The sequence below is a fragment of the Equus asinus genome, chromosome 4 (assembly GCF_041296235.1).
Source record: "Equus asinus isolate D_3611 breed Donkey chromosome 4, EquAss-T2T_v2, whole genome shotgun sequence".
Taxonomy (NCBI): domain Eukaryota; kingdom Metazoa; phylum Chordata; class Mammalia; order Perissodactyla; family Equidae; genus Equus; species Equus asinus.
In genome coordinates, this window is record NC_091793.1 from 132,195,715 (window position 1) to 132,257,622 (window position 61,908).

A 61,908-nucleotide genomic window follows, 5' to 3' on the forward strand; every position below is an offset into this window, starting at 1 on the left:
TTTCCAGAACCATCGCAAGGCGCCTGTGGGCAGGCAGAGTCCGCCAACAACAAAGGTCCCACCGGGAGACTCCGCGGTCTCCCTCAGGAGTCCTCCCCTGACTGAAAGCTACTCCCTTCCCACGGGCACCAGCGTCTCTTCCCACACCTGCGGGGTCACTTCTGCCTCAGTTGCTCCACAGCGTTACCCGACCTGAGAGAGCTCCCCAGCGCGTTCTGGGACTCTGCAGCGCGGGCCCAGCTCGCCCTCCTCCGTTAGGACGAACAGCGGGAATCGCAGGGGCGTCTTCGGCCTCCTGCGCTGCCTGACGTTGGCCCGCAGATGCCCGCACTGACTTGGCTGCTCCCCGTCTCCACCGCCTTGAAAGACAGATCTGGTAAGCTCTTGTCTCCGGCTAGAGGAGACTCCCGGCTGCGTGAGGAGACTCGGATCTTTTATATAAGGCAAAGCCAAAAGTCTGCCACGAAACCCTTAGGCAGTCAAGCACACGGGCCGTGTACTCTCTCTGCATTTTTAATCCTTACAACATCGCAAAGGAGAGCCTTGTAAATCCTTCAAAATTCACCTCTGCCTCTTAGTCTCTGAGAAGTCTCGCCACTTTCCGGAGCTGCCTCTGTCTCCCCCAGCAGCCATCCGCTCCAGAGTCTCTCGGCTTCCCACCTGGCTGTCAAGGTCCTCCCCTCCGTTCTCTACTTTTCGTCGGGCCAGATGGAGGTGGGGCTGGTCTGCCTTCTACAGGCTCTTCCTGAGAACTCAGATTTTCCAGGATCCTCCCTACTTTCCTAAACACAATCGAGATTTCTTTTGAAGTTTTATGTTGGCCATAGAAGGGGGAGAAAAATTGATAAATTTAATTATACCAATAATTGTAAATTTGAGTTTTACAAAAAGGTACTATAAATAAAGTAAAAAAAAACAAAGACTTAATTCCAGATTAAATAAAGAATGCCTACAATTCAACAAGAAAAACAGGGCTCAACGTTTTTAAAAATGGGCAAAGGATATGACAAACGCAATTCAGAAAAGAAAAAAAATCCAAAAGGTTTATAAACATATGAGAAGACAGAGTTCAACCTCACTCATATGCAAATGCAGCCACCATTTTCACCCGTCCATTGGGACAACAATGCCAAGTGTGGGGTGGGCACGACGAAACAGGCAAGCTCACACAACTGGTGCAGCCGGCCGCCGGGGTAACTTGGAGCCCTATCAGAGCGCAGGCACCTGCCATCCAGTAATCCTGGCCGTGTCAGGAGGCACACACAGTTCTTTTCTTTGCCCCAGGAAGGGGGAAATCAGGCCCTGTGCGTCCGGGGAGGAAAACTTCAGGTCTCACATGTGAGTCATCTGTGAGACAGACAGACCTTGACGGTGTTGATACCGGCTGACACCGCAGAACTTCAGTGTTAACACGCTAACCGTGTGGGCCTCTTCTCTCAGGTTTACCAGAGACCTTCTAGAAAAAGAAAGGGGATGGGAAGAGAAGAGAGTATGGAGAGGAGGGGAAACCCACCCGTCGTGACCCTGCAGAAATCATCAGGATATTTTCAGGCTTTGATCACCTCCGGGAAACAGAGTCAATGTGAGTTGTTCTTCACTCACCCCAAAGCCGGTTTTAATCTGTCTCGAGAGCGACCCGCTTTCCACCCTTTCTCACGTCCTGGCGCTCTTGCAGGGCGCACGGGCGGCCCCGGGTGTGCCTGCCTCCCCGGCCCCAGGAGACCCCGGCTGCCGGCGGGCAGCCTGCCTGGCTGGAAGTCCTGTGGATGTCACCTCCCTCTAGTGGTCGAAGTCACTAGCGTCCTCTTCCTTCTTTGCTGGGCTGAGAGGAGCACCTCAAAAGGAGAAGATGCGGGATCGGGCCTCACCCACAGCACAAGCTTACGAGCATCTGGCCAAATAAGGCAGACTAATTCTAGAAAGCGTGTCATCAGAAAAATACTTCTTTCAACTGTCTCGAGGTATGTAGACATGCTTAAAGAAAAATATTCATTTTGCTGCATTCAAACCCCTCTGAAACTAGAATCCGAGATTAGAGCCTACAGCTCTCAAGAGGAAACGGAACGCTTAGAATCGGCGGCATCGGGTTGACGGCACCGGCCTTTCCTGCAGCCCGGGGTGCTGAGCCCCAGGGACTGTTTCTTGGCTTTCTCTTTCCTCTTTTCCCCAGCTTCAACTCCCTTTTCTGAATATAAACACCTGACTGTCTTTACTAAAATGCCAAGTGGGCCTGCGAATCCTCACTGTAACCTTAGCTTGCTTACCTTGGGTCTGCAAACGGGGTAAATTTTGGGTGTGATCTTCAGGGTGCGATTAGTGACTTCCAGCACGAGGCAGTTCCCTTGATATCTGCTAGACATTCTTTTGGTCAAGGCTGGGAAATGGGCCGCAAGAAACACTGGTTAGGGCCCCAGCTGTCCTTCCTTCCATGCTGATGGAGTAAGCGGTGCAAAGGGACAGAGCTTTTTGGATATGACTGTCCAAATGGGGAGGGGGATACTGACATTTTTTCTATCCAAATAGAAATTTTTACTTAAAATAAAAATATATTTTTTGTCCAAATAAAAAAAATTAAGCTTTTTTTGTGAACAATATTAAAAGCTGGCATGACTGTATTGAGACAATGCTATGATGAAGTACAAGTCTAAGTTTATAGAAATGTACTGCCCTCTGCTGCATATAAAAAAAATCACTGCAGGGGTTTGCTTCTCCCACTCGAATTATTTATAATTAAGCAATCAAATACCTTGAAATAGAAGTGAATTTATAAGATATGGTTAACTGCCACAAAGCACTTGTAAATTAGACTTTCATAAACTTTAATTTTCTCATCTGAAATTTTCTCATCTCTTCAATTTTCAATTTCGTCTTTTTAAAATTCTATTTTCCCAACTCTATCATTGAATTAGTTTAGGCAGTTACATTTTTAATTTCATAAAGCTCTCTCTTATTCTTTAAATATTCCTTTTAATAGCATTCTTCTGTTCAGTGATACAATATTTTCTCATCTGGAGATATTAATTACATTTTCTTTATTTTTCTGCTTCCTGCATTAGTTCTGTTCCCTTAGCACCCCCGCCCCCGCCCCCGCCCATTTGCTTGTGTGGCTCTCTGTCGTTTCGGAGGCTGTCCTCAAACGGCTAATGATCATGGATGAGCTGTCCGTCCACACGGATGGCAGGAGACTACGAGCTGACCGGGGCTCGGTGGGAGCGGGAGGGGTTCGTCCACGGGCAGGTTCCCTGGCCAGGACCAGGCTGTTTCACTGAGGACTCCCAACTATCAGCATCTATAGGTCTGTTTGCTTGGGCAGCATCTTCGCGGAGAGGGGCCCTCTAATCCCCGCTCGAGGGCATTAACTCGGCCGCCAGTTTCCTGGGCGCCAGCTGGGAGGAGGAGGCGAGATCACTGTCGGGTGAGGACCTGCACCGAATCCTCTGCCCTCGGTGCAGCCCTCTGCTTCCGGCTCGGCCTGTTCTTCGAAATCCAGAGCGCCCGCTCCGCCGGCTCCGGAAGATAACCCGGGGCCCTGCAGGGCGGGGTGCCGCAGCCCCCGCTCCCGGGGGAGGCCCCCGGGGGGCCCAGGCTGCCCCTTCGCGGCGGTCCGCGCGCCCCGCCCTTCTCTCCGCAGGAGGCTCCGGACGGCGTCCGCGCGCCTGGCGGCCTCCCAGCACCTCCCCGGGCACCGCGCTCTCACTCTCCTCTGGTTTAAGTTAGTTACCAATTGCCCTTTAGTTTGCTTTTTAGTTTCTAAAATTATTTTGTCATCTGTCAGCTCTTCTCCTATTCTCTTTGGTCTTGAGTTTATACTGTGTTTTTTGTTTGGTTGGTTTGGGGGTGGGTTGTTTTTTAGCCTCGAAACCTCTGTGGTCTCTGTAGACCAGGGGTGTGGTTACTTGAGTGCCTTCAGCTGTGGCAGCTTCAAGCTTTCCCGCAGCTTCCAAGCCGAAGTCACGCTGTTCTCAGAGAGGCCCCCGGCCAATGACTGAGCAAGGTGGAGATACCCAAGGTCATGCTCTTCTCCGGTGACTTCCAGCCAATGACTGAGCATGCTGTACGGGCCTAGCCATGTCCACCATCACAGGACTCCTCCAACAGGCAGTCTTTGCTCCAGAACTCTCCTTTGGCCTGGCACAGCTCGTGTCAGGTCCGCATCGCACTCGGAGGGCTGCCGCGCCCAAGCCTGCTCCGCTCTTTTCCTCCCAAGCGTTACTCGCCTCCTTCCTGGAGAGCCCAATGGGCATGCCAGCTTCTGTAAGAAAGAGAATCTGTTGAAAAGACACAGTTATCTTGCGGAATCAAATGAGGAACTCACTTGTGAAGGAAGGAGAGCTCGAGGTGCCTCAGTGGCAGGACTCTGCTAGCCTTTTTCCTTGAAGCACTGCGTTAGTGTAATCCAGTTCCGAAGACACCAGGTCTATCCTCTCTCTAGGCTAAGATTCAAAATACCAGGAAGAGAGAATATGATCGACCCAGCTTGGGTCAAGTCAATTAGCAGTGCCCAGGAGGACTTGGTCTTTATTGGGGGCTGTTTCCAGAAAAGAAGGATGTGTGAGCTAGTCACCATCCAAAAAGATGTTAATACTAGGCAGAAGATGCCAATTGCCAATGACTGTGCAGACAATAAATGAGGGACAGTATTAGGGAAATGTATCTTATAAGCTAGATTAGAAAAAAGGGAGATGCTATTTATTCTAAGCTACACAGAATAAGAGTAATAACTCCCCCGCATGTGTTCCATTGACTATTTGAAAAGAATTATTATGTTCCCTTTTTCACGTCGTCCATATTCTAGGCTGGGCCTTGATTTCCTTTTGGAGTTCTCCATGTGCTATTTTTTTAAGAACCGTCACTTTCCTATTTGTCATTTTCTGCAGACTTTATTTCAGTGGGATCCGATCAGAATGGATACTCTTACTTTCCCCTATTTTCACTGAAGTTGCCTAATATTACATTCATTTGATAGAAACATCACCATGTCGATTCATATTGAATTTGCTGTTAGCTAAAACTCCCAAAGAATTTTCAACAAGCGACTGGTAAATTAGCCACAATTAAAGTTGATGTTCTTGAACTTAAGCGCCTAATTTTTTTCTGAACTATTACTTGTAGTTCATTTAGTTTTCATTCTTGTTCATGAATACTGGTACTTACTATAACTTCTAGTTTGCCCACATGTAACCCTGACAGCTGCTTAGATCTCCACCTAAGCTGCTGACGTTAAAGAACCTGATGGCACACCATTTCCCATTTCTCTCCAGTTGACGTCAGTCTATCAACACGCATTCTTTGGGTTTGGTCATTCTACCAGTTGAAGATCAAACAGCCACATTTCTCCAGTCCATCCACAAGCATATCACAACAGGCTTCCTCAAGTCCTCTGCTGGAATCCAGATACGCTGAAACTACAGTAGTCCCCTGAGACACCAAGTTCCCTTCCAAGGAAAAGGAATATGATGTCCTAAAGGGCACCACTTCTAAGGGCACACAAATCAGCAGAGTCATGTCAGGATCAACTTGGTCAAGTGGTTTCCAGAATCCACCTTTTTGCCCACTTCATAAATTATTTAATCATTTTGTTTAGAATGCCTCAAAAATTACAATTTGCAGTTTCGTAACATAACAGCAATTGGTTTTGGGACTTTGGACCTGGAGATGAAACTCAGTTCTCCCTTACCAAAGCCTCACCCAGCTTGGCATTAACTCCTTCTTCTCCATGCTTTTCTACCTTGTTCTGTTTATTGTGCTTCTTATAGTATTAACTCCATAAGCAGCATAGTAATTGAACACTCCTATGGTCTACCTGTTTACTCTATACCAACAGAGAGTAGGCACACGCCTTTTCTTGCTCTGAAGTTTTTAAAAGGCTCTTTATTGTGGATTAGACTTCATGATGCTACTTATAATTCAGCGACATCATCCCTGGTGGCTACCTGCCGTTCCTTCTTATGAAAATTGCTAAAATGCCTGACTGCTAAATGAAAAGATGAAATGATAGTGGATTGGTTAGGACTTTTTTGGGTGCAAATAACAGAAAAATTCAAGCTAGTGTGAACTTTAAAGTGGAATTTTTTATGGAATCGGAGATATCTTATAGAAAGAACCCAAGGGTAAGAATGCAGCCTTAGAGAGGATGGGAGTGGAAAACGAACATCTCTGGGCATCCCGGGCGTGCTCTCTCCATCCCTCGTCTCTGCTTCTCTTAATGCATAGGCTTTGTTTTTCCTGCTCAATGGAATGGGTTAACTGCTAGTTGGCCCACAGGGAAAGCAGAAAATGGCCCCATCTCTCTCAAGCTCCAAGGCCCACAGAAAGGCTCTATTCCAATTCTAAAATTCCCAGGGAAGGAGGGAGAAAACTCTTGATTGGCCCAGTTTGGTTCAGGAGCAGACTCCCAGGGGAATCCACTGTGACCAGTAGAAAAGAATCTCATTGTATAAAGTGGCTGTCAGGATCCCATGGCTGGGGGGAGGATGGTAGGTAAGAAAGTGAATATCAGCTTCCTAAAAGACACCCAAAAAGATGTTTTCTACAGAGGGTTTTAATAGGCTGAAGGGTGGAAGATAATAAAAAAATAAGTGCCAGTCACCTTTTTCTTTCTAAAATAAAATTATGCACAATTTTTAGGTTGTTACTCTGGAGGAAGTATGTTCCTCCGAAGGAACACCTCTGAGCAAGGAGTAGCTTGCTAGTGATCTTGAACGTGCTATTTAATCTCTCATATGTAAGAGGGAGATGACAGTAACCACAATAATAGCACCTACCTCGCAGGTGATTCTGAGAGAATCGGATAATGCATCTAAAGTATCGCACTGTACTTAGCCGACAGCTGCAAAACACTCAGCAGATGGGAGCCACGATTTTAAATGCTAAACATGCAATACCAACTTTCTTCTTAGCAAACTGCTAGAGAGATGTACTGTTTCCTCCAAGGCTGCTTAGCAGATACTGGAGTCACAGCCCAGTGAGTTTCAGTCAAGAGAGAAACTCTCAACCCAGAAAACTCAAATCTACCTTACGACTCTCTCACAGTCAGCTTTATCATTTCTTGACAATGGCATGAAATAAAATATATATATAAGCATGTGAAACAATGAACGTTAATTACAAAAATAAAATTTATTTAAATTATATACATACATACATATATATACACACACTCATACATACAGAGTGCACGACACATTTACTTATTACATATGAATTCTGCTTTTCAACTACAAAGTTACATATGTGGTGTAAACAGTGGTAAGAATTCCTAAAAAACCCCCACTGTATTTCTTTGATCCTAAGTCTCACACTTGTTTCCCTCCCACAACTGGACTGGTTCTTACATTCTATATGCACATTTATTATAGCATTTATTTTCCCCTAAAAAGAAACTCTGAAAAGCTGTTATTAAACCAATAGTATATCTAACAAGAAGTGTGATCTTAGATTCAAGAACATACAATATTTGAGATAAGTAAAGGTTTTTATCTATTTTTTTTTACTTTATCAGCAATAGTTTATTCCATATATAGCATTCCCCAGTCTTTCTCCCTTCCTGGTGATCTTGAAATGGAAACCAGATCATGTTACTGAACATGGTCCTCTCTTTTCTACTTTTTTGTCAGAAAGCCACAAACATTGGTAATGTACTTTTTTATTTGCCTCAGAGCAGACTGGTGTGAACTAAGCCACTGTCCCAGGTCTCACTCAGTCCAGGTAGTTAAGACACACGCAAGTGAAAAGTAAAAGATTAACTCAATTATTTGTCTTCCCACCATACAACCATTTTAAATAATTTTGTTAGGAGCGAAGTGATTTATGTAATTGTCCTGACATCAGAAAGAGTCCCAATTTGTCTTTCCTTTAATAAGCAACCTCCTTTTCTGTGTATTTGAAAAACTGCCCATGCAATAGTAACAGCGCACTAAGAAATGGATGACTAACAACGATGGTGTATGTAGAGATATAGCAAACATTTCTTACAAATAAATATATGCTTGAGTTCTATATTTAAAGAATCACATTGACAGGTCACATCTGTCTTACTATTGTATTCCCAGCACCAACCACAGTGCCTAGTACATAGTAGGTGTTGAATATATAGTATTAAATGCACAGATGAATAAATGGTCTGAGTAAAAACTTAGTGTATTCAACTCCAAGCTGGCTTAAAGGCTAATACTGTCTATTTCCACTTTGAGGACACTCTTGCTGAAAAATGCTAAAGGAGGGCCAGCCCCAGCGGCCTAGTGGTTAAGTTTGATGTGTTCCACTTCAGCAGCACGAGTTTGACTCCCGGGCACGGACCTACACCACTCTTCTGTGAGTGGCCATGCTGTGGCAGCGGCTCACATACAAAAAGAGGAAGATTGGCAGCTGATGTTAACTCAGGGTGAATCTTCCTCAGAGAAAAAAACAAAAAAAGCTAAAGGGAAATACAACAACATATGAATTCTTGTAGGAATGATCATTTTGCAAATCTACTAAAAGATCATTATCACATATTAAAAATGAATTACATGTTAGATAACTGTGAAATTATCATTTCCATTTTGGGGTTAATAATAAGCCCTGAGACAGAAAATCCTGGTCCACACACAGCAGCTACCCAATGCTCCTTTCTCAGTTGAGGTGCTTTTATATAGAACAATAGGTATACAAAAGCTTTTGAGCCATTGCAATATTCCCGCTGCTCTGATAAATGAGGGATAAGTTGTAGGCAATATCTCTTCGTAAGTCTAACTGGTCAACTTCTATACCCTAGGGGAAAAAATATATGAATGCGTTATATTTCAAACTGACAACCAGGACAATTTTATGGCAAAGAAACAGTTTCATAAGTGTAAGTGTTCAAAAAGCTATCAAAATTCACAATATTAAAAAAAATTATAAAACTATGCATATACCTTGGATCTAAATTTTTATCAGATAATGCTGATTCAGTGAATTGTTACAGTAACTATCATCAAATATTTTTAAGTGTCTAACCAATAAGTTAAAGAATAAGTCTCACCCACAAGCCACAGCAGAATAAACTCCAGTTGAATTAAGGATTTAAGAGTGAAAAAATGAAACCATAAAAAAATAAGTTGAATAATATAATCTTGGGTAGGAAAGGCCCTTCTAAGTATAACAGCAAAAGTAGAAACTACAAAAGGAAAGATTAATGGTGTGACTTCATAAGAAATGTAAAACTCCTTCATGTAAAAAAATAAGTAAATTATAACACAAATGACCAGATGGGAAAAAATACGAGTGCTATATAACAGACAGGCATGTAAAGAATGGGCCTAGGAGGGCATACACCAAATTGAGTATAATGATTACCTTAGGGGTTATAACCTTTTTTCCTACTTAAATAACAAAGCAATAAACTCAATGGAATAGATTAGATCTATGTTTCTAATCTTTCTCAGTACAAACTTTTGAACAATGAAAAATAATACCTACTAAGCTTAAGGAGTAATACCTAAAGGTATTTATGAAATGAAGAACACAAAAATGTGTATATTTCATCAGCATAACTATAAAAGTGTGTCTTCATTTGCTTAACGTCTAACATTGAACAAGGGTAACAGAATATAGATCTGAGGGAATGTGGGGATTATGAGTGCAACTTAAAAAAATTAACAATGAAAACATATTTTCTTCAGAAATTAAAATAAAAATTAGACTTTAAACACAGATTATAATAGTACTGGCAACACTTTACCCTATGTCACATTATCTAAAAATAAACAAAGCTACATTAATACTGATCTTTCATCTTTATAAGAAATATGTTTCACTTGAACTTGGAACTGGACAACAGCCGCATCACTTCACACTCAGGCTTCACCTCCAGCAGCTGACACCTGTAAGCCTGAGGCACTATCTTAGGATAATCGAAATGGTCGGAACCACAAGTTGTATATGTCATATGGTTGCTGATCAGGTCATAAGGCCAGGATGTCAAAGATCTACTTGTTACTGAACCTAATTACATAAATGCATCAAATAAGGAAATACTGCATTTTAATATATAAGCTATAATTTATTTCACTCTCTGGACCACAACACTGAGCTAAGTGCACTTATCTATAGATGAAACAAAGTGACTCCTCGGTTTTTGCGGTAAATCATACAATACCTCTACCACAAGTGGCGGGAGCTCCAGGGCCTTCTGATAATAGTGGATCGCAAGATGAATCAGCCCCAGCTGGTGAAGCCCACGGCCCAAATTGTAGAACGACTCCTGGCAGGGCCCACGTAGACTGAGGTATCGATTAAGAAAGGAAAAGCCCTACCAAAAAGAAAGAAACGATTCAATATTTCACTCATTTGACAAGTGTGTATTGAACTACTATATATTCTACTCTTGCGCTTTGAGGCCATTATTAAGTAAAATAAAGGTTACTCGAGCACAAGCACTGCAATATCTCAGCAGTCGATCAGATAATTGAGACAGCTACTAAGAGACTATCTACTAAGTGTGGTGTACACAGCGTGGATATGCTGGACAAAGGGAGGATTCACGTCCCTGGCAGGAGGGAGCAGGACTGTGTGAGATTTCATCACACCTCTCAGAACGGTGCACAATTTAAAACTTATGAATTGTTTGCTTCTAGAATTTTCCAATTAATATTTTCAGACTGCAACTGACCGCAGATAACTGAAACCATGGGAAGCAAAACTGCACAGAAGGGGAGGTTACTTTCCAGAAAAAAGTAAACAAGAAAAGAAAAAGGTAACTTCAAAGTATTACATGAACCAAGAAAACTTTAAAAGAGCAATTTGGTGATGATGTAAAAAAAGTCACACAAATATTCATACATTTTTGTATGTATATATTATTATATACATATTTTTTTAAAGATTTTATTTTTTTCCTTTTTCTCCCCAAAGCCCCCCAGTACATAGTTGTGTATTCTTTGTTGTGGGTCCTTCTAGTTGTGGCATGTGGGACGCTGCCTCAGCGTGGTCTGATGAGCAGTGCCATGTCCGCGCCCAGGATTCGAACCAACGAAACACTGGGCTGCCTGCAGCGGAGCGCGCGAACTTAACCACTCGGCCACGGGACCAGCCCCTATTATATTTTTAAAAACTAACTTAAAATAAATCAATCTTCAGGACCTGGAAGGCCGGAGGGCTTAGGGGCTTCAGACTATAGGCAGCCTGTGCAGGATTCCTCCAGATGCTGCCTGTGTGGTAATCTCTTATGGTCAGGTGTATACCCTTTCTACACGGCTGCCTAAGTCTTAGCCAGGAGTACCAACAGATGTTGAGCCCATGAGTGTGTACACACGGATAGGTGTTGGGACTCCCAGCATGTGTACTAGGCAGGTATTACTTTAGAAGTAGGATAACAAAAACATTCAGTATATTCATTTTTAGAGAACATAAAATCAAGTAATGAGAAATCCAAAAGAATTACCTGCACAATAAGAGCATGTCTCCTTAATACATACTTCTGAGATGCCATGTGAATAAAGGTCAGGCCTATACAGAGGCTATAGAGAGGTTCATGGGGATGGGTGCGGAAGGCTTGCACATACTGTCCTGAAAAATGAACAGTGGTATCAGATGGTGTGACAAAAAACATACTTCCTTATTTCTTCAACACTTATTCATATATATTTTAAGGCTAAACAATCATTACTGATATTAAACATATGCAAAGTGTACACTGTAACATATCAATCAGATGCACACTAATCTGAATTTTAAAATAACATAACTATAACAAAATTAGAGTTTACCTATGAACGTATCCTAGCCATGAAGATTAAATATGAGTCACTAAAAGGAACTTTCTTTTAGGTCCAGTTAGACATTTCCATGTAGGCTAACACTTCCAAAGTAATTTATCAATTGTGACCATAAATCTAACTTATGATCTTAAATCTATTTAAAAAGCAACGGGGGAATGTGTCTTTTGGTGAATTCTTTTGTAAAATTAATCGATCCATCTTATAAATTCAAATGTGATGGATCATGGAGGTGAGAAAAAGAAAAACAGTTCTGATTTGTTTTTTAGATTATGGGTGTTGTTTTCCCAAGAGTAGCAACCACTTTGTTTTTCCTGAGAAAAGCTAAATGTATCTAATAATAAAATAAGAATTTGGGGCTTTGTGAATTCTATGTATTCTCTATATACAATTATCTCATGTCAAAAGCCTAACCATATGAGATAGGGGAATTTAAGAAAATTTTTCTTATAAAGGAATGATCTAGAATTTATCATACGTAGATGAAAACTTCTATTCCTTCTGGCACCTATTCCAGAAGGAATGGCACCATAAAATCTCTTTAACAGCCCAAATGGTAGACTGCCATTTGGACTTTCTATTTTTACCTTCTGTAAGTTTCTAAATATAGGAAAATAAATCTCTATTTTATATTTTCTTAATATTAAACTAACAATTCCAAAAGTACACGGAGTGGAGGAAGGTTTCAATATCTGATATTCAAGGCTACTAGCTGAACAACCATAAAAACACCAGCCAGGGCCTGGCCCCGTGGCTGAGTGGTTAAGTTTGCACGCTCTGCTTTAGCAGCCCAGGGTTTCTCCGGTTTGGATCCTGGGCGTGGATATGGCACCGCTCATCAAGCCACGCTGAGGTGGCATCCCACAGGCCACAACTAGAAGGACCCACAACTAAAAATACACAACTATGTACCAGGAGGCTGTGGGGAGAAAAAGGAAAAGAAAAAATCTTTAAAAAAACCCAAAAAACAAAATGCCAGCCATACACAGAAAAACACGAAAGTATTAAATAGCCAAAATCACAGTTTATTTAAAAGTGAACTTGGCAACACTAGCTTTTAGGCAGCAGGATATACATGCCTTATTTTAAGTTTAAACATTTGGTTAAGTATTTTTCTACCTGTTTTCTTCTGATTCTTTATAACATAAATTCCTTATAAATGATTAATGAATTTTCCCTGAGTTTAATTAGAGTTAGTAAGCCCTATGTAAATAAATCTTGATATAAAGACTTGTCTCCTAAAGGAATGAACTATCAGCAAATCTTAAATCCTTTTTTGTACTATAACAAATAAAAATCAGGTAACAAAGCATCCATAATTAATGAAAATTACTTTAAACACCAACAAGCCTAAGCAGGGAGAACTGGTGACCTTTAAAATGAACTATAAGACCTACTTCAGCCTTTTGAAACCAAAGCTTCCTAAGAAAAGCAAATATTATTATCATTATTGCTAACACAGCCACGTACCATGTGCGCCAGGCATTGTTTTAAGTATTTTATATTAACTCATTTAATTTTCACAATAATCTACAAGGTAGATCCAATTATTATCTCCACTCCAGAGAGAGAGAAACTGAGGCAGAGGGAAGTAGAATAACTTGCCACGGGGGAGTGGCTATTTAAACCAGGCAGCTCTGCTCCAGAGGCCAGGCTCTTTGCCGCCACACTTGGCCATTCCTGAGAAAGTCACGTGCCAGGACGCTTACCAAGTGCATGCTTAAAACTACCAGACACGAATGCATTGTGTCCATTCAACACACACAGGGCGTGATTATCTGGGTTTTTCAGCATTAAACGAAGACAAAAGCGATGATGTCGTACATCTTGGGAGTGCATGGTAACTTGATTGAAAATGTTCCAGAGCTGGGGTTTATTGACATTTTCCATTACCATTATCCTAAAATCGCAGAGAGAGGGAGAGGGTAAAAAATACTGTAAAAAGAAAATCTTCCTGAATTCTAAGAACGAAGCCCTTCGGTGCTGTCCTCCCAACGCTGAAATACACCATCCCTCACCAAGGAAAAGGAGCCTGAATCAATCTAGTCAAGCAGAAACACTACGCAGTGGAAGAGTTTTCCTGGAAAATGCAGCTTAGGTTAGTATTTCTGCATTGTTTCAGCTTTTCAACAAAACTTTTAAACCAAAAAACAGAATCAAGTGGTTTCTGTCTCACCTTTTCTCTCTCTGTCCACTACAGCTGCACCACAGTGAACAAGGAATCATAACTAATCGTAACGTGTGCCGGAGACGGTGAAAAGGCCTTATATATAACAACTCATTTAACCCTCACAATAATACTACGAGGTGGGAGTATTATGATGTCCACTTTATAAAGAGGGAGACAGAGGCACAAGCGGTTAAGTATATGAGAGTGCATGCCTCTCAGAATCACAAATGAGCTGAATTAACCAGCAAGCAAGAGGAGAGTTAAAATAAAACAGCTAATTTTTGAGCGTGAGAGACTAAGTCAAAGTAAATATATACACCCTAGCAAAGAATCTGATTAAAATAAGTTATTGAAAAATCACCTGATATAGTTGTATGCCTTTCTGAAATTTTTGTCCAGAATTGCAGCAGAGAGACCAAAGTATTCTAGTTCTTTGCGTTTTTGCCTGTCATCATAAAATGAATAGTACTCCAATGAAGAATTCACAAGTAACTCAGCCTCCTGAAATCGGGATAGGTCACACAAAGAGTATATGGCCTTCAACAGAAGGTTCCACCAGTCATCTTTTGTCAAGACACTCGTGAGTACAGCAAATATTGCTAAAATGAGACCAATGAAAATCAGTTAGGACACTGTATTTCCAGAAAGAGTAGAATTAGAAAGAAAAAGTCACATGAGTGACTTGAAGGTGAAATGTAACAGCCATGGTCCCACAGGAGTGAACTCCTGCCAGTACTCTTCTGATGGTGGCAAGACGAGGCAGCTGCCTGTTCACATTCCTTCACCGCCACCCCTCTGCTCTGCCTGTCCAGGTAATTCTCACTCTGATTCAATTAGACTACGATCAGGTGTTACTTCATGAGTCTTTTATCAACTCAGTCAAGTTTTACGTAATAAAGCAAATGAAAGTAATTACCTTTTGCATCACAATTTGCTGTCTCTTGGTCACTGTTGTCTGATATTTTGTCTCTTGACACTTTAATAAGGTAGAGATGCCTCTCTCCAGATTTGGAACTGGATATCAAACAGACTTGGGCTCTATTCATCGCTACCTGAATTAAAGATAGTAATTTGAGATTTTTTTAGTCATAATTTTTTAAAGAAAATCTATGGGAAACAAATACCACAGGTGTGCGAAAGCTGCTTTAGTAAGGGGAAAAAAAGACCAAATTATTACGTATAAAACACCTAAAAGAAAACGAATAGACTAATTTTTTTCTTACCAAAGGAATTTGGGTAACACTACTCAGTAGGGAAAAAGAAGGTAATTCACATTAACTTTATACCAACACACACACACACACACACGCACACACAAACACCTCCCAGCAAAAAAGCCAAACTGGGGACCGGCCCAGCGATGCAGTGGTTAAGCGCGCACTTTCCGCTTTGGCAGACCAGGGTTCCTGGTTTGGAAGCTGGGTGCAGACATCGCACCACTTGGCAAGTCATGCTATGGTAGGCGTCCCACATATAAAGTAAAGGAAGATGGGCATGGATGTTAGCTCAGGGCCAGTCTTCCTCAGCAAAAAGAGGAGGATTGGCAGCAGATGTTAGCTCAGGGCTAATCGTCCCCCCCTTCACCGCCCCCCCCAAAAAGCCAGAATCAGAAAGGATGTCATATCTGGAAAACATTTTTGCAAAGTGACAAGTTTGGCACACAGCAGCATTTAAAGAGCCAATAATCGATAATACTATGCTTCTCACTTTTCTAAATATGCATTAGCAAGGATTTTATTTCACTTAACAGTCAAGTTTACACTTTCATGTAGAACTTTCAATTACATACCATTAATCTCTAAGTCTTTTGGCTTTATCTGACTTTCCCTTTAAAAATTTTGAGTTTAAACCATTATGACCTCAATAAAATAATAAAATAAATGAATAAATAAAAATTAAAAATAAATTTTTGAGTTCAACAGAATTTTAAAATAGCTGTAATCTACGTTTAAATCAAATTCTAAACATAAAAAAAGGTCAAGAAGGCTAATACAAAGAAAGATCATCACCCACCTTTAAAAGCATGGCTAACATGGTAAGTAATGTATCCACATAACCATACGTTTTGCCTTGTGAAAACAACAGAGTAGAACGATGAAGCAGTAACTTCAGTTCCTAAATAAAAAAGCACATGATAATGAGTGTGATATGGTGCTTTTGCTGTAAGTTGTTTTGTTTGCATAGAAAAGCTTTGCCTTAGAAACCAAACCTTAAGAACATTTGCTTTATGAGCTTTCATAATAATTAAGATCCAATATTTTGGAAACTACAATTTACAATGTCTAATGAGTTGCTGAAACTTAAGACTCAAAATCATTTTTCAAAAACACCGAATTTAAAACACTAAAATAAAGCTTTTGGATATAAGCTGTAGAGACATCCTTAACTGAGGAGAAAGTCCTAAAATATAATGCACCAAGAAAAACTTCCTTCTGTGTTACATCACCTACCTGCTGGGCAGCGTTTGCATCTTGTGCCAAAGTATCTGGATCATACATTGGTTCCAGAGCTTCCAGAGCTTTCTCAGGATGGCCCAGCTGCTGCTGAAGGGTGGAGAGTGAAATCCTTGCATCCAGATGGAGGGGGGCCAGATCAACCACTTTGCCATAGCTCTCGGCAGCACGCTCCATGTAGCCTAAGGCCTTTAAACATTCTAAGATGGTGTTCAAATAAAGCGTAAATATGAACTACAGATTTATAAGCTGGCCAAAATTATCTCTCCATTTTAAAAGAAATATTATGGCAATATCAAAATTACAACAGGAAAGAAATGTATGCATATTTTTAGTACTTTAAAACAATTATCCCTTCTAATCTCTATCTATTGATCAATCTATTATTTCTCAATTCAAACTGCTACAAGGATGATATCAGCATATACATACAATTTGGAGTTCTGCTTTATTCATTTAGCATTATACTTTCAAGATTTTCCCATGTCTTCACTGGAATTTTGCATGGTTATAAAATTCACTTAAATTGATTATTTACATAACCATATTATTTGACATTTAGGGTACTTCCAAATTTTTACTGTAATAAACAACACCACGGTAAACTTCCTCATTTATATAAGCCAGAGTTCACAAATTAGCAGACCAATTTAACCCACAGATGTGTTCTGTTAGGCAACAGTGCTGTTAAAAACAATAAATTGTCTACATTTTTAAAAACTAAGATTTAATGAAATCCAAATTATTGGATTCTTTTGAAAAACCTGAATTTGGCAGCAGTGGCCCCACCCCCACAGGGCACATCAGCCCACGCACATCACCCTCCAGGCGGGCTCTCCGGTTACCACTCCAGCCTGGTCCTCTACCTCCCACTCTACTCATTTTTGTTAACCTTCCAGGCTTCTGAGTTTGTGATCCCTACTATAAATTACCTCTCTCTCCCTCCCCAATTATTTCCTCTGGTTAGGTTCTCAGAAGTGAGGTTATTGGGCTCTATTCCTCAAACTTTATGCCAGTCAATCACTAAGTCCTATCATTTGAACTTGAGAATGCATCCCCATAAGCATTTCTTCCTTCCACTCTAACAGCCACGACACTAATGTAGGCCCTTTTCATTTCCCTTTTTCACTGCAGTTATTTCCTAAAAGGTATTTTGTCTCCAATTGTTTTCTCAAATCTCTAATTTCTCAAATCTCTCCAGACCACTATCTTCAGGTTAAACTTTGATAATAAAGGAAAACTACTAATTAGGGATGGATCATGACAAAGGCCTTTCTCTTAATTTTTCATTTTTCAATTTTAAAAATACTTTGTTATTACGCTACAAGCATTCAATTCCTCTAATGATCTTTCTTATATACTGACCCCAAATTTCTTTATGATTTTTAGATCATTCTGAGGTTTTACCTTCTACTCATCTCAAGCTACAAAGGCTTGAAATGGAAACAGCATTTATCCGCATCATGATCATAATTAAAGAGGATTTGTAAAGCATCTACCATTAATAACAGGAGCGGTTTCAGTGACAGCCTTAGGAAGGCAATAAAACTCCAGCTCCCTGCTCATGTTTTTAAAATTCAAGTACCATAAATAATATAACTTTTTATGACGGTATTACATTGGTACACATGTCTACCCATCCAAACAGTAAAGTGCTATCTTAATCATTAAGCGCTCTCTGCCATTTCATATGTGTGATGTATCTCAAAACATCCCAAAATGTCAATTAATGCTTTTCTAGTTGGAGAGAACTTTCTGCCACTATGTAATATTTTAAACAAGGATTATTCAAATTTTAATGCATCTTTTATGTTGAAAAATAGGAAATCCTATTAGAAAATTTTTGGCTTTCATACATTTCTTTAAGAGATTTAGCTTTTCTTAAGCTATTTTTTCTACTCTAAATGATTTATTTCAGATTACTGTGGATTTAGATATAATGAAATAAAATGATAGATAAAACCCAATCTTGGGCATATCTGCAGCTCAAAGGACACTGAAAATACATTAATTTTTTTCTCAATATATTAAATATAAATTCATAAAAACTCTTCAAAAATTAGATTGCACTCCAAGTCTGACAAACTGTTACTAGAGACCAGAGCCTCTGGTTAAGACAGATAAAAGACAGGTATTTAAGGTATTTTAACAGGGCCACGTCACTCCTTCTTCTTCACTCTTCCAAAGCCTGAGCGAGGAGGAGCCACTTAGTGGCATACCAAGACAATTTAAAACACTGACTTTCAAGAAACTGCCCTGAAATCAGAAATACTCTCACTAAGACATTAATATTTTATAAGAATTACTTTCCTCTTGGGAAAGTAAGTTCTTGCCTGCTTCTATGATTAAAACTTCTCCTTCCCACAAAAAAGTATTACCTGCGTGCCGAAGCCAAACCACCGCGAGGTTGTATCTTTCTGAGCAGACCAGCGCACTAAGGAGCGGAAGTGCAGAATTATATTCACCAACATCCAGAAAAGCTTCAGCAACATCTAGATAGAGGTCTCCCATATCTTCAGGATTCTGTTCCACTAGTGTTGTCAAGAGAGGCTAGACCCCAAAATAAAAGCCTGAAGTCAAACACTCATTACAAATATGCATATCTATGTATATTTCTCTTTTTAACATATTTATCAGTTCTTGGAGGCAAGCCTAAAAGGAGTAAGGCTTAATGAATACAGGTTTAAATAATTAATTTTCTATTCATTTCTGTATCTCTGTTAAACAGAACTCATTCTGCCATCATTCACTCACTCAACACAGTACTTCTGCAGGCCTGTTCTGAGGCAGGCCCTGCAGCAGCTAAGATAACACTGATCTGCTGTGCTCCCCTCTAGCCCAGTAAACGCCCCCACGCCTCAGGGCCATGGTGTTTGCTGCTGTTTCTGGAGAGCCAGCGGCTCCCTCCGGTATCTGCATGGCTGACCTCACTTCCTTCAAGTCGTTATTCAAATGTCGCTTTTCCGGCAGCCCTTTTCTGACCATCCCATCTAAAATTACCACTCCTCCCACCCCCAATATTCCCTGTTCTTCTCTGTTTGATTTTTCTTCAGGGCACTTATCACCAACTAACATCCTATATTTTACATACTTATTTTATTTATTATCTATCTAATCCCAACAGAACAAAAGATCCATGAGGGCAGGGACTTATATACTTTATTCAACACCTCATCCTAAGGTCTGCAACATAGATGTCCGAAACATTTTTTTATTCAATGAAATGCTTAATCGGAAGTTGGCAAAAGAGAACAGCTGTCAAAAATTAACAATTGTCTAAAAGGCCCAATCTCAAATTCTGATCTCTGGGTTGTTCTCATTTTAAAAGAAAAACAAATTATTCCAAGACCAGTTCCAAAACTTTTAGCTTTTACTTTTATAAGCTTTTATATTCACACAAAAATAATCTGATGTTCATGGTCACTTCCTGGTTATTAAGAGATGTGAAATCTAGGGTCAACTCAAAATTTCTTGTCATCTCACGGAAAGATTGTGGATGTGATCTGAAGTACCTCAAGTACAGATCTTCATGTTACTCACATCAAGTGGTTCAAGGATGTTGAGATGCACGAGGCAGACCATCAGCTTCACCGTGATATCTATGGGCACACCATCAGGTATGGTGCAGGTAACACTCTCACTGGCTGTGGATGAGAGAGAGAAAAAGTAGCTTGTAGACTCAAGCTTAGAAAGTGGGGCAAACGAAGCAGACCCTATCTCCCATGGAAGGTCGCATTTACTTCCTCCAAAACAATGCCTGCACAGTCAAGTCTAAGTCTGGCCAACTCCAGTACTAGGTTCTTTTACCTCCATCAGTCTGTCCTTTGGTAGCAGAATTACCCTTCCTATTCTCTTCCTAATACCTTATCCACTTATCTGAAACCTATATAAACTCCCTTCTACCAGAAATACAAAGAACTAAAAAGACAGAAAACAGCAAACAAGGATATATGAACTCTCTGTTTTCTTCTTGAATTCAAAAGCCTCTTTTTAGTCTTTGCTACAAATAGTCTTTTGCTGAGAAAGGGATAAAATAATTCTGTGCTTAAGTTTGAAGCAGCATTTTATGTAAATGCTTAAGTTTGAAGGAAATTAATAGTGAGTATTTTAAGTCTTTCCTGAAAAGCAAATTGCTTTAGTTCTAAAGGTTTTTGATAAGCTGTTCAGTAATCCATTCTTTTTTCACATGGCACTAAAAAGACTCCGGGTCAATGAGAAACGCCATGTTCCAGTGGGCATACTGAGAAATAAAAACAACGGAAAACAATTTTTTTCAAAGATTACCTGTGAGTGAATACTGACAAGAAAAAGATACAAAATCATTCTTAGGAAAAAAAAGCTTCTTGGGAAAACCTGTTATAAGAACACTAACTATCAATTTCAAAATGTCATATTATGAACAGGAGAGGATTATCCACATTCCTCTGCAGAGGAAACTACAACCTTTATTCTCTTCTGGAGTGTCTTCCTCTGCAGTTTTTTTTTCTAGCACGATTCCAGAAAAATCTGTAATTACCTAGAAGAATAGGGATAAAAAAAGGAAATCATACAATAGGTATGTATGAAAAACCTTCTCACAATGCAAAGATATATAGTCAACCCTTACTATAAATGGGCTATAAAAACCAAGAGTAAATCACTTTAAAATAAGAAACTGCTGTGATACATTAACAGTTTTATATCATATTAACCATATTAACAAGTGCTTAACTGAAGATATAGAATTCCTCTGTATCTAACCAATCTACTTTTCCAAACAGATTAAGAACTGAATCATAGTCTGGCTGCTGAGTCCTGCTTCCCTGAAGTACAGACATATCTGGTACCTGTAATAATGGCAACAGCTTTTATCATATGATAACTACATTTTATATTTCATATGGAATTACTATAGAATCTAGAAATCTGTTTCCATACAGACTTTAAATATATAATTTAGAATATAAGTAATATATAGAACTAAAATGAGGAACTGTCAATTTTTAAGAATTACTAGAACACAGAAATGTGTTCAAAAACTAACAGAGAAACACTTAAGTGGTCCTACCTCCAAAGCTTTGTCATATTGTTTGTTAGAAATGTACAGTTCAGCTGCTATGTTAACATCTTCCATGGAGACTAGGCCCTGGTGTTTTGAGAAAGCTTCTTCAATTATGTTAATAGCTGAAGTAACGTCATTGGCTTCATAGTAACTCCTAAAAAAATAGATGGCAAATGGATGAGTGCTTATTTAATTCAGAACATAAAATTCATTTCCTTGCTTAGACTCTCTATTAACTATGATTTTCATTTTCTTAATATTGGGGAGGAGAAAAAACTCTTCTTTAAAATCATAATCAGTGCTGATCCAGAGAAAAATGTGCAATGTCAGTATAACGATGTCACAATGTCTAGCATCTTACTCTCCCAAAGCTATCTCCTATCATTCCAGCTCATTCCCTCTGTAACCAATACCAACACGTCTACCTCAATGGGATCTACGAAGCCTTGATCCTACCACTTTTTCACTGTCACTGTACCCCTCCTGTCCTCGCTTTCCCCTTCTGCACAGTCCAACATTACAATTACTCCCTTGCACATCTCCTCAATTCTTTTGCCCTTCTCTCCCTCTACCAAAATCATCTGATAAAACTCCAACTCCGGTTAAATCCAAATATGCCTACTCTTCACCATCAGCTGCCCAGCTGACCATGCTGATTGGATGCATTCCAAGTTAATGACCACTAGTCTCAAGTGGGCCCATGGTGCTGATCAGCAATCTTACTACAGTTACCAAGTCCAGTACTTCTCACACTTGAATGTGCATCCAACCACCTGGGTTTCTTATAAAAAGGCACATTCTAATCCAGTAGTGCTGGGGCAGGGTTGAGATTCTACATTTGTGACAGGCTCTCAGGTGATGCAAATGCTGCTGGTCGGTGGGGTAGCCAGGTCCCAAGGACATAGACAACTATGTCACATCTTCTCTCCAAACCTCCAACACTCTCCCACCCTCACTCTCAGCTGATGACCTTGCTTATTTCACAAAGAGAATCAAATCAGACATCCCACATATTCCCAACACAGCTACCTACTTACCTATACCCACAGGCGTATCTTCTGCCTTCTCCTTTTCTCATAAGGACAACCCCCAAGTAGATCCCATTCCCTCCAACCTACTCAAAAACACCACTCAGGCAACTGTCCTTTCTCTCATCAATCTTCACTATGTCCCTCAGTTGTGGATCATTCCTATCTAGATTTAAATATATTGTAATTTTTCCTAACTTAAAAATTATCTCTTACCCCTACAACTCATTCCAATTACCTCCCCATTCTTTTGCTCCCCTCATAAATTTCTCCAAAGAGCTGCCTATCCCTCAGGACCCCCAATTCCATCTCCAATGTCACTACTCAGCCCTCATTTTACACGATCTATCCGCAGTATTTCACACAGATGACCACCCCTCCTCCTCGAATTGCTTTCTTCAATAAACCTCTAGAATACCATGTTCTCTTAGTTTCCTCCTACTTCATTGCCCATTCCCTTTCCATCTCCCTTGCTGTTTCCTCCTCATCTTCCTGACTTCTAAACACTGTAGTGCCTCAGGACTTAGTCCTCAGAACTCTTCCCTTGCTCTGTCTCTCACACATGTGCATACACACACACCCCACCTCATATCCAATAAATCAGAAAACTCCAAGAGGTCAGCCTTTGAAATACATCCTGAATCTGATTACTGCCCATCACCTCCTGCTACTTTTACTCTGGTCCAAGCTACCATTATCCCTTCCCTGGATTCTGCCCCAACCATTCTGCTTCTGCCCCAACCATTCCTCAATCTGCTCTCAAAAGACCAGCGAGAACTGATGCATTTAAAATTTAAGTCAGATCATGTCACTCTTCTACTCAAAATCCTCCAATGGCCTCCAAACTCATTCAGAGTAAAAACCAAAGCCTTACACTGGGCCCACATGGGCCAAGGGATCTTCCTGCTTCCTCTAAGACACTACCTCCTGCTCTCCTCCCTGAACATAACTCTGCACTGCCATTCCCTTTGCTGTGACACTCTTCCTAAAATCTGCCCCCACATCTCCTTCAGCCACTTTCAGGTCAGCATGACCATAACATACGGAATGAAGCCCTTCTCTAGTCTCCCTGTTGAAAATAACACACTCCAATTCCTCAACTTCCTACCTCCCTCCCGGCTTCATTTTTCTTCAAATCACTTATCAACATCTGGCATACTATAAACTTAGTTGTTTATCTGCTTATTGCCTGTCCAACCCCCACTAGAATGTAAGCTCCACAAGGGCAGGGAATTTTAAAACTCATTCAATCCTGGATCTCCTGGTACCTTGTACAGTGCCGAGCACAGAATTTATATTCAACAAATATTTCTGGAGGGAAAGCAGGGACAGAGAGAAAGCCATGTCAATCAGAAGTTGTAGTAACAGAATTTCATGTAGGAAACATCTCTTTGGCAGTGGCAGAACCATTCATCACCAATCTTTCCCAACAAAAAGATTATAAATAATACAAGTGGAAAACACATCTACTATCATAGGTCATCTAATAGTTCAGTAGAAGCCTATTGGGCTAACCACCATGACAGCTCAAGATCTGACTAATGATAAATAACCTGGGAAGATCCTCAATGCTCATCATATACATCAGGGATCAACTGAGGGTTGCCTTGCCTCAAATTTCCTAAGAATGCTTCCAGTATTCCTACATAACCCATCCTTGGGAGCATGGGGATGATTTCACAGCTAAGCATCTTCATGACAACGGCCATGGAACTAACAGGGTTAACCCTAAAATACCCAGATTTAGATGATTAATCCTAGGCTGGCATACTATAATAATAGACATGCTTAGAATAGAAAGCATCCCACAAGGCATTACAGGCCCAGAATGTTTCCTGCTTTGTTTTGCTGTACAGCCTATCAGAGAAGTAAATGCAGTTGGGTATATTATTTTAGAATAAAATATATACCAGTCAGTAGCATGTGCCAACCATAAAGAAAATTTTTCATCTTAAAATATTATTCTAGTATTGGCTCCAGATAAAATGATTATAGAAGATCCCAGGTCACAAACATTTCATTAGCACATCTGCAATAAATAATTTAAAATAATATTACTGAAAATGTAAGTATTTTCAACTAAGTTATGGAAACCAGGGAACCTAGTCATCCTTTCAGAACATGCTGCATTTTTAAGCTTCTGAGCACTTGAAAGGTAATCATACATACAAATTTTTCTAAGCAATCACACAGTTGACTTAGAAACAGAGAAGTACTGAAAAGAAAAACCCATTTCTAAATTTAAATACAATAAAAAATACAGAAAGCAAAACAATTCCTTGAACCTCAACAAAAAAGTATATTCTACTTCAAATGCATGCTTGGATTTATAAAATAAGATGATCATTAAGAGCATTTATACATTTTCACTCCAAACTTACTTAGCCATATCTCTAGTCAATTGCATAAATCGTTCTCCATCAGACGGAGACAACAGGTTTAAAATGCGCCTATAACCATCCATTGCCATTTTATGGTCTCCCATCTGTTCATAAAGGCTCGATCGCTCCCACAGATAACGGACATTAGTAGGTTCATACTTAAGAGCTAAAAAGAAAAAAGAATATAAATTACAGATTTATCATAAAAAGGGGTTCATGGTACCTGGGTGTGACCCATCCTCATTTCAGAAAATTTAATAAACACTCTAAACTAATTCTCCAATGGAACCAAGCAGGTTACTTTGGAATAAATCCACCTTCACAGGACCTCTCGACAAGGCCTGATCTAAGACCAGCTAGAACCTGACTCTCCTCACTAATCTTCCTTTGATCACCCTAGTCTCATATTAACCCTCAAGGAACAGCTTAGAACCAGCACTGATCTCGGTGGGAAACTGAGGGTACTTACTCTTCGTCTACCAAGTTTTGTGCTGTATTAGCTCATGCTATAAAAAAAGTTACTGGTAAATATGAAAACAGAGGAGCCCCAAATACTTACCTCTGATATAAAAAATAAATATATTTTAGCTAACCTCACCTCAGAGTAGTAAGTACAATTATCAAAAAACCTATTATGTAACCTTTCATCAAACAAAAGGAAAGAAACATTTTAATTACCTTTTGTGTAGCAAAAAATAGCCTGCTTAATATTGTCTTGTTCCAGGGACATTTCTGCCAATCTAACCCATTCTTCAGTGTCACTGGGATTTAAATGTGCAGCAATCAACTCAAACTGCAGCGATTTCTCCATGTCACCCTGGTCCTCATATATCATGGCAAGAGTAGAGAATGGCTCATAAGCAAGAGGAGCTAAAAAGAAATTTAAAAAAACAAATTCCATTGGCTGAGGGATGAGGCTTGAGCTGATGTCAGTCTCACGGTTCAAATTATGAATCCTTTTTTTAATACTTAAACTCTTTAAATACCTCTAACAAAATTATACAAACTACCTAATGGAAATTAGAATAAACATTAGATTATATTTGCTTTATTTTATTTTCATACATTTTGGGCACTTTTTGTGTGTGTGTGTGAGGAAGATTGGCCTTGAGCTAACACCTGTTGCCAAACTTCCTCTTTTTGCTTGAGGAAGATTGTCCCTAAGCTAATGCTTGTTCCAATCTTCCTCTATTTTTTTGTATGTGGGATGCCACCACAGCATGGCTTGTATGGTGTGTAGGTCTGTACCCAGGATCCGAACCTGCAAACCCTGGGCCACTGAAATAGAGTGCACAAACTTAACCATTATGCCACCAGGCTGGCCTCCATTTCTGGCATTTTTAAAGCATACTTTTCTCTAAGCAAAGTGTAGTTTCATGAAAAACTTTACTCTCCACCATGCCCCCCTCATGAAAATCCCCCTCTGCTAAAGCTAAACATGGCTCAATAACTCAGCAAGTTCCTTCTGATGAGCATCAGCCACGTCAGTGGGGGTGAATCTTCACGATCCAGCTCCCAGACCAAGGAGGATGGGATGAATGGAGAGAGGGTACCTAAGTAGCACCTAAACCCAGGATATCCAAGTGAATGGCTAATCTGCATTTCTGAAAGAACGTTTCTTAAATGAAGTTCTAAGATTATGAGGAATTAAACTCAAAGATAACTCTCAAAAACAAACAACTGTAAACTGAAATAAAGAAACAGACAATATGGGAAAGTAGGAAACAAACAAAATATCCTGAAGAAAAAACTTCGGTTAAACTTATTTCGATGGGGTAGTAAAGAAAAAGCAGTGACTCAACTTATCCTAATGAATCATCCAGGAAACTTACAACAAGACTTCTACAAGGACTTTACTCTAAATAAAAAGAAATGCCAAAATATTGAAAAGATAAATTAAAAGTTCACTGTATTACAACTACCCAAGCCACTACACAGGGCATCATTTGGCAACACATCAGGAAAGGAAAATATTAAACACAAGCAACTAGTTAAAAAGTCGCCTTTGAAGACATCCTTCAATATGCCAAGACCTGCAGTTTAATGGAAGATGACAAGTATAAATTGTGTCTTTTACCAAAAACTAGATTAAAATAATCTAGCACAGTCTTATTTGGAAACCAGAAAGAAAAAAACACTCTTCAAGCGATTTTAACATAATGTGTTTGCCATATTTATAAAAGACACAGAATGCAAAAGTCTCAAATCCCTAAGATGAAACATTAAAAAACAAGCAAATAAAAACAAGAATGAAGGCTGTAGGGGTTCAACAAATATTAATGATATTTCACTGAGTCATACTCTGATTTTCATTTTCTTGGTAATATGTTCTACTAAATGTGAAAAGTGCAAATCACTGTTATCACAATCAACTCCCAGCTTCTGAACATATTTTTCAAATAGCACAGTGAAGTCCTCCTCTATCTGTAAAAGTCAGACTACTAAACTACTATTGTGAATAATTCCACAGAAAATACCCTGTCTTATGATTTCCATGCACATCAATATCGCCTCTTCACGTTCTCCTCGCGCAAAGCGAATGTTGGCTTCACCCATGAGACCTCTCAGAGCTCTGGGAAGTTTACTCCGAGGCCTTTTCTCCTGTACAGAACAAATATGACACTTAGATTAAAATATAGTAATGTCTTAGATTTCAATTCCAACCATATTAACAAATACAGACCCTAATGACACTGACATTTTTCTTTAAAACTTTTCAATCTTTTAAAATCAGAACTAAAGACTTTGGTTGTGATTATAACTGACTCATTAACATTAAAGTCTATATTTCAGGAAAAAGTCTAAAACTCAACTGCAAGAAATAGCAGAAATTATTCTATGATACTCTCCAAAAAGGAGCACTTCAGAAAATTAAAAAAAAAAACCCCTACAGTAGAAAGTTCAAAGTACAGTAAACTATATAAAGAAAGCAAAAACCAAAGTAGTCAGCAATTACTAAATTACTAATTAGAATTATAACAAATGCAGGAGAGGATGCTGCAAAATAGATTTATATGCCAGGAGACGACTTATGAAGTAATCTACTGAAGACCCTCCTTCTTTCAAATTTATCTACTCAGAATGAACTTGGTTAAAAAAAATCAAGTTACAATATACACTTTTTAACAGCAAAACTATAGTACGTTTTGACATATGCAACAATTGAGGTTTACATTAAAAAAATCTCTAAAATGAAACATTAGAAACCAGTAACAGCAGCTGTCTCATAGTATCTCCTTTCTCACAGCTGGAATTCTTTTGGAATATACGTATAATTTAAAGATTTCTTTTTTAATTACTATGTCACATTTCTGCATTCTGTTTATAAATACCGAAATAAGGAACAACGTACTTTCATCATTTTCTTGGTCTCCCGGTTGAGAACCATCTCCAATACAAACACATCGCCTGCAGTGGGTTGCTGTGGTGTTTCCTCCTCCTCCTCCTCCTCCTCCTCCTCTTCTTCGTCCTCTTCCTCCTCATCATCTTCATTCTCTCCAAGCATGGAAGCAAAGACTTTGTGAACTGACTTACTGACTCCATCTGACGTTTCTCCTGAAGACAGACACATTGAGGTTACAAAAAACCAACCACACAAAAAAGCTTTAGAACACTCAGCAGTCTAAAGAAAAAAAACAATATTCTCTGGAATATAAATCTCTACCCTAGCAACACCAAACTTGAAAGTGAAAGATTGACAAATGAACTCTCCCAAAAACCCAAAGAAGAAAGCTGTCACAAAGCCATGTGTTTCACTCTGTAGGAATTGCTGACTCATCCATTAGGTCTCAGATAGACAGGCAAAATTAGGTGGGAAATCAGAAGCACACGCAGCAACAGTTAAAAGTAGAGAGGACCAAAACAAAAGAATTGTAAGACTCAGACCTATGAATTAAAGTCTGTTGGTACACAGCCAGGTGGTATAGAATAGTGGTAAAGGGCAAGGCCTCTAGGGCCGAGCTGTCTGGTTTCAAACTTCATCTCCATCTCTCGCTAGCTGTGGAGCCTTGGGCATATCACTGAAGCTCTCTGTGCCTCAGTTTCTTCATCTGTAAAAAGCGGTTAATAATAATGTCTGCCTTATAGGGCTAATCTGAGGATGAGACAAGTTCTTAAATATATTCGCTTAGAATAATGCCCAGCAGAAAGTAAGAGCTTAATAAATGCTATTATAAATATTAAAAAGTATTATTATTTCAGGAACAAAATAACATCACATACTTCATTTGCCTCTGAGGATACCATTATAGTACAATGATTTTTCTAAGTTCATAATGATGATCATGAATGATCAAGAAAAGGTTAAGTTTAGAAGTTAATTTTCTGTTGAAGCAGAGACATGTAACATATTTCAGAAAAGTCCCAACAAAATAGTTAAAATTAAAAATACACATGTGCGCGCATGTGTATATATAGATATATATATATATATATATATTTGTGTTCAAAAATCCTTAAGCTTATTCTCTTATGTGAAATACCTCAAACCCCAAAAATGATGGCTGAGATAGGATGTTCAAGGAAGAACAGAATAATAAAAAAATATATTTTATGAGCAACGAATAAGTAATTATTATTATGAAGTCATAACGATCATCCTCAAGAATTCTGAACATCCAAAATAAATAAATAAATGTGTGAAATAAAACCTTGGCAATCAATAAAATTTATTACAGTAACAAAGGAGAAAAATCATATGACCATCTTGATAGCTACAGAGAAGCATTTGATAAAATCCAACACCCATTCCTATTAAAAATTCTTAGTCAACTAGAAATAAAAGGAATATCTTTAATCTGATAAAGAATATCTGCTAAAAACATTTCCAGTTAATGGTGAATTATTCAAAGTTACTGGGAATGAGGCAAGTATGCCTGCCATTGTTACTCTTTTCAACATTTTACTGGAGGTCCTAACTAATGTAGTAAGGGAAGAGAAATAAAAGGCATAAAGATGGCAAGGAAGAAATAAAATTGTCATTATTCACAGATGACATGATTAGGCACATAGAAGATCCAAAAGAAACTACATATAAACTGTCAGAATACATGAATTTAGCGGGGTTCCTAGATAGGTCAATACACAAAAATTAATTGTAGTTTTTGTATCAGCAACAATGAACTGAGAATGAAATTAAAGGAAGACTCTATCTGCATGGCGTGAAGGAAAGGTGCTGAAGAATAAGAATTTAGCAGTAGTATTCCCAGCAAGGCACAGGAGAAAAGAAAGACTGACTCCAGCGGCCATATATTCCAATTAGCAGACTTTGCCAAAGCCTGTTCAAACTGACTCCTTCTTCGGCTCTGAAGACATGCTCATACTCACCAAGGGTCTTGGTAAAGTTCTGGGACAATTCCTTCCTGAGAAACTGGGAGCTTTATATCTTAAAAGGACTGATGGGATTATTCGACTATTATTTGTCCTATTTGATGGGACTGTTATTAGTCGGTGCGCATCTGACTGCTCATGATGAGGTAGAATTGGATTCCATTAATCCCTCTTTTTACGGAGGGCCTGATGGCCACCTCCCAGGGGCAGCTTTAGGCAAGAAGACTGGCGGGCACCCCGTGGCGCCTGCTGCTACAGCTGCAGCTCAGAGACCTGATGAGGCAACAGCTGCTCCTCCCCAGAGCAGGTAAGGAAGGACCCACGGGTTGTAAGGACAACTTCAGCCCCCTTTTCCACTCCACTTGCCTGGCACTCTTCTATGCCTTTTCTTCCCCACTTGGTCCGAGGAGGCAGGAATAAAGCTCATTTGTTTTCTGCTCACTCTAGTATGTTTCCTCTGTGCAAAGGCTTATTTGTTTAGAGGGAAAAGAATCAGCCTCTACATCTACCCTCTAGGACTAGAAAGCTTAATTTAGTTTTCAATCAGACCCTACAAATGAAGTTACATTCTAATTGATAGTTCAGCATCCCAGGTAACTTGATATGTGTAAATGGATACCATGAACTATTATCAATATTCTGATCACTAGAAAGCTATATAGATCACTGGAAATTAATAAATTTGCATAGTAATCCATCAATTAGGCTCTGATGAGTTTAATTAGTCTGGGTGCACTAACCAAATTTAATATCTGCACATGCAGAGCTGAGGAGTGGATCCTGGAATGGGGTAGCATACGGAGATACCCATGCTGCATGTGAGGCCCCATCCGGGCAGTCAGCTGGCCTTCCACTCTGACATTTCTATCTCACCTCCCATAACTAAAGCAGTGGTTTGGAAGCCACTGCGGATAGAAATATAATTCATTACAATTTTGGGGAGTATACTCTGGAAGTAATTAGTAACCAAATGAGAAGGCCAATTTAAAAACTAATGACACTAAAAAGGCTTCCAAACAAATACTGATGTCAATTTCAAACACTTTTTCCACACAAAAAACCATCACCATATTTAATAACTCAACGAATACTGAGCATCCACTATATACCAAGCACTACGCTCCTGATAAACCAAGTAATCAACAACAGAATACCACTGCAATGAAAAAATAATGTTTTCACTAAACTATTTGGTAGTTTTAACATTTAATGCAAGTAGCAAATGATCTTAGCATACCTTCATTGCCATCTTTGTCCTGGGATCTGGAAGAGTCAACTCCTGATGATGACGGAACTTCAGAGTCATTTGGATTTTCTTCTGCTGATAACTTTCCTTTCTCCTGAAGACTCTGGGATTGAAAATTAATTAATGATTGCAAAAACCATCGCAGGTTTCTCTCTCTCCAGTTGAGAATAGGGCATCTGCCTTATTTTCGACTTCTATAAATACTTGAGTTCTGCACACATACACAGTACATGGAATCTATATTTGAATGTTGCCAAAGCCTTTCAGAGAAAGATACAATATCTTGATGATTTCACTAATCTACATTGTATCCTAGCTTTTTAAATGAAAATAGATGGTCACATGAATAAGGAAAGAATCCACCAACTAATTTTAAAGGTGCGATTACTTTTATTTTCCCTCACACTTGAAATAAGTGAGAAGATACGGAAAGTTCAGATATTTCCTCCTAAGTATGAAAAAATACGTAAGAGTGAAGATTTTGTTATCAGACAAGAAAATTCTTTTTTTTGGTGGAAGATTACACGACACCATCGGGAGACTCCTCAAAAATGGGAGCTCACACCTCTCAGTTTAGAACTAGAGAGGTGAGTTGCCCAAACGCCCAGGAAGACTTGGTGGCAAAGCTGGGACTAGAAGCAGAACTCCGACTGCAAACTCCAGTCCCCACTCCGACTACCGGCGTTAAGCGACCCTCAAGTAAAATGTCCTATTGGCACAAGAGAAGAGGTTACCACGGGGACAAAAGCTTGCCGGTGGGGGAAGTGTTTTTAGAGCACAGGGCGGAGGTGAGACCTGGGGTTTCGGGAAGAAACTGCTGGGAACTCCCGGCCCGCCGCATCCCAGGGAACGCGGTCACCGGGGACCCCCATCTCCCAAAGGGCATTAGGGCGACAGGACGGTGAGGGGCATCCCAGCCTAGCGGCGCCTCACTTTCTTCTCGCGAGTTTTTCTCTCTTCTCTCCGCCTTTCGAACTCCTCGAAGGAGATCTTTCCTTCCAGGTAGTCGATAAGCTCCGGGCTGAACCCCGACATGTCTGCGGGCCGGATACGCAGCCCCAAGAACCGGGACAGAACCGGGAAGAGCTGCCCCTCCCAACTTCGCTCCGCGCCGGCGCCGAGAGCAGGGACCGGCGTGCTCCCGAGAAATGGGCCCGGCCTGCACCGTGGCCGCCGCGCTCGGGTTCCGCCGCCGCGTCTGGCCCCGCTCCGCCCAGGGGCGGAGCCTCGGTGCGCCGGCCTCCGGCTCTGACCTCCTGCTGCAGATTGTTAGGGAGTTGAAAAGAAATGTGCTTTAAAGAAATTGTCTTTAAATAATTTCCCTCAATTCCCCATTAGGGTCCTCACTACCAATCCATTTCCCTTTCTGGATGTTTGTTCTGTAAATTAATTTAATCTTTGCCGTAGTGATTTTCTTCTTAATTTAACCGCTTGCCCGCCCGCGTGCATGCGCCGCGGAAGCCGGAGTCCTCGCCAGGGCTACGCTGTCAATCTCACCTCCCCCAATCAAAGGCACCGTCAGTTTCCCGTCTTCCCCAAATCCTCAAACTCTGCTTTCCTCGGGCTCCTTCTCAGCCTGTAAATAAGTTCATCTGGACTTTATGTTCCGCCTCTAACTCTCACCCTAGTTTTCTTCACAAACTTTTAGAAAGAGTCGAATGCTTGATATGATAATCAAACCCTGTTGCCCGTTTACTGTAGGTCATGTCCTGTCTTATGCATATTACATGCATATCTCAAAATAATCCTTAAAAAAGGATATTGTTGTCGCTAATGCCAAAGTCCAGTATCTAATAAGTAGTAGGACCAGGATTTGAACCCTGGTCTATCCAACTCCAAATCCCATGCTAGGAATTAATGTGATATACCGCCTCGCCTCAGTGGAAGTATTTTTCACCTCCTGCACACTGTTGTGGTGTGTCTTTTACCTTGTGTTCTGTTTCTCTGCTGTTTAGAGACGCTAGCCGTCAACCTCTTGAGAACAGCACTACCTGATAGCACCTTTGCGAACTCTCCTCTGTAGCCTAGCAATCTGTGCTCAAAATACCCTTCTGAATTAAATCGGATGGAATTGAAAGTGCCTCGGGAATGGGCAAGGGAGTCGCGGTATGGGGAATGGCAGCTCCACATGCAAACCAGGTTAGAGATGATTCCTGGGAGCCTACCACGTGGCGGGCGGTGCCTCTTTACTACAAGGCGGATGAGGATAAAAGCAGCAGTGGGATGGGTGGCAGAATGAGGGGCCATCCTGCGAGAGGGGGACTTGGGGTGAGAGAAGAATATCTCACAGCTAGAAGTCATCCCCTTTCTCATGATGAAGGCTCCTCAGGGCCCTACATGGGTATGAAATATGGGGGGCTAGCGTGTGGGTTGGGTCAAGGTAATCCACAGAAATCACTTATAGCAAAACCTTCTCCTGAATTTCTCTGGGCAGTCAGGGAAGGACATCTAAGAGGAAGTCAAGAGGCTCTAGTCCTAACTCTCCCAGGGGAGAAGGAGGGAATCAAAGGGAGGAAAGATGGTCACCTGGTGAGGAGAACGCTCTCCTAGAGCCAGATGGCTTAGACTAGCTTGTTTTATTACTGGCTGCCAGGAATACGGCAATACCTGTTGTAAAGATACAGATTCATGTTGGGGAGAATAGCGAGCAGGGAGCAAGGGGTGGAAGGATAGTCTCTCTGCTATGGAACAGGTCGATGACGTGAAAGTTCATTTACAGGTCAGAATGTAGCAACATATCTTGACGTTGTAATCGTTCTGTTTTTCTTTTCTCCACTTACTTTAAGCGATTTGTCCCCGGGTGAAGCAGAGGCATCTGCGTTACCTTGAGATGAAGTGGGATTGTTATAGCAGCAATGAAAATAGCAAGAAGAAACTTCTCAGGCTTTAAGAATGGTTTTTGAGTACCAAAATGGAAAGTCTGAAGAAAGCAGAACATTGAATTTGTGCCATGACAATAGAATTAAGAGTACATGAGAAGGAGATGACTCCATCCTTCCTCCTTGTCTGTGGGTGTGACCCTTTTGGGGAGACAAATTTTCCATGGGTCTCTCACTTTTCTGCAAAAGCTTGTGAGAGCCTTCCTTCTGAGCTATCTTTTCAAGAATGTCTGCAGAACAAAGAGCCTTGAGAAAGAGAGAAATAGTGTCTCTCTCTGGGCAAAGTTTGGGCATGTTTGCTAGTAGCCTCCTTATAAGAGTGGGGTTTTCCTAAGCTTGGGGTTCCTCAGCTGTGGCCCAAACCTACTTGTGCGCTGCATACACCTGGGCCCACCTCCACGTGGCCCCCATGATACTTGGGGGATAAGGAGAACCATTGAGAATGTAAAACTCATGCTGCCTGCTGTGCCATGAGTGATAAGTCCGCTGCCTCAGACCCAGGAGTCTCAGGTGTCTGCCAGCATCTGTGAAGCTGTAGTGGGCTAGCGTGTCACTTGCAAGTAGGGTAAAACCTCGTATCCTTAACAGTTCTTGACCACCCCAGATCTGGGACAGTGGACAAGAGGCCATGCCTGGGGATGAGGAATTGGGTGCTCATCAAAGAGGATCAGAGTCATTGTTGAGAGGCTGTCAAGGACCTGTGTAGAGAAGTACTGCCGACCCCTTGAGAGTCCAGATCACCTGCAGAACAGTTATTTGCATTGGAGGAAACATTCCACTTCCCCAGTGGGCTTTTAGGGATGTGTGTAGGGAGATCTTGGTCGTCAAAATAATACGGCAGGGGTGGGAAACTCCTAACAGATAGTGTCTGGGGACCAGGCTTGCTAAAGTGTCACACACAGTGAAGACCTGTCCTCCAACTGCCAACAGCATCACTGTGAAGAAACTCTAGTCAGTGCAGAGTGTAGGCCTTCCATCAACAGCCACCTGCCACTTGTGAGGAATTTTCCAGCAGAACGATGCATGCCCCTACCCTGAGACATTGCAAGCTCATAGTTAAATCCTGTGTGGATGCCCTTTCTTTTCAAAGTCCATGAAACTGATAAGTATTCCTCTTGACTCCAGAGCAGGGTGGTAAAAGGGAAAAGGAAAATAAAACACTGTACTTGAGTGGAACAGGACAGTGGTGGGACACTCCCCACCACTCTGCCATTTAGCTGAATAGGCTATGTATCACTTATATCTTTTTTTTTTTTTGAGGAAGATTAGCCCTGAGCTAACATCTGCTGCCACTCCTCCTCTTTTTGCTGAGGAAAGCTGGCCCTGAGCTAACATCCATGACCATCTTCCTCAACTCTGTGAGTGAGATGCCTGCCTCAGTATGGCTTGACAAGCAGTGCGCAGGTCCACACCTGGAATCCAGACTGGTGAACCCTGGGCTGCCGAAGCAGAACATGTGAACTTAACCGCTGCGCCATCAGGCCAGCCCCACTTATATCTTTTAAAAGATAAAATATATATATATATTCTTGACATTAACTAGAAGCAACTTCCATTACTGTGTGAAAATAGCAGAATGGCACACATTTACCTCAATCCAACAAGTACTCATTGAACAAACTAGGCATTGTGCTAGTTGCTGGAGAAATAAAAATGGCTTAGATATGATCTCTGCTCACAAAGACTTCACAACCCTCGAGGGAAATCAGACACATACACAACTAATTACAACAAAACATGTTGAACTAGACACAGGATCTGATCTTGTATAAATATTTTATTGTTGATATTCAGTATCAGTCATCCACAAAAAAGCCACAGAAAACTATTTTGGAATGTACAGATGTGTTATTAAGACACTGATGTTTGCTTCTAGTACAATGTTCCTTTCGCAGGAATCACAGAGAAAACAATGCAGCTCTCCATAAAGACACAGGAACGTGGCTCTTCCAAGTGAGAACATGAGAATCAGAGTAATTTGGCCCGAGCTGGGGTGGAGGTGAGGGTTGGCTGTAAAAGAAGGGAAATCCACCCATTTCCACTCTCCCTTCTTGAGGAGGTTGTGTGTGGGAGAGCCAGAGCTGAGGCGTGGCTAGGATATTTGGTGTAGCACAATGTCCACCTCTGGACATAGTCGCAGAGAACGTCTCCCAGAGACCCTGGCAACTCCTGGAATCTCATGTTTCGTTGCCTTCCATTTTAACTTAATTGCGGATCCTTATCACTTTCCCTTGCTATGAAAATAAGATTGTGAGGTCTTTCAACAGCGTATGTTGACAGTGAGAATGCATCTTTTTTAAGGAAAAAGATAAATATGTTAAACCCAAATCCCTGTTACATATAATAAACTAGAGCAAAAATGAGCAAATGAAAACAGTGATTGATAAAAGGTAATGAACATACAAGACAAGCTTAAAAGGAAACGTAATCTAGAAGCTCTTCATTTCTTTTAAATTTACGGTGTTTTTGTAACTCTTGCAAATATACACAGCGCTCGCCATCAGTATTTATGGTTATAGAACGGAAAAACACCAAACATATGCACGTAAGGCCCATATGTCCCACAGCTCAAGCCATTTATATCGAAATCTGGAAATCAGAATAAAATCATTACAAATTGACAAAAAAATGGAGGGGAAAAAAATCACACAAAAGTTTAGCCATGGCCATGGTTGAATTTTTCTAATGAGATGCTTCATCGGTAGTTTGAAAATAGCCAGACGACTAAAAGAACAAGAAAATGTTATAATGAAATAGAAAATGAAGACTCACAATTAACACAAACACCCAGAGATCAACATATTTCACTGAAAACTCCCTTTGTCTTCACTTTCTAATCAGAGATGTCAGGAAAGGAGAGCTCATAATTATGAAATATTCTCCAAATCAGGAGCTGCGCTTCTTTCACAAAGTTGAATAATTCCCATTAAATTACAATCTCACCCACGGGGTGCTTTCTCTGTTCCCTGCCTGAAACATTCACACTCACATGAAAGCAGGTATTCGATGTTTTCTCTGACACTTTCTATGACTTAGAGATTAGTATCTGCAAATTATAGTTGAAGAAATGAACAGGTAAGCAATTTGTATGCAACACTGTCTCATACTGAAGTAGGTACTGTGGTATTAATAAGTATTCTCTGTTTTAGTGTCTGCTACCGTAGGGCCTAAGTGTGACAAATAGTAAAGGGAACCTTTCATTAACATCCTTTTGTTAATCCTGTTTTATTTTCTCATTGTAGGACAGTTTTCAAGTGCATACGCCACATGGTAAGTTGCATCTTCTTTTTAGAATAACAATCACTATCTTTAAAAAATCATCACGTTTAAAAGAACTAATAATCAAAATCCTTTCACAAGCATAATGAAATGCAACAACGCTATGCTTTCTCACAATTTCATCAGTATGCTTGTGGAAGAATGAGAGTAGATTTTAATTATGATCCATTTCCCTTTATTACTCAGCTGAACAAAAAGCTAATAGATGAGAAGCAAAATGTATTTTCTTGGAATGCACCTTACCTGTTCCTTTTTAAACGGTAGGTGTTTATTTGCTAGGAATACTCAAGTAATAAGAATAATAAAATTCAAATCTTAAACATAAATACATTTCTACTTTTTTCAGTGAGAAAAATGTCATCTTTACTTATATTCTACTTTTTTTCCCCCAGGTGAGGAAGTTCAAGCTCAAATATATGCTTAATACTTTCTCCCCCAAAGAGAACCATTCTTTTAACTTTTACTTTCCATTCAATCCAACTGCACAATCCGACATATTTTTTTATATATGATTTTCCATATAACTTAGCTGCACGACCTGGTCTGAAAAAAGATAGAGGTAATAAAAGTGTGTGGTATTTCATACGACCCACCTATCCCACTACTGGGTATTTATCCAAAGAACTTGAAGTCAACAATTCAAAGAGACTTGTGCACCCCAGTGTTCATTGCTTCAGTATTCACTGTAACCCCAGTGCCCATCGACTGATGAGTGGATAAAGAGGATGTGGTGTATATATACAATGGAATACTACTTAGCCGTAAAAAAACACAACATTGTCCCATTCACAACAACATGGATGGACCTTAAGAGTATTATGTTAAGCAAAATAAGCCGGATAGAGAAAGACAAACACCGTATGATTTCACTCATAAGTAGAAGATAAACTAACACACGGACAAAGAGAACAGTTTAGTGGTTACCAAAGGGGGAGGGGGTTGGGGGGAGGCAACAAGGGGTAAAGGGGCACATTTATATGGTGAATGACAAATAATAATGTACAACTGAAATTTCACAATGTTGTAAACTATTATGACCTCAATAAAAAAAAAAAGTGTGTGGTGTTTCATTATACTTAATAATCCTATTAAGAGTGATAATTCTAGGGGTCAGCCCCGTGGCCAAGCGGTTAAAGTTATGCATGCTCTGCTTTGGCGGCCTGGGGTTGAGCAGTTTGGATCCCAGGCATGGACCTACTCCACTCATCAGCCATGCTGTGGAGGCATCCCACATACAAAATAGAGGAGGGTTGGCACAGATTTTAGCTCAGGGTGAATCTTCTTAACCAAAAAAAAAAAAAAAGACTGATAATTCTAATAATTAACATATCTCTCCCGAGAAAACTGCGCTTAAAAAATCTTAACTGTCATTTCTTTTTAAAACCAGACCATAAAATACCTGAACCAAATCCAAATATTAACAGCGACAAGTATCGTCAGAACTGAGCACTTATTTATATCAGGAAATAAAATCACTTTTCAAATAAATGCTTTCAAAATCTCTTTATGACTTCATGACTGAGTTGTATGTTGGGACAGATCCTGGGAACAAAGAGATAAGTTTACCTGCGCTGAGGAGAAACTTCAGCCTTGAGGTAATCGGGAAAGGAGTTTTTCTGCTCTTCATAATCTGCAAATGCAGAAGCAATAAATTCTGACCGGAAAGAGAGTGGTCTGGGATTCTCATTCACGGAGAAAGTATTTGGAAACCTCACAAGATCAAGACCTCTTCCCTTAAAATATGCCTGAAGGGTTCTGAAAAACTGAATAGAGAAAAAGAATGTTCAATGCCATATATAAATTAAACACCAAAAATGAATGTTTTCCCCCTGAGTTGACTTTAGGGCTAATCTAGGAGGCGGGAGGTGGAAAACTCAGAAACCAACTTCGGCTGCTGCTTCTCCTCCCCTCCATCATCCTCCACCGTGCCTTCTTTCAGCCCCTGCAACCCTTAACACGATAATGTCCCACTGGTGAATCGAGAGAGGAATATCAGCTATTGACAGCACCACAGTCAGAAGGTTCATCGTCCATCTCTGAGTGCCGAAGTCCGAGACTTTAAAAGGAAGTCCACAGTGCTCAGAGCTCGGCGCCTCCTCCCTGACTGACCCGACACAGATCTCGGTCACTGACTTCTGCAAGTTTCTTTTCAGACACGGGGGTTCCGCTTTCCTTAAGGAAGTGAATGTACAAAAGCTGTGCACAGTGCTGTTTGGTCATTTTCATCCTATGTGGTTATGTTTCACGTCATTTTCTTTAGGAAAACTATATTTTGAAATAGTAATGTCAGCATGTTTACTGTATCTGGTGTATTTTTTAAAAGAGAATTTTTACTGATATTCTGAATTCTATTTCCTAGATAACTTTATGTTGAAAATAATGCCTAGTAAATTGATAAGAATGCAGGTCAACTTTCTGTTTTTGCAATTGAGCTTTGCAAGTGTTGGTTATATGAGACTCTCTTTGATTATCAGTTCCACCTAAGCTGTGCAATAAGCAATTCCCTGTTACACTCCTGGTTGTATATGTACTAGAGATCAAGGCTATAAAGTCCATGTGTATATAAGACCATTTACGAATGTAATGTGCTCTGTGTGTATAAGATAATTTCTAAACATCATTTTGTTTCTCCTTACAGAAACAGATGTAAATGGGCCAGAGGAACAATAAGATGCCAATAGGACTAGGCTAGCAAAGCTCTTGTCTGGTCCTGTTGGGGGATCTTCTCAGCGCTTGGTGGCCTCTTCTCCACCGTGTGCTAGCAGAGCGCAGTGAGTAGGAATCCAGCCTGCAGCCCAGCACGTCCCAGTGTATGTCCTTACAAGATCTCGGTTTCTGGGGTTGTTGAGTGACTTCCATTTCTCTTCATTTCTCAGCATCACTCCATGCACAAGCCCAAGCGGCACCAGGGCAACACACAGCAGCAGGCATGCTTTGGGCATGGTGGAATGAAGCTGAGTGAAAGGAAGGATTGGGGAAATGTCAACGGTCACAGAGAGAGAGAGAGAGAGGAGAAGGGAGGGCAAAAGTAGAAAAAAGAAAGTGGAAACACTTTTAAAGGGAGACAAGGAAAAAGAAATAGTACATTGGTTGACCTGAATTTTGCAGCCCTTTTTTCCTAGATTCGTTTGCAAATGAGGCCCCCCTAAATCCAGTTGATTAGCTTAAAGGAGTCCATGATGATGAGCACATTATAGAGTGATAAGCAAAGCAATTAATAATATGACCTAGAAAGCCTGAGTATACCTTTTCATCTTTGAAAATGTGCTTTGTCTCCAAAGTGTAATTCTTAAAAAAAACAAACAAACAAAAAAACTAACCTTAAATTACTCTCAAGTATTAGAGAGCAATCTCAAAAAAAAAAAAAAAAAAAAAAAACCCAAACTGAGAAATGCATTTAACACACACATCTGAGACAGACACACACCACACCAGCGTAAGAAGAGATTCTCTCCCACCCCAAGGCAAAATGAAGATGAAACACACAGAAAGGGCTAATTAAGCTTACCAGGAGTGTGGTTTCAGCCAGCCCTGGTTGGTTACCCTGCCTACAATCTGCAGGGTGTTTCATGGCTACTTATAACCAGTGGATCAGCTGTAGGTGGGAGTCATTTACGTGAGCAGGGGGAGTTCAAAAATAATGATTCCATTTTCATCCACGGCACAAAGACCCTTGAGAATCACTTCTTCAAGCTTCTTCAGGGGTAACAGTGAACAATTTGTCTCGTAAATACAGCGGCCTCTCCTCCAACCACCGAATATTTTACGTAGATTTTATAAAACACACAAGGCACTTTCCCACAGCAAAGTGGCTTTCTCCATTTTCACTCTTAAGAGAAGTGTATACACAGCAGCTGGGAGTATGATGATGATTATCCCATCTAATAGAACACTTTTTTGGAGATACCAGCTTTTCAAACTAACAGCATTTTTTGAACAGGAAATTCTATTGCAAGAGACAAAATTGTTCTTTGTGACCTATGCCTTATATTTCTTCTGAGAATCCCAAGAAGCTTTACAAATTTTAAATAGTGTCATGGTTTATCATAACACACTTTCAAAATAGAGCAACAAGATAGCACATGTTTCATAGAAAAAAGGAAAAATTACTATTCCTACAGCATCCCCTCCCTGAATAAATGCCATCCATAGAAAATGGTAGGGTTGAGAAATTGGACTTGATGAGTTGTGAAGTTGCTTTGGTTCCAACAACTCAGAACAATCTAGACAAGCTCTTTGTAACAAGGCTAGTAATCTGAAGTGGAAATTAGAATATGTGGCTCTGGTCTCAGTCTTGCCATCTTGACCTTGAGCAAGTCACTATGATCTTCATTTGTTCATGCCTTTGTTCATTCATTTCAGAAACTTTTATTGAGTGCCTACTATGTGCCAGGCACTGCACTAGGCTTTGAGGATAAAATGGTAAGAATAATAACTATAGTCCTTGCCCTCAGTGAACTAATGGATTAGTAGGCAAGACAGACATTAACCAAATCATTATACAACAAAATGTATAAACATAAATGATGATAATTTCTATGATGAGACACTGGCTGCTATGAGGCTGCAGAATGGGAGATTTGATTTGGTCTCAGGGGTCAGGGAAGGCTTCTGTGAAGAAGTGACCTTACAACTGGCAGATGCATAGAGTTACCTAGGCAACCTAGGGAGAACGGACAGAGAAGAGTTTTGTGAATGAGATTAGGGAGCTGGCCCCATGGCTGAGTGATTAAGTTTTTATACTCTGCTTTGGTGGTTCAGGGTTCGCCGGTTCAGATCCTAGGTGCAGACCTACACACCACTCATCAAGCCATGCTGTGGAGGCGTCCCACATAGAAGAGCTAGAATGACCTACAACTAGGTACTAGGACTTTGGGGAGGGAAAAAAAAAGAGGAAGATTGACAACAGATTTAGCTGAGGGCCAATCTTCCTAAAAAAAAATTCAAAAAAAAAGTGGATGAGATTGCCTCAGTAAAGATTAGAAAATGAGAAGAAAACGTGGCCTAGGACTTGAGCTTTGAGAAATCTTAACATGGAACAGCCATATACAGGAATCTATACAAAAGAGATCAGGGAGGTGGGGGAAAACCAGGAGAATATGGAAGCAAGAGAAGAAAGTGTTTCAAGAAGGGACAAACTGGGTAAAATGAGGACTGAAAAGGGTTCGTGGAGCATTGGCGCTATTTTGGTAGATGGAGGTGAAAGTCAGATCAGAAGTGAGCGGATGGAGAGGAAAGAGAGAGAGTGAGTACATCCAGCGGTGGAAAGTTTAGCTGTGGAGAGAGAGAGAGAAGCCAGTAACTGGAGGGGAGACGGAGTCAGGGGAAGGTGGAGTAGTCATTGTTTTTAATGGGAGAGGCTTGAGTCTGTTTAAATGTTAGTGGTTAAGAGAGTAAGTGAATACCCTGGGATTTCATTACACTAACTTAAAACTCCAGGACTCTGAAGTTAAAGCACGTGGTAATATGGAAGTATTACACTGTTAATGAGACTACTGCCAAGTCACTCACCAAAAACTCCCCAGACAATGCTCACTCTTACCTTCCCGCTGTCTGGCACTGAGCCCTGGGTGTAGACAGTGCACTTTTTAAGTGGGAAAGACTGAAGACATTAGAATAGATTTTCATAACCATTTGTCTGTGAATAATTTCCAACTTTAGTTCCATTTGTCTAAAAATACAACTCATTTGTTCTCCCTTTTAAGAGCTCCCCATTGAAGAAATATTTATAGTTTCTCAAAGGAGCAGTAGACTGATGGTACCAAGAGTGGGGACTGGAATTGGCCACCCCAAGATATGTCTCTTTGGCATGAGGATTATTGGGCTGATTGCTTTTGATAAACTGGGACAGGGAAGGAGGCTCTGAGGAGTGGAACTTGCTTGCCCTTTGTTAGGAGACATTTACATTGTAAAGGAAATCTCCATCTGTAAAGATATCCCCCTCTGTACCAGGAAGAAGAAAGGGGATGACCTTCTCTCTAGAAACTCTTAATCAATACCAAAGGCAAGGACTTAAATCTGCATTTGTTTATTGTGCTAGTCTGGTAACCTCCTGTAACTGACTTCCCTCCCCCTCCCAACGTTGGCATTTCTTAAGGATTAAGATCTTTCCTTAGGCTAGCAACTGATTGCTGTGCTCACCTGTGACCGCCCAGCTCCAGACTATAGACTTGCCTCCTGCTACGCCCACCGAGATAGCAGACCATTACCTGCTGTGTCCATCAAGCACTGTGCCGACAGGGCAATCTTGTGACTATTGTGGGAGGGACATTTCAATCACATGTGAAACACCCTGTTTGGGGGTATAAAACCACTATGTGCACCTCACTTCTTCGGTGCCCTTTCTTCCTTCGGGAAGAAAGGCCCCGGACCATGGTTCCTCATAAAGCTTTGTTTAATTTTCTCTTGCTATTCTGTCTCATGTGAATTTAGTTTGTTCTCCGGCCAGATGAACCCCCATTTGGAAAGAGGAAATGTCTTCCTCCCCTACACATGCTCCACTTGGTGGCCTGGGGCTCGCCCGCCAGTTTGGATCCCCCGTGCAGACCTACACACTGCTCATCAAGCCATGCTGTGGCGGGCATCAGGCATATAAAATAGAGGAAGATGGGTGCAGATGTTAGCTCAGGGCCAATTTTCCTCAGCAAAAGGAGGATTGGTGGTGATGTTAGTTCAGGGCTAATCTTCCTCAAGAAGAATAAAAAACACCAACCCAGGACAGTTCAGCTTCCCAAACCATTAATTTCTGGTCTAAATTATCCCAATTGGCCTGTCCATTAAATAGAGCATTTGTCAAAGTAGCAGTTAGATATTCTAGGCAAAAATGCTCTTCCACATCCAGAGGCATCTGAATGAGGGCTCTATTGGCATCTCTCCATTAGAAACTGAGAGGAAAATAGCATACTCAGCACAGGGCTACACACATAAAGGAAATCCAATAAGTATCTGTTGACTGAATTACACCTGAATGAGATTTTAAATTCAAATGTAATGGTAAAGCTGAGGAAAGGGCACTAAATGAAGAGGACAGTGTGGGAGGCAGAGAGAAAGGTTAAAACTCTCTCTGTTGGACTATATAACTTTTCAAATCCTTCCTGGAGATTAGGAAAATCTTCCAATCCTTCCTCTTATTAGGAAAAAAAAGACAGAGCTGATATAGCTATCAGCTGTACTGTGAACAGAAGGAGAATTTAACCTCCTTTTTCTCCCCCTGGTCTGAGTAAGGGAAGGGAAATTGTTTAGAGACCGCTTCCTCAGCGATAACGGAAGCTTGCTGCTGTGACTCAGAGGGTAAGCCGGGCAGCTTTCTGCTCGTAGGGGTCAGAACTGCTTCTTGTGGCCGTGGGCAGATTTCAGTTTGAAAGCAGACTAAAGAGAAGAGGCGAGAAAGGAGCTACTCCTCCTGCCATGCACAGAACAGAAGCAAACAGCTGTGGTCAGGGGACCCCCAGTGACCACGATGGATGGGAGAGGAGAGGCTCACCCCTCATATCCTCGGGCCACCTCAAGCTTCCGCATCCTCTGGGACCCTGGGGAGGTGAGGGAAGGCTTAGAAACCACTGAAATTGGATCTCCTCCCAACCCTCCTATTCAGATAGGAGCTTAGAGTCAGACAAAGTCGGTTTAAAAAAACCCATGACATTCTTGAGCACCTCCATGCTGTGGTTAACCATTCGTCCCTTTTGGCAGTATCAATATGATACTGACCCTGATATCAGTTTCCCTACATTAAACTCAGCATGTATGGGGTTAAAACCAAAACACTCATTCCCTGCTTACTCTCTGGCTTCCTGGCTCCAGAATCCACTATCCTCCATGGAGACAGACACCACCAAGGACAAGCACCTGGATTCATTATCTCCTCCCCACAAAGAGATCCAGGCTGCTGGAAAAGCTGCTGACCAGCAGGGCCATATGCTCCCCCTCCCCTACCTAAAACCCCAAATAAAAACCCTTCCTTTTAGCTTTTCTGGGAGTTTTGGATTTCAGCGTTAGCTGCCCTCTCTCCTTGCTCAGCGCCGTGCAATAATAAAATTCCTACTTTCTTCCACTACACTCGGTGTCAGAGATTGGCTTGCTGTGCAACAGGTGAGCAAACTCACTTCAGGTTCGATATCAAATACAGTGTAAGTACCTCTGACCAACTCTGTATGGAGTTGACCCTCAGAATTCTCTAGTCATTTACTAGGGAGAAATCTGTTTTATTCTTTGCTGTCTTCTGTTTTGTTTTAAAAATGTTAAAGGGGTATATTAAAGAGGAAAAAAAAAGATCTTCCTCTGTTTAAAATATGTTACAGCTGTTTGTACCTCTTCAGGCCAGGGGGTAAGCAAGTTCTAGTTCTAGAAGTCTGGGCCCATAAAGGAAGGAGAACAAGGGCAAAGTGGGGTGGCCATCCTTCCTTGAGAGCGTTTGCTCTCAAGCCCAGCCTGGCCTCACGGCCTCTGCTCTCACCAGGTCTTCGTTATCATCCACTGGGGCTTCAGCACCAGCCTCTCTTTCTCACTTGGTCCCTCCTCTGCTCCATGTTCACCACCAGCTTTCGAGAAAGGCAAATGCCGTAATTTGGGCAAGTCAGAAAGGGACAGCCAACACATATCTTTCAATCCTGCCCTAAATTCAAGCTATTTTTCCTGCAGCTAAGATGAAGGAGTAGAGGCAAAAAAAAGGTAAAAATCATGACAATCACACTTGATGTGAAGCCAGATTGGAGAAATAGAGCAAGAAAGTGGACATCTCGATTCACATGGTGACTGAGATAGAAACTGCTCTCTCAGCCTGGATTTGAGAACCAGGTTCCCAATCCCCTGTCATCTCAGGCCGTGTTGGTACCTCCAAAGTCATAATACAGGAGTAAAGGCATTTTCCTAAGCTATAGAAGGCTAAATCATTTCTTGGGGCTTTGCAAACAGCTTTTCAGCAGGCAGTCTGTTTTTGTAAAGAAGGTGTAAAGGCCCTCCATATGACCCAATCCTACCGTCCCAGCCTTTTAACTTCTCCAGGGAACACCACCCACACTTACACCTCTGTGCCTCTGAACTTGCTGTTGCCTCTGCCTGGAATGCCTTCTCCAACCCTTGGGTGACATCAGAACTTCTCCGTGTCCTTCAAGGCTCGCTTCAAATGTCACTTCTGAGAAAAAGAAACCACTTAGTCTCTTCAACAGCTTTTACCTTGTTGATTTAGGATGACTATATTTGCTTCCACATGTCTCATCGCTTACAAGGTGAGCTCCTTGAAGTAGGCACCATGCCTTTTTTTTATCATGGATTCTTCAGAGCTTGGCATAATGCTTGGCAGAGGGTAGGCAAGCAGATCACAAATGTTTATGGAATTATGAATTCTTTAGGTAAAATTTGAGCTTAGATTTTTATAATGTTCTTTTGAAATTTGAATCTTGTTACATTTCTATTTTGTATTGTTCTTCTAAAGATCTACCTACTGTCTTATTTAATAAAGAGGAAATAGAGAACTCTAGGTGGCCAATAAATATGTGTTGATTTCATTCAAATAGTCAATGGATCAGTAAAGTGTAAATTAATATTCAATCTAGCTGTTGCACACAAACCAATAGAGATTGGGGGAGTGTGGCACTGTTATAAGCACACAGGCCTTTCTATTTAAATTGTTCTGGAGTTGAGGCCACAAGCCAAGGAATGCGGGCAGCCACGGGAAGCTGGAACAGAAAGGAACAGATTCTTTCCTGCAGTCGCCAGAGGGAGTGCAGCCCTGCCCACACGTTGGTTTTGGCTCACCGATACTGATTTCAAACTCCTGGCCTCCAGTGCTGTGAGACAATAGATTTCCGTCTTAAGGCACCCACTTCTTAGTAATTTGTTATAGTGGCCACAGAAAACTAATACAGGGAATGTCAAGATGGTAGGCCAGTCATGAAGGAGGAAGACCCGTAGCTCATCACAACTGCTTCGGCTTCTACTGAATCCATGGCACCATGGACAGACCCAGAAGCTGGATCTAAACTCTTCCTCCCCCTTGAGAAAGGTGGAGCTTCTTCTGTCATCCAGTTCACAACACAAAATGGACTTGGATTGAAATGTCTACTATAAACCTGAATTTTATGTGAGTAAAACTTTACTTTAAAATTTTTTTGATACAAAAGGGATAAGAAAAGGTTGTATCTTAGACTGTTAAATTAGATAAGACCCCATCCATGAGTCATACAATTTTGTAATGAACCACACATTTTAGTCTTTTAACAAAATTATTGAAGTATCTGAAAAAAAATCATTCTTAAAATATTACCCAAATTTCCAGGCACATATTTTGTCTGACAAAAGGGAGGAGTTTCAGAGAAGGGGAAAACTGAGGGCAATTCAGATGTGCATTTCTTTGGATATTTTTGGGTATAATGGCAAATGATTCTCTTTCTTAGTGCTATTCATCAGTTTGAGCTGTGAAATAGAGCCAGCGAGCTTTTGTGCTAAAAAAACAAAAAACAATAAACCCTCTCTCAAAAAACAAAACCAAAAACAGCTCCCACAAAATTGACTATTAGTTCTTAGTATTCTGGGAGCTCCTTAGTACTCCAGGTGCATAAAATGCTATCCAATTATTTTAAACAAAGTAGAATAAATAGCAGACTTTGACTCTTTCCCTTCAAAAGTGCATTCTGTAAGTCTGGCCCTGGAAAAATCCCCAGGAAATCTCAGGAGCAGAAATGATTTCATCTTAATCCTCCAAAATAACCCCAAGTGGCAGTGGGGACATTCTAGGATTCTGATAAAAATTTACCTGCTGACTTCCATTTTTAAAAATTCCACTTCTAAACATTCTGTTACTTGAAGTTTTATGATTGATTTGGAGAAGTATTACACATATGCCGAAAACAAATCCTTTGTCAGAAATCCATTTCTCTGTCTGTGGTTTGCCTGTATATTTTCTTAAAGATGTCTTTTGATGAGAAGTCTTCAATTGTGATGAAGCATAATTAAGCAGTTTTTAAATCGTTGTTATTTTCTTTATTCTAAGTACCGTTGCTTACCATCATGTCACAAAGTAGTCTCCTATTTTTCTTCTAGCAGCTTTATACTTTAGTTTTTACATTTAGACTTATGATTCATCTCAAATTAGTTTTGTGCTTCATGCGAGGAAGGGGCCAGGTTTATATCCCTCCCCCCCATATGAGTAACCAGTTATTCCAGCATTATATGCTGAAAAAACTTTTCTTTCTCCATTGGAGTGTTTTGGCACCTTTGTCGAAAATCAATTGACCCATAAACGTGTGGGTCTATTTTTGAACTCTGTTCTGTTCCACTGATGTGTGTATCTGCCCTTTCGCCAAACTATACTGCCTTGACTACTGTCGCTTTATAGTAAGTCTTGAAATCAAGTCATGTGATTCTTTTTCAAAATTGTTGTGACTATTCAAAATTGTTTGCTTTTCCATATAAATTTTAGAATCAGCTTATAGATATTTAGAAAAATCACCTGCTGGGATTTTGATTGAGATCACATTCAATTTACATATCATTTTGGTGAAAAATGGCATCCTAAAAATAGTGAGTCTTATAATCAATAAATATTATATCTCTTTTTATCTTAGGGCTTTAAATTTTTCTCTAAGCAACATTTTGTAGTTTCTGGTGTAGAGATCATATAGATATTTTAATTTGTTCGTAAGTGTCTTATTTGTGTGATAAGTGGCATTTCATAAAAATCATTTTATAATTGTTTGATGCTTATATATAGAAAATATTTTTTGTTATTGACCTTGTAGTCTGTGACCTTGCTATATTCAGTTGCTAGTCCTAGTAGTTGATTTGTCATTCCTGAGGCCTTTTTATATATTGCTGGATTTGATTTGCTAGTATTTTGATAAGGACTTTCAGACCTACGACAACAAGGGATACTGGTCAGTAACTTTCTGTTGTTGTAATGTCTTTGTCATGCTTTGGTAGCAGGCTACACTTGTCTCATAAAATGATTTGAGAAGTGGTCCCGCCTCTTTTATTTTCAGAAAGAGTTGTACAACACTTGATGTTTTGACGCTATGATTCAATAGAATTTACCATTGAAATAATCTGGGCCTGGGGTTTTCTTTGTGGGAAATTTTTATCTTTTTAGTCAGGTTTATTAATATGTAACTTACTAGTAAACCATTCCATGAATTTTAACAAATGTATATAGTTATGTAACCACCACCACAATCAAGATTTAAAACATTTCCATCACCCCTCCCCTAAAATTCCCTCCAGCCCCTTTGGAGTCAATCCCCCTGTAACCACTCGTCTGTTTTCTGTTTCTACAGCTTTTCCTTTTCCTGACTGTCATGAAGCAGAAGCATCCAGTATGGCACCTTTCACTTAGCAGAATGCTTTTGAGATTCATTGGTATTATTTCATGTATCAGCTATTCACTCCTTTGTTTGCAAAGTAATATTCCGTTTTATGGATGGGCCACAATTTTTCTTTCTATGCACAAGTTGACAGACATTTGGGTTGCTTCCAGTTTTGGGAAATTGCTAATAAAGCTGCTATGAATATCTGCATACTGGTCTTTGTGTGGACATAGGTGTTCATTTCTTTTGAATAAACATATGGGAGTGGTATTGCTCGTTCATATAGTAAATTATATTTAACTTCATAAGAAATTGCCAAACTGTTTTCCAAAGTGACATACCATTTTGCATTCCCATCAGCAATGTATGAGAACTCTAGTGGTTTCAAATCTTCACTAGCACTTGGTATTGCCTGTTTTTGAAAATTTTTATTTTAGGTATTGTGGCTATAATATGCAATTTTTTTTTTTTTTGAGGAAGATTAGCCCTGAGATAACATCTGTGCAAGTCTTCCTCTATTTTGGATGTGGGATGCCACCACAGCATGGCTGATGAGTGGTGTATGTCCGTGCCTGGGATCTGAACCTGCAAACCCCAGGCTGCCAAAGAGGAGCACTGAACTTAACCACTATGCCACTGGGTGGGCCCATAATTTGCATTTCTCTAATGACCATGTTGACTATCTTTTCATGTACTTATTTTGCCATCCATGTGTCTTCTCTGATGAGGTGTCTGTTTAAGTATTTTGCCCTTTTAAATTGGGTTGTTTGTTTTCTTACTGAGTTTTGAGAGTTCTTTATATATTTTGGTTACAGTTTCCCTATCAGGTATGTGTTGGCTTTCTTCCAGCTGTGAAATGTATTTTCACTTTCTTAATACTATCTTTTGTTTTATTTTTGATGAAGCCTAATTCATTAATTTTTTCTTTTATGGTTTGGGCTTTTAAAATATTAAAAAATTTCTATTTTAATTTCTCCATTGACATTTTAGCTGTACCTCTTTGTATTATTATTTTAGCCATTGCTTTAGGGATTATAATATGTAATTTTATACATATGGATAACCACATGTAACAATCCTTTGGAATTAGCTAGGGTTAACTGAAAAAAAAAAAGCTTTTTTCAGTTATTTCTGAAAGTTTTTCTAAATGTATTAATCTACTTAATATATGTAATAATCGGACCATAATTAAGATTTCTTTCTCATGTAAAACTCCAACATATACAATAGTAAAGAGAACAGAATAATGCAAGTTCATGTACTTATCACTCAGCTTCAACAATTACCAACACATAGGCAATTTTGTTATGGACAAAATTGTCATTTGTTAAATCAGGATTTTAAAGAATTTGAGGTCATTGTTATTATTATTTATTCGAAAAAATGCTTAACAAATTTCTGCTACATAAAATATTCATTGCTGGGGCCGGCCCTGTGGCTGAGTGGTTAAGTTCGCTTCGGTGGCCCAGGGTTTTGCCGGTTTGGATCCTGGGAGCAGACATGACACCGCTCATCAGGCCATGCTGAGGTGACGTCCCACATGTCACAACTAGAAGGACCCACAACTAGAATATACAACTGTGTACCGAGGGGCTTTGGGGAGAAGAAAAAGAAGAAAAAAAGGATTGGCAATAGATGTTAGCTCAGGGCCAATCTTAAAAAAAAAAAAAAAAAAATCACTGCTAAGTGTGGGAATACAAAGAGGTATATGGAAAGGGACATGATCCCTGCCTGCTAGGAGCAGACAACCTCTCTGGAGAAACAGCACGGTGTGGTGGAAAGACCTTCAGAACCAAACTCAACCATGTTCAAAACTGGGCTCTGTCATTCCTTCGGGCAAATATTATTTAATCTCTCTGCACCTCAATTTCCTCATCTGCGAGGTAATCCTACTTTACGCTGTCATTGCAAGAATTAGAAATGACACCTATAAAGGGCCTAGCACAGCACCTGCCACGTAGATGCTAAATAAATGTCCCTCTTATTAAGAACTGCATGTAAAGTGCATATAAGACCTAATGTCATGACTCCATAGGGTGCGGAACTATGACAGTAAGAGCTAGAAGTAGGGACAAAGATCAATCCTGACTGTGGCAACTGGTAGGTTTTTATGGAGAAAATTTTGACAACAGAGATGTGGGTGGAAGAAGTTCTTGAGCAAAGGCAGAGAAGCAGTAAAAGGGAGGAGGCACTCAAAGGAGACGCAGTAGCCCAGTTTGCTTGTGGGGCAGACTCTGCTCATTGCTTCCCCTTATCCCTTTTGCTATGGACTGAATTGTGTCCCCCCAAATTCCTGTGTTGAATAGGAATCAGCTGGCCATCAATCAGCTGGCACATTGACCTTGGACTTCCCAGCCTCCAGAACTGTGAAAAATACATCTCTGTTATTCAAGCCGCCACTCAGGCTGTGGCATTGCGCAACAGCAGCCGACTCGGACTAACACGCCTTTCTTCTTAGTCATTGTTTCGGGTAGCAACACACTTAGCTTAAAAACTTGCTTCTGCAGCCTCTCTTGCATTTCTTAGTGGCCGTGAGATACTATTCTGGCCCGTGAGCTGTGGATGGAAGTCCCTGAGGCTGGGAAAGGGAGAAGAGACGGGAAATCCTTTCTGAATAAAAGGCAGAGCTCCTTTACTTCCTTCCCTCTCCCTCCTGGAATGCACATACGATGCAGCCACCATTGTATTAGGAAAGCCACACGTTAAGGATGGAGAACTAGCGGGACAGAAGGAGCTGTGGTTCTTGGTAATGTCATCAAGTCTTATTCTGGAGTTGCTACCTGAAGATTTGATTGTTTACGCAACTGTTTGTCAGGTTTCCTGTTTCTTGCAAACCAATCTTAACTGAAACAGCCTGTGTCGGGAACTGTGTGGTTGGTCCATTATTCATTTAATCCTCACCCCGGGTTTGTAAGATAATATTACTAGCCATGATTTATGGATGAGGATACAGTCTCAGAGGGGTTAAATGTATTGCCCTTGAATCAGAGATACTTAGATATGGAACCGAGGGAGCAACTCTGTCTAATCTGGTGAATCACCCACCAATATAACACTGAAGTCATAGAGTTGGATGAAACCTCTGAAGGAAAATAGAGAAAGAGTACCATGGAAACTGCAGGCTGGTCATTGAAAATATTGTTTTCAAGGCAAGAGGAAAAACTAGTATGGTCAGAAAAGATTTTGACAGAGATTAGGAAGGAACTAATATTGATTATGACATATTGCAGGTCTTCAGTGGAAGAACTCCATTTCTTAGACAATCTGGTTTGCATTCTACTATGGGCAAATTGCTTAATTTCTCTGAGACTACTTCCTTTCTTGCACTGTGGGGATAACAACCCCCCCTTTGAGGTTTTTATGGAGAATGAAATGAGGAGCTGAATGTGAATATGTCTGGCATGGATTCTAGAACAACAGGTAACCAATGAATGTCTGCTAAAAGGATACAGTATAGGTGACAAGGCAGTCCGTACAATCCCCACAGTACGGTCTGGAGTGTTTTTATTAAAAGAAACGGCTTACACTTTTTAATTTTCCCATGATTTGTTTCTTTTCCTTTGAAGTTGAATTACAGCATGTATTTCTGATTAAGGATTCCAGTTAGCTGCATTTTGGCACCTAAAAATCTTACTGCATTATAGTCTCACCAGAACAATGAAATCTTTTTTAAAAAAAGTTAAAACTGTAAGGTATTGTAACAAGATGAAGAAAGAACAAAATGGAGATTCAGAAAATCCATTCTCTACTCCCTCCCTTGTAGTTATGCTACCTAACATCCTGGGGATAATGAAAATGAAGATCGACTGTTGGCTAGCAGCATTGTGAGAAATTTTAGTTGGGTTCATATCCTCCACATCATGGGAGTCAGGCAAGGTTCTGGGTCAAATCTTAACAGAAAAAGGCTTGTCTACCACATTCAATTAGTTGCTAAGCCCTAAAGAGTCCAGCACTTTAGGGTCACCCTTATGTAGGTTACTCCTTTCTGGCTCCCACCCTAGTTTGTTTTTTTGTTTGTTTTTTTTTTTTTGGTAAGGAAGATTGTCCCTGAGCTAACATTTGTGCCAGTCTTCCTCTATTTTGTATGTGGGTCACTGCCACAAGCATGGCTGATGAGTGGTGTAGGTCCATGCCCAGGATCGGAACCCACAAGCCCAGGCCACCAAGTGGAGCACGGGAACTTAACCACTACGCCACTGGGTTGGCCCCTCCCAACTTAATTTTTAAAAAAAATTTATTAAACAAACATTACCATTTATTAATTTCCAAGCCCCATCATCCATGCAATGGTATTCCAGTGCTTTTTTAAGAAAACAAATTTTGGGTGTACATCATTATATTTTGATTCCTGTGTAGATTACATCATGTTCACCCCCCAAAGACTAATGACAATCCATCACCACACACATGTGCCTAATCACCCCCTTCACGCTCCCCTGTCTCCCCTTCCCCTCTGGTAACCACCAATCCAATCTTTGTCTCTATATGTTTGTTTGTTGTTGTTTTTATTTTCTATTTACGAGTGTGATCATATGGTATTTGACTTTCTCCCTCTGACTTATTTCACTTAGCATAATAGCCTTGGGGTCCATCCATGTTGTCACAAATGGCTGGATTTCATCTTTTTTTTTATAGCTGAGTAGCATTCCATTATGTATATATACCACATCTTCTTTATCCATTCATCCCTTGATGGGCACTTGGTTGCTTCCAAGTCTTGGCTACTGTGAATAATGCTGCAGTGAATGTAGGGGTGCACATATCTTTACCCATTCAAGTTTTCACGTTCTTTGGATAAATACCCAGCAGTGGAATAGCTGGATCATATGGTAGTTCTACTCTTTATTTTTTGAGGAATCTCCATACTGTTTTCCACAGTGGCTGCACCAGTTTGCACTCCCACCGGCAGTATATGAGGGTTCCCTTTTCTTCACATCCTCCACAATGCTTGTTATTTCCTGTCTTGTTAATTATAGCCATTCTGAGAGGAGTGAGATGATATCTCATTGTAGTTTTGATTTGCATTTCCCTGATAATTAGTAATGTTGAACTTCTTTCATGTGCCTGTTGGCCATCTATATACCTTCTATGGAGAAATGCCTGTTCAGATCTTTTGTCCATTTTTTTAATGGGGTTGTTTGTTTTTTGTTGTTGAGATGTATGAGTTCTTTATATATTTTGGATATTAACCCTTATCAGATATATGGTTTGCAAATATCTTCTCCCAATTGTTAGGTTGTCTTTTCATTTTGTTGATGGTTCCCTTTGCTGTGGAGAAGCTTTTTAGTTTGCTGTAATCCCATCTGTCTTTTATTGTTCCCCTTGCCCAGTCAGACATGGTACTTGAAAAGATGCTGCTATGACCAATGTCAAAAAGCATACTGCCTATGTTTTCTTCTAGAAGTTTCATGGTTTCAGGTCTTACATTCAAGTATTTAATCCATTTTGAGTTAATTTTTGTGTACGGTGTAAGACAATGGTCTATTACATTCTTTTGCATGTGGCTGTCCAGTTTTCCCAACACCATTTATTGAAGAGACTCTTCTTTCTCCATTGTATGCTCTTGGCTCCCTTGTCAAAAATTAGCTGTCCATATATGTGCAGGTTTATTTCTGGGCTCTCAGTTCTGTTCCATTGATCTGTGTGTCTGTTTTTGTGCCAGTACCATGCTGTTTTGGTTACTGTAGCTTTGTAGCATATTTTGAAATTAGAGAGTGTGATACCTCCAGCTTTGTTCTTTTTTCGCAGGATTCCTTTGGCTATTCAGGGTCTTTTGTTGTTCCATATACATTTTAGGATTCTTTGCTCTATTTCTGTGAAAAATGTCATTGGAACTTTGATAGCGATTGCATTGAACCTGCAGATTGCTTTAGGAAGTATGGACGTTTTAACTATGTTAATTCTTCCAGTATAAGAGCATGGAATATCTTTCCACTTCTTTGTGTCTTCTTCAATTTCTTTCAACAATGGTTTATAGTTTCCAGTGTACAGATCTTTCACCTCTTTGGTTAAATTTATTCCTAGGTATTTTATTCTTTTTGTTGCAATTGTAAATAGGATTGTATTCTTAATTTCTCTTTCTGCAAATTTGTTGCTAGCGTATAGAAACCCAACTGAGTTTTCTATGTTGATTCTGTATCCTGTAACTTTACTGTATTCATTTATTATTTCTAAAGTTTTTTGGTAGATTCTTTAGGGTTTTCTATAAAGAAAATCATGTCATCTGCAAATAGTGACAGTTTCATGTCTTCTTTTCCATTTGGATCCCTTTTATTTCCTTTTCTTGTCTGTCCCACCCTAGTTTTGATCATTACTAGTATTCCAAATTTTACAGCAGCCTTATAAATGATCTCCCTCTCCTTGTCTCCCCACTTCCTTTCTATTCTGCTTATTATAGTCCCATTAATCTTTTTTTAAACACAAAGATTTTACTAACTTCAGTTTTAGAAGAACTCCCCAATGCAGGCTCCACGGGTTTCACGTCTGCCTATTTTACCCAATAGATCACAACCGAAGGATTATAAATCATGACATTGAAACCGCCCTACTCAATTCATTTGGTAATTAAATGTATTTAGCAGCAATAACACGAGAGAGAGGTATTATTTCTGTACCCCATGAAGACTATCAGGGAAACAATGCTCCATGAATATTTTCATGTTTCTGTCTAGTTCGGCGTCCTGAGCACAGGAAATCGGCATGTTACAATGTCTCCTTTTCCCAGAAACATTTGCTCTTCATGCTCTTCTTCCCCTTGCCTCCTATTTGGTGGAGCCACATGTTTACATTTTCGGGGGGGATGAAACCTGGAACCACCTGTATACATTCTAAAGCACTGTAAAACATTTGGGAGCAAAGCCTTTTTTTTCTCTCCCAGGAGGGGACGAGGGCAGTGTGTACCTTATATAAACTCCCAAATTCATAATTTTGGGGTTCCTCTCCTGTGGTGCAAAACAGAACAGAAAACCCCTTTTGCACATGCTGGGTTCACGTGGCTCTCCTCACAAGGCCCTCAAGGGGGAAGAAGGGGCAAGGGGAACTGATGTGCTTACTGCTTTAGGTAATAATAGTCCGTTTCTGATCCAGAAACTTTTTTGCTTTCAGAATATAAATATAGATGCTAAAAACCTATCAAAGACAACCTCAAAGGGTTACAAAATATATCCTAAACTAAGTTTCTCCAAAGAAGGTTGTGCACATCCTAAGTGGTGTGCAAGACAACATATTGGGATGTTGGAGGAAAACATAACTCATTCTCATGTTTCTAATCTAACGAATTAATGTGCTAGCATTTTGCAGATGGACTGACCCCACTCAGCCTTTATCATAGCTGATCACACAGAGGGTGTGGGGTCTGCTCTGAGAGGAATGGGAATTCTCCAGCACGGAGGAGGATGATGGGGCACCTCCCGCTCTGTTCGTTCATGTGCTCACTTTAAGCAGACTGTGACATTGCAGTATATGTAAGCCAGTTAAAGGAGTCATGGATTATCTTACTAAGATTTATCATATTATCTAACTTTAACTAATATAACTATCACAAAACAAATAAACAGCTTGAAAATACTCCTCACAAGACACTACTCCTTACAACAAAAAGTTGAAGGCGGTATCAGTAATGCAAGTGCAAACCAACAAAATATCAGTACTGACACTTCTACTCTTGTCAGGCTCACTAGGAATTAGAAACAATAATTTTATCAGATCTGACAAGAACTTACTCCTCTCTATTAAAAATTATCAAGATTATTTGAAAAATCAATTTATATTCACTTTTGCCCTAAACATATTTTCTGCCTTGAGATATCAGCTACTGATATTATGAAGATATCATAATTAGTAAGACATTTACAAATATATCATTTCTCTCTACATTTTCTATGTGCATATTAGTAAACTAGTAGTTGGTGGTCTAGTGATTAAGATTTGGCAATCTCACGGCTGCAACCCGGGTTCATTTCCAAGTCAGGGAACGACATCACCCATTTGTTGGTTGTCATACTATGGTGGCTGTGTGTTGCTGTTGATGCTGCAAGCTACGTCACTGGTATTTCAGATACCAGCAGGGTCACCCATGGTGGACAGGTTTTAGCGGAGCTTCCAGACTATGACAGACTAGGAAGAAGGACCTGTCCACCCACTGCTGAAAACGTTGGCCAAGAAAACCCTGTGAATAGTGGGGAGTATTGTCTAATGGAGCACTGGAAGGCGAGAGGATGGCGCAGAAAGACCAGGAGGGTTCCGCTCCGCTGTACACAGGGTCACTAGAGTTGGAATTTACTTGAGGGCGTTAATAACAAAAATAGTAGTAGCATGCTTAGGGGGAAGTTTCAAACTTTTTTTAATGATCAGGGTGTGCAATCAAAAAGGTTTGGAGATCACTGTCCAAAACAATCACATTTCCTTTTACAGTACTCTGTGGATCTGTAATTTATAAACATAACTAAATGTTTGATCAATTCTTTTTTTTTTTTAAGATTTTATTTTTTTCCTTTTTCTCCCCAAAGCCCCCGGGTACATAGTTGTATATTCTTGGTTGTGGGTCCTTCTAGTTGTGGCATGTGGGATGCTGCCTCAGCGTGGTTTGATGAGCAGTGCCATGTTCGCGCCCAGGATTCGAACCAACGAAACACTGGGCTGCCTGTAGCGGAGCATGTGAACTTAACCACTCAGCCATGGGGCCAGCCCCTAACCAATTCTACTTGAAAACTAGTTACAACAAAGATTTTTAAATTCAGTGAATGTTACACAGTCCTAGTTTAAAATGCAACTATATTGCATACTTTTGTTTCTTTTTTTCCCCCAAAGATTGTTACCTGTGCTAACAACTGTTGCCAATCTTTTTTTTTTCTTCTGCTGTTTCTCCCCAAATCCCCCCAGTTCATAGTTGTATATTTTGGTTGCGAGTCCTTCTAGTTGTGGCATGTGGGATGCTGCCCCAGCCTGGCCTGATGAGCGGTACCACGTCCATGCCCAGGATCCGAAACAGCGAAACCCTGGGCTGCCAAAGCAGAGCGTGTGAACTTAACCACTTGGCCACGGGGCCAGCCCCCACTTTGCTTTCCTAAAAATGGTAAACCAAGTTCTTTTCTTAAATAAATTCCTTTTTTTTCCCCTCCCCAAAGCCCCAGTACATGGTTGTATATGCCAGTTGTAAGTCATTCTATTTCTTCCATGTGAGCCACTGCTACAGTATGGCAACTGACAGACGAGTGGTACAGGTCCACACCTGGGAAGCAAACCCAGGCTGCTGAAGTGGTGAGCAGGCTGAACTTTAACCACTAGGCTGTCAGGGCTGGGTCACTAAATTCCTTTTTCCTCCAGTAGGTCAAAACCTTTATACAGAAAGAAGTCAACTCTGTCCTCTCCTCTCCATCCCAATCCTATATCACCTTCTTAGGGCAACACTCTCTGTAATGCCTGCAGAATAAAATGCAAGCCACAGAACAAAAAGAGAGAGTGAATCATAAAGTTGCCTCTTTAAATAACTTCTAGCTAAATCTTTGCAGTTCCAGAGTGAAGAGGCCTTTATTGCTTCAGCTGAACTTTATACACAAAACTCTAGATCATTCTAGCTGTTTTTCTCTACCTTTTCTAGTTCTTTCTGGATCAGAAAGGCACAAATACGAAAGGTAAAAAGTATGGTGATGGAGTCTTTTTTGCTGAGCACATGTTGACATGCACACGCCCTACACAACTATTTGATACTAAAGGCTCAGCTGATTGACACATAGATTATTCAACTGAGCACAGAGATCTGCAGAACCTTAAGCTTTCATTTACATGGTATATACGATCTAAGCACACCTACAAAGTCTATGAAACTTCATCCTTTCTCCAAACGTATTCAAGAGAAAAGCAAATCACTAGAAGCATGTTTAAAAGTTGAATCTGATTTTATATAATTTTGCTTGAGTTAGAGTCATTATTCGTGACCCATAACCAATGTGAAATTGTATCTACTTATTAAGTAAAGTGTTTCCATTCACTAGATAAGGCCAACTAGTCTTCTCTTCTTTAATTTTCAGGCCACTAGTCTTCTCTTCTTTAATTTAATCCAAGTTCTGACCATTAAATGCAAACAAGAAAGAACAAAACCATCTCTAAAGTAATCAAAATCACACACACACACACACACACACACACACGCACGCACGCAAAATAACCCAGAGATAGAAGACTGTTTTCTTATAGGGGCTGTATAAAATTCAAAGCATTGAAGGGCTTTTCTTTCACTGAAACATTTTATATTTATCAGCTCCTTTGATTAAAACTAGGGAATCAAATATTATTTAAGTATAGCAGTTACAAAAAAGACTTTAGTTCCCTGATATGCATGGTAGGCAGACTTCTAAGATGGCCCCCATATTCTCACGCCCTGGTGTAGCCCCCTGTATTATCCATGCCCCTTGAGTGTGAGTGGAACTTGTATGAGGGGAAAATGATCATGTGCATTATATGGCAAAAGGATTCTGTAGATGTAACTAAGGTTTACCTTGAGTTAATCAAAAAGGAAATATCTCAGTGGATCTGAGCTACTAACATGAGCCCTCTAAATCAGGGTCTAAAGGTCAGAAACAGAGGAAGTTTAAGAGATTCAAAATGTAAGAGGAATCCCGCTGGCCTTGAAGGTGCACCTGCCATTTTGTGGAGGGCTACGCACAGGGAATGGCACAGTGAGCTCAGAAGAGAACAGCCTCTGGTTGACAGCCACCAAGAAGACAGGAACCTCATTCCCTAACAACCTGAATGAGTCTCAGATAGGACAGTAGTCCTGGATGATACCTTCATTTCAGAAGTGTGATTCTAAGCAGAGAACCCAGTTGGTCTGTGCCCAGACTTCTGACCTATAGAATTGTGAGTAAATAAATAGGTGTTGTTTTAAGCTGCTGAACGTTTAATTTGCTATGCAGCAATAAAAATTATGTATATTTTGGAAAGTGAGTGAAGATCAAGTGGGAATTGAAAAAAGGGAGAAACTAGTGGGAAAAGTCTATGCGGGTTTCATGTTGTATACTCCAGTGGCCTCCATATTGGGGTGATCACAAGATAATCCTCTAAGTATCCAAGGAAAATATTAAAGCTTCTAGTTGCGTATTTCTCATCTTTAAAAATTTACTTTTTGGGGGGCCAGCCTAGTGGCGTAGTGGTTAAGTTTGTGCACTCTGCTTTGGTGGCCTGGGGTTCGCCAGTATGGATCCTGGGCACGGATCTATGCACTGCTCATTGAACCATGCTGTGGCAGGAGTCCTACAAATAAATTAGAGGAAGATGGTACAGATAGATGTTAGCTCAGGGCCAATCTTCCTCAGCAAAAAGAGGAAGACTGGTGGCAGATGTTAGCTCAGGGCTAATCTTCCTCAAAACAAACAAACAAAAATAAATAAAATAAAAATTTACTTTTTCAATAATATACAGAATGTTAATATATGCAGATAGTCTATAATTGTTCATATATTTAGACATGCTGGTTAAGTAGTTTAGAAAACACCGTTCTAATCAACCTGTAAGATACTCATCCCTCAAAAGATGATGGCCCACCCCATTTTACTCATCTCATCCGTTCTCTCATCATTCTCATTTAATTTGGGAAACTGGGCACCCATGAGTATATATCATGTTAGCATAAAGAAGGTGGGAAGCATGGTCCCTAGGAAAAATATAAATGTGTAGTTCCTTAAAACAGAATGTGAGCCATAAAGTGTCCACACAAATGCATGTGGGAAGCTAGAATTTATCTTGCTTCCAGTATTTACCTATGATGTATTCTGTTTATCATGTCGCATGCTTGCGCATCCAAATTTCTGAAACGCTACACATGCTGTAAAGAAACCATTTTTAAGCATTTCTTCCTGAGACGGTGTTGTGGAGAGTACGTGAACTGGTAAGCAATCTCTGCACTGCGTGTTCTTGTCCACCAAATTTATTGTTGAACATTCAGAACATCAGATTATGACAGATTAAAAAGAAAGCACCAAAAATTGCTACACATTAATACCTGAGCGGAGACTGAAGGCAAATATTCATCTATTAAACCCTACACCATAATGTTGAAACACAGATAAAAAC

At 40.2% G+C, this 61,908-nt stretch overlaps 2 protein-coding genes across 2 annotated transcripts; both read right to left on the reverse strand.

Moving 5' to 3' along the window:
• Positions 1-7,100: 7,100 nt before the first annotated feature.
• On the reverse strand, positions 7,101-32,537 carry GTF3C3 (general transcription factor IIIC subunit 3). The gene is made up of 18 exons (XM_014845959.3): positions 32,319-32,537; positions 31,377-31,488; positions 28,164-28,366; positions 27,289-27,412; positions 25,490-25,681; positions 24,812-24,977; positions 21,409-21,556; positions 20,805-20,877; positions 19,902-20,005; positions 18,740-18,911; positions 16,359-16,561; positions 15,922-16,023; positions 14,825-14,960; positions 14,270-14,507; positions 13,448-13,638; positions 11,405-11,529; positions 10,121-10,273; positions 7,101-8,751 (listed from the first exon to the last, which is right to left on the reverse strand). Exons 1-18 carry the CDS (start codon positions 32,418-32,420, stop codon positions 8,629-8,631), a joined length of 2,667 nt encoding a protein of 888 aa, XP_014701445.3. The 5' UTR covers positions 32,421-32,537; the 3' UTR covers positions 7,101-8,628.
• Positions 32,538-36,033: 3,496 nt separating this feature from the next.
• On the reverse strand, positions 36,034-40,663 carry C4H2orf66 (chromosome 4 C2orf66 homolog). Its single transcript, XM_044768126.2, has 2 exons — positions 40,366-40,663; positions 36,034-39,306 (listed from the first exon to the last, which is right to left on the reverse strand). Exons 1-2 carry the CDS (start codon positions 40,483-40,485, stop codon positions 39,106-39,108), a joined length of 321 nt encoding a protein of 106 aa, XP_044624061.2. The 5' UTR covers positions 40,486-40,663; the 3' UTR covers positions 36,034-39,105.
• Between the last annotated feature and the right edge of the window lie 21,245 nt (positions 40,664-61,908).

What these genes read in the sequence shown, in the direction of transcription:
- C4H2orf66 (XM_044768126.2), bottom strand. Translation starts at nt 40,485, where the DNA reads ATGCCCAAAGCATGCCTGCTGCTGTGTGTTGCCCTGGTGCCGCTTGGG. An exon ending in ACCCCAGAAACCGAGATCTT is followed by an intron (nt 39,307 to 40,365) that starts GTAAGGACATAC and finishes TTCTCTATTCAG; the next exon opens with TTTTTCAGAACCCTTCAGGC.
- GTF3C3 (XM_014845959.3), bottom strand. Translation starts at nt 32,420, where the DNA reads ATGTCGGGGTTCAGCCCGGAGCTTATCGACTACCTGGAAGGAAAGATC. An exon ending in ACATCCTTGAACCACTTGAT is followed by an intron (nt 18,912 to 19,901) that starts GTGAGTAACATG and finishes TTTGGGGTCTAG; the next exon opens with CCTCTCTTGACAACACTAGT. An exon ending in ATGCAAACGCTGCCCAGCAG is followed by an intron (nt 16,024 to 16,358) that starts GTAGGTGATGTA and finishes TTTTTTATTTAG; the next exon opens with GAACTGAAGTTACTGCTTCA.